Raw genomic sequence first — 72,089 nt, 5'->3', positions numbered from 1 at the left:
CGAAGGTACAACAGATTGCCATCATCTTGGCACACCCGTTCATACCGTGGAATGCTCGACCACACGCCACACCTCCCCCCTTAGGGAGAAAAAAGATGGACATCTTTTTTACAAATTTGGACTGAGAAGGGACTTGATAGGGCTGAATGGATTGTATGAACTCCAACGCCTCATGTGGGGGGAGTGATCTTACAACAGCTTAGGGACTAGGGGACTGAACTCAGGGGCTAGATTCGACATCATGCCGAACATCATCAAGGCATGGAACTCATATATCTCCCTTGTGCAAACATTAGGTCTCTATCCCAATGTGATGGACAAGATGAGGATGGAAAAATTGAGGGCTACACACAATATTTTTGCAACATGCATCCATCTCCATAAGGGGCTCGTTGAATGTGAGTTGGCATGTTAGTTAAGCAAAGCTTGACACTAAGAACACGATGCGAACTTGAAGACTAAGTGGTGAAAGCACACGTTGAACCTGATGAGGCAAAGAAGATGTGAGTGCGTACGTGCATGCACGGTGCGGTGCGTGCGGGGAAGGGGAGAAGCAAGAGACAGTGTGGGTGGAGCAACCTCAGAAAGTAACTCGAGCGGCGAGGTGCTCCTTATTCATATATGTATAATGAATAAGGGCATGTACACATGGTGGGCAGGCGGCCAGACATTGGACGTTCAGTCCGAGAAAAAGGCGGAGCGCCTTTACCCCAACAATCTCCCACTTAAAGTCGATGCATCGATAAGTGAGACCTACTAGCTAAACTACTAGTATGTACAAAATACTAGGTGAGAGACTCTCTCAACCTATGTCCACTGGCTCACTCTGTCGATCTACACGGAGTCATATCAGCTATGGTGGTAGGCGAGTGGACATACCCATGCTAGAGCCTGCATGTAAATCCTGTAGACTACTATGTATGGTATGCAAAACTCCACTATGCATCATGCTAGTGTTAGCCATCGCACGACTGACAACCCCTGCTGCAAATGCTCCCACTGCAGCTGCTAGATCGGGCCTCGACACTAACAAGTCGAACATGAGACACCCGAACGCAAACGGAATGTGCGCAAACCTGGCAGTACTTGCCTCCCCTGTGCTATCTGCAATCACTACATCATCAGGACTACCCATCGCGTATGGATGTGTCATTGCCAACACTGGGAAACGTACGTCCCTGTCACCCATAGGCAAAAAATGTCACAAATAATATATTAAATACCAACTCCACAAGAGAGGTGTTGTGGAGTTTGGGGCTAGATTTAGGAATTTCTCTTGTAGATTCTCTTCTCTACTCTGTTATGCTATGCTCTATTTGCTATGTACTCTCTAATCAAGTCTCTATCCCTTAAAATTATCTTACACACTCTTACAGTCTTGTCTATGGCAATTCTATGTTGTGTGTGCCAATTAGGAAAAGTTTGGACTCAAAAATGGGCCTTGTAAGAATTGTTAATGGGGCATAGCTTTCAAAAAGTGGGGATCGGTAAATTTTTTGCAAATAAGATCCAAACTTGTCGGAGGTTGGATATTTAGAATCTACTCTTCAAATGCTATCTATTGATATATAGCAAGCATGTATCGGACATTGCCTTCATGTAGATCTAGAAAAAGGTGATTTTAGATTACCGTAACGGTAACAAAACCTGGCTGATTGAAAAAAAATGGCATAACTTTCATTGAAGTCATCCAAACTTTTCGGACCTCAGCTCTTTAGAATCCATTTTTCAAGAACTTTCCAATGATAGTTCATATCATGGGGTTCTAAGCAATATTTAAAGGGGTCTACCGGGTTGCTTGCTTTTGTACAACTTTGATGATGTGGCACTCTTAAAAGGCCCAAAAATGAGTTCAAAATTTTTCTAATCAGTGTGTGTGTGTGATAGTCTAGGTGTGTGTGTGTGTGTGTGCGTGCTTGGAAATTGAGAAAAAGAGGTGGACAGGTTGATGGTGATGTTTGTGAGCATGTGTTGAATAGTTTAAGCAACCGGTCTCCCCCCCTTCTCCCAACAGTGCGTCTCACATTTGGTATCAGAGTCAGATAGAATAGGGCACTTCAGCTCAATTTGCCTTGTTTAACCCAAGCAAAGTGAGCTAAGTACAACTTGCCTATTTTTTCTTTATCATTACTTTTCATTTGGTGATCTATGAAATTCATACGCATATTCATGAACCTTCACAACAAATGACTCAGGCCAGGTTCACAGTGGGTGGCGGAAGTAAACGTCCCCTACCTGGCAGCGAATCACAGGTACATGTCAGAGCACCTGTTCACAGTACGCAGTGAGACAGAACCTCATTTTGACTGCCAGCACACGAAACAAAAATGCCTTGTGACTTTCGACCCCGCCCCCCCCGTCCAAACGACTTCCACCCTCCACGTCATCTTATACGCTTGACGTGGCCATTTTCTTTTTCCTTCAACTATGGTTTATTAATGCAATTTATTAAATGTTGCTTCCTTTCACTTCTTGTTCCGTTATCACCCCAAGGTCACACTAGATGACCGAAGAAAATAGAGCCATTTTTTGGTCCCCCCTCTATGTGAACAAATGGGTGGCATAAGTGTGCATTTTGCAACTCTTCCACTTGGAAAAGCCCATCTTGGAGTGTTTCTTCCGCCTCCCCAATGTGAAAGCCTCATTTCAAATTTGCATTCAACAACAACACTTCAAGGACAGCAATGGGGTGAAAATGATCAGTTCACCAAAGGCCACACCGCCACAACCTTCTACACCAAGATGATGACCATTCTGCTCATTTTGCAGCTCAAGCATGCAAAGAATGGGGCTTCTTACAGGGGATGGCAATGCTCATGGCGCCCAATACGTTAGATCTTGGTCTGTAGGGCCGCTCCTTGCCAAGCAAGACAGCGAATGTTCAACAGCGGTGCACAAAAAGGCAGATGTGAGAGAGAGAGAGAGAGAGAGAGAGAGAGAGAGAGAGAGAGAGAGAGAGAGAGACCCTACACACAAGCCCCAAAATTAGTCCCTCTTGTTTGTACCTCCTTAGTCCCTACTCTCTTTCCTCTTCATATTATCAATTGATTATTCAACCTTTCGAACCAAAAAATTTGCACTTCACCATATGATGACCATAAAAAACATTCTCTTTCTTTCAAAGTGGGACACAACATTGGAACAAAAGACAACAACATGGATCGACTCTCAAAAGTACACCCCAAGATATTTTGTAAAGCTTCTAACTTTGACCCTCTTCCTTGGGCTCCTAAGTTGTGTAAATTTTCCCTTCTCTAATTGAATTCACATTGCCCTTATGGCTAAAACAAAAACATGGCTTCATGCCATGTTCCCCCAATCCTCACCAATAGATAGGTGTGGTACAACCTATGGAGCGATGGGACACAACTATTACCCGCACATATGAACCAAGATAGAGACATCAAATATTGCATTCTTCGAGTTTCATCACATAATCAAATCTACTGGTTCACTTAATTGTGATAAGCAACATTCTCCTATGGTGCTTGTACACTACAAGGTGTCAAATAGTTTTCGCTTTGAGGGAAGCTTGCTAAGGCCTCTGCTTGTTGTAATTTGAGAAGGCACATAAAACGGTCTCACTAACAAGACCAAGGACATGATGAGGAAAGTCTAGGGCATGGACTGACAAGCTTGAGTAAGAAAAGATACAACTATGTGTGGCAAAGAAAATTGTGAAAACATCACACATTCATGACTGAGGCATGGATCACATCCTCAAGGAGCACAAGTTATTTGCCATGGTGGAATAATAGGTACCTTTAGTGTAAAGCAATTGGTACGAAACATGCATCCTAAGTTCTCATTAAAGTTTATCACCCCTTTTACAAAGTTGTTACTCACTTTGTGGTGTTGAGGCCCCTTTGCTTGACTTGTGAATTTCCATTTTCAATAAAATTGGATAACGAGGCTAATAAGAATCATAGATTGGGATCACTTGTTTGACCCTAAAGTATTATTCCCAACCAAATTTTGATTTGTCTATGTTGTTTGTTGAGGTCTCCTCTTGTGTCTCTTCAAGATCATCCGGTTGACTATCATAATCCATTGCTTGCAATTCAAGCACATTGAATGTAAGGCAAAATATATATCGAACTAGTAAAATATCAATACCGAAAAGATACATGTGGCTAGTTCCATGCAATAGTAATTGCTTCAATGCGATGCAACACAACCATATAATCGTTTCCTACTTTTGGTAGCCTCTCATCATCTTCAACATTTGCCTCCTCACTTGTTCATCATGTGCAGTCCTCTTGCTTACAAAATTTGTATAAGTCATTTTCTTACTCCAAAAATAAAAGAAAAGGGGTGTTAGGTCTCCCCAATTCTGAAAAAACGAAAAGCTTTTCAAAACATCTGAAGTGCATAACTGAAAGGTGAGTTTAGGAAATGGAAAGACCCATGAAAATATAAAAAGAAAAGACTTTTTGTGTCCATATAAAAGAGATGGTAGAGTGCACATTGATACATATATATATATATATATATATTTTTGGCTTATTTTTCCTTTAGTGTTTTCTTCTCTTTTTAGAGTGTCCTTGCACTATATATAGATAGTGAAGATATTTATTTTGAAGCCAGAAGGTGCTACGTTTATTAAGAAAGAAAGTAGGAGGGGAAGCAAAGGAGATGCGATGAGATGAAAATGGAATTATAGGTGTTGGGCATCGAAGGAGGTAGAGAGCAGGAGAGGGTTGGGCGTTGAAGGAGGCAGAGAGTATGAGAGGATCGGCCATCAAAGCAAGCAGAGAGCATGAGAGGAAAGGAGGGAGGCAAGGGCCGAAAAAGTTATTTTCTTAGAAGTATTGTGCAAGCCTTCTAGCACATGAGTGCTTTTCTTCTTGTGGTGTACACTAGCATAGAAAAGGTAAATTCCAGCCACGACGCATGTTCGAAACCCATAGGCGAGCTTCATGTGGGTACAATTTGCTCAACTCCAAGGTAGGATTCGGAGCCTAGAGGAATCCTTGGAATGAAGGAATAAAAGTGAGGAAGGAACTGATAGCAAACTTTCATCAATGAACAAAATACCATATTGCGCTTACTTCTTGATATCCTCCTAGCGGAACGTAAACCAAACCATTCTTGGTTGGCTATTCCATATAGATTGTCAAACACAAAAATTATCCCAATATCTGATAGGTGGTTGCAGATGGGAAGGTCATACGTCTCCAAAGTGCTTTCATCTTCTTTAAGCTCATCCCTTGGCTTGGGTATGGAGTAATCCATGATGATGAGGGGTAATATTTACCGCTGCATAGCATTTTGTACAGTGTAGAGAGGAAATCGTTGCCGAGTAGGTGCTGCATTTGGAGCCTTTAGTACACCAACGCATTGTTGAATATGTTATTGTGCAGCATCAGCAAATGCAATTTTTTGTATCATCCATTCCATATAGTCTATACAGCTCTACAGCGTTGTCTATCTCATCAATAGTTATATTGTGGTCTGCTTTTTGAAAGTGAGGCTCGCCATCATCCTACGAGCGATACCTAATCGTACCTTCAAATGTGTGTACATTTTTTTGTCTCAAAGCTCGAAAAAGCATGTTCTCCAATTGTTATGCTTATCCCAACTTAAATAGCTTTTCAATTTTTTGTTTATGGCAATAAGAGAGGTGGCCAATATGCATACGACCATCTGGAAGTGCAAGTATGTATGGCCAATTATGAAAAATTGTGAGGAACATAAATGTATTCCAATTTCAGGCTGGTTACAAACCAAGGGGTAGGAGCCCACCACCTTTTTGGGGTGGGCGGGCATGTTTTACATACCTGTCTGCCCAATTTAAAATTAGTATTAGAAAAATAATTACTTTTAGCAAAATGCATCCATCCCATTGGTTGTGCCTACCTTTTGTTGTTGTCATGATGTGTTTTCCATCCGCCCAACCTTGGATAGGGGAGTTTCGATGTCCCATCCTTTTGGGTACAATTTTTGTTGGTCGAATAGCAGCTCACAACCTAGAGTCCATGCATGTAGCCTAAAAGGACATGAGTACAAACAACACTTGCAAATTATGTTTATATAGTAATTAATAATAGCTAATGTGGAGAGAGAGAGAGAGAGAGGAGGGGGAGGGTGGGGGGGGGGGGGGCAAAGCCCTATGAAAATTTAAATCAATCGAGCAGTTAATTATACTTAATTAACTTGTTAATAAAAGAGCAAAGGAACAAAGATAATTGTAATGCTAACCACACCAATATAATCAACTAAATGCACTCAATAGAAATGAGCATACAAAGTGTGAGGCTCAATGGCCTATTTATAGGAATGGAATGAGGCATGAATGGCTAAATGAGTGGTAGATCATAGGAAGGTTACTATATTTGTGGAAGGTGGCTACAATAGAGCTACAATATAGGAGGTTACTACGTTAATGGGAGGTGGCTACAATTGTGGGATATTTTTTCTAAGTTACAATGTGAATCCACCCTTAAATAAATGGTAAAAGATACGTTTTCTAGCATCCTCCCTTAGGAGTGAATGGGCATAGAATACGCAGCTATCACAAAGCAGGAGTGCCTTCTGCTGCAGTTGGACCTGGACAAGGCCTATGTGACAGAATAACATGGACATATATAGAAGCCGTCATGGAAGCTCTAGGCTTTGGGCTGCGCCTCTATTGGCTGATTCGCCTAATGGGGACTGGAAGCCAGTCAGAGCTCCTATTCAACGATAGAATTGTGGGCTTTTTTGAGGTCAAAAGGTCAATTAAACAGGGATGCCTTCTCGGCCCCCTACTTTTCGCCATAGGATCACATCCTCTAATCACGGCGCTCGAAGCTAGTGCTGAACGAGGGGAGATACAAGGCCTCGTTTTACTAGGAAATAGACAACTCCTGGCAAAACTATTTGCATACGATTCTCTCCTCTTCTTGAAGGCGTGCCTCAAGGTCATTAGAAAAGCTATGGAGATTGTACAAATGTTCTCAGTAGCTTCGGGGTCCCAGTGTAATATAGAGAAGTCAAGGATGATTTCCCTATCGAAAAATGACTCATTTGACCCTACTGTCTGGTCAGGGGAGATTGTCACAAAAGGGAATATCTTTAGACATCTGGGAGCCCCCTTGGGGGTGGATGTAACTCACAAGCAAAGATTCGAGTGGGTGCTTGAAAAAATCAAAACAAAAATGAGGAGGTGGGAGTATGCTCTTCTCCCATTCCCAAGTCGGATAAAAGTGATGAATGCCTTTATGATTCCTTATATTGCCTTCACTAGCCCGCTTCTCAAGATGGCTAAGTGAAAGAGTTCTTAAAACCGGTAAAAACATTTTTATGGAAAAATAACACGAAATCTTCTAGGCCATGGCAATGGGCCCGTTGGGAATTAGTTGCTCGGCCAAGGAATCAAGGGGGCCTCGGGATTCTCAACCTTGTGGCCCATGCAGAAGCTTGTTGCGCAAAATTTGTTGTTTCCTTGGCTAAACAGGATCAAGTTTGGGCTGTCATGATCAGACATATGATAGAAGCAACTAAACTTGGCACGAAGGGTGGAATGTGGAGAGGAGTGGAGGTTCATGACAAACTGTTAGCCCTGACGTGGTCTACCTTAAGACTGGGGGGTAGCTCAGGAGAATTGGTAAGAAAATGCAATAGAGTAGCAGGAGTCTTAAAGTGGGGGGAAGAAGCCAGATACTTCAAGAACTCCATCCTGCATTGGTCCCCATGGCTCTCCAAAGTTGTAGATCCTCCACAAACTCTCTATTGGATTGAGACAGCCAGGAAGCTGAATAATAAGGGTATGAACCGACTTGAGCACTTTTGTGAACAGTGTCAACAAGAGTTGGAAAACCATTGACCTTATGGTTGCCCAGTACCAACTAAATAGCTTGGAGGTCTAGATTGCCCACAAAGTGATGAAAGAGCTTGACAATCTAGTGATGCCAATCTGTGATTTGAGTTGGACTGGAATGCTTGGAAATGGCCCAGAAGCAATCTCTTATGGAAACCCCATACTAAAATCGTTTATCTGACAATGATGCAAATGAAGAATTGGTCTAGCCCCCTTAACAAGCTATGGAAAAAGCAATGGCTGGAGGAAAGGTGGGAGCATGTAATGGAGAACATATGGAAGCCAAAGGTTCCGCAATTCATGAAGGTTTTCTTATGGAAGGTTATTTGGGGTGCTCTACCGACGGGGGTGAAGATTCAGGAGAGAGGGATTGGGTCAGATGGATGCTTGGGGTGCAGGTTAGCTAGTGAAGATCTGGCCCACCTGTTCATGGACCGCCCAGCTGTTAAAGGCCTAGCAGGGAAAGTATGCAAGTGGGTCCAGAGAACATGGAAAATTAGTTTTTTAAAGACTAACCTATGCCTTGGAAGTAAAAATTCAGGTAGTCCTGCACTTCTCGTCAGCACTCAGATCGTCAGATACTCCTTCTTTCATAATGTATGGGAGACAAGGAACCGCCATGTTTTTGAAGGAGGATCTGAGGTGGCAAGCTTCGCAGAAATTATACAAGAAAGCAAAGTGCTAATATGGGCGCTCGGGCGCAAGCATCACTCGGAGGATTGGTCTAGGACTACTTGTGCCTTGTTGTCAGAAGATGGAATGTCTAGGATGGGGGCAATTCTTGGCCATCAGTAAATAAAAGATCTCAGAATGACAAGAGCACGGACTTTGTGTATCAAGGATGTGGAGGCGGGGTGGTAGGGGTGGCTGCCTTGATAGCCGTTGTAATTTTTATCCCTGGATGTTGTCATGGCTTAACATGAGCATGACATAAACTTGTAATTTTTTGGGCTGCTAAATATAATCCACTCACAATTGTGAGTTTTACTATATAAAAAAAGAGAGTGAATGTGCATATTGTAGATAACTGCAAATTCCCCCTCAAGAGGGAGTTTGGCAGTTTGCCCATGAGGAAATGTGAATCCACCCTTAAATAAATGGTAAAAGATACGTTTTCTAGCATCCCCAACTTAAGAGTGAATGTGCATATTGTAGATAACTGCAAATCCCCCCTCAAGAGGGAGTTTGCCCATGAGGAAATAGAGTAACCCTTGCATTGGGTGAATAGGTGAGGTTATGCACCGAGGGTAGGGTTTCCATATTGCTTGGGATTTGTGATCCGGGTACGAACCATTTTGAAAGGATTTTGATGTGAGGCCAAGGGTGGGTTGGCGTTGGGCGGGATTTTACACACTGACATTGAATTTGGGGAAGAAGGATGAGCTGCCGATATAGTACAGTGAGTGGTAGGATGAGTAGAAATTGATGATGAGGCTACCATATTTTGAAATAATTTCGGATGGCCAAGTAGGGCATCTACATTAAAAAAAATGATCGAGCAAGCATGAATCTTTGAGGATATGCTAAGTGGAAGCGATAAGTTGCGAGGACAAGACCTTCACATAGTCGAGAAACAGGGTGTAGGCATTGCAAAGAACAAGCTTTGAGGCCGAATGGACGTCATGTGAGGAGAATCCAAGTGGTTGAAGATGCGTAAATGCACAAGATAGAAAATAGATGCAGCTACGATTTCTTCCCAATATTCACTGTCTATTATGCGAACTTGTCGTAGTATTGTACACCCAGCTTCAAATAAAGTGCATTTTTGAAACTCTGCTTGGCTATGTTGTTGAGGTTGAACAAAAATAGTAAATTCATGCCATATGAAAGTGTTCTTATATAATGTCTTAAAGTTAAAAGATATATATTCCCGCCATTGTCAGTGTATAGCACTTTGATATCATAGTCCAACTGAATCGGCACTACAACTTCATACTACCAAAAATAAGTAATGGTTGGAAATTTCCTCGCCCTGTGACCTGTTGTTGCATACTTTGAGTAGTCATCAATGAAACCCACCGTATGGTTGTCACCAATAAGAGCTTATATAGGCAAGGGGTCACACACATTAGAGTGGATGAGATGAAGTGGTGTGGAAGCTTGTGAAGTGGAGATAGCTATGAAAGTTGTGTGGTATGCATTGGAAAAGATACATGGACCTTCAAAAAGTGATGTATTGATTATGTGGTTTGGCAGACCTAGAGCTAGATGATGGTGGTGTGTGAGCTCACGCAAGACATGGTGGGAGATATGTAGAGTATTTTCTTGTGATGGGGTGTTGACATCAGAGGATAGAACTTGTGCATTAGAGGAGTGTCCAAGTAGATAGTGACTACCAATTTTGGAAACATGTAGACAAACTTGATGACCACTAGTGTCTCTAGAGAGAAGCTTGTAACCTTCATGACTAGATGTCACTTCCATTCTTGTAGATGTACGCTCACTAAATAAAATGAGATTTTTCTTAAGCCTTGGAACATAGTATATCTTTGATATATTAGTCTTGAAACCATTAAGATCAATAATAACATCATCATAAGCTTTGGCATGGTGACACAATCATCTCCCAACCAAACCTCAAGTGGGTGATCAAGGTACGAGGAAAATTGACGAGTCATCTAGTTTTTAATGGCCATAGATTGGTAGATGGGTATGAATAGTGGTAGCATATAAGCGCATGGGATAATGAGTGCTATCATCATGTATATAGAAATTTTAGCATATTGGATATGACATGGGATAGATGTAGAGAAAAATAAGGGCATGATCTTCCCTTGAGGATAAGCTAGGTGGGCATGTGGATAAAAATGAGGGAAAATGGGGAGTCCATTATGAATGTTACCTTGATTCTTGGTTTGGTGAAAATCCATCCTTTCAGCATGCGCATATCGATGATAGCTGGAGCATTGCTTGATTTTTTGACGATGAGTATGGCCTTGCTTGTTGTTGTGAGGCTTTTTGCCTTCTTGATAAGAATTCCAAGGTTGTTGAGAATTATGTGGTTTCTTTGCAAAATTTTTGATGCTTTCTTGTACTAATAAGATCCATGGACTTTTGAGAATCAAAGGTGTGCTCTCTAAGAGTTTCCTCTTGCTTAAACACTCAAGCATCTTCAAACAATTGGGTGTCCTATTTTCCTTCTGGCTTTTTGGATTTAATTTGTGAAGCGAAAAACTAATCCTTAAATTGTTGCTCATCAAGGAATTGGCTTATGAGCCAAAGAAAAGATTCTTTTTTCACAAAAAAATAAGTTTTTTTCTCAAATCATGAAAGGCTTCTAGCTTCTTGAAAAAGCCTATGTCTCAAGTTTTTAAATCCTTGGTAATAAATAATTACTTTAAAAAAAAAAGAAACTAAGCTTAAAATCTCCATAGAGTGATAGCTAATTGCCAAGATATTCAAGGGCCTTTGGACCTTGACGTAAGCCCACATGTCCTCCTTTCCTCCTTCCTTAAACTTTTTCAGACTATGAGCTCTCTTCCAAGTAGCAACATAACGTTTGTCTTCAATGCTTAGTCGTTTTGAGAACTCTACAAACTCCTTGAAAAGAACTTTCTAAATTAGAGGAAATTTGAGGGTAAAGAAGGAGGAGAAAATGAAATTTCTTCATTTTCTCCTCTACCTTGTTTAATGCCTCTTATCATGTGCCTCGGCATGAGAAGAAATGAATAAAGACTTGGTGACCACTTTTTCTTGGGAGGAGTTGCTCACCGCTTAGGACGCCATCATTTTGGCGGAATATCTTCACAAAAGAGCCAAGACTATCCTTTTCTTCCTCATTAGATTTTTGCCTCGTTGCAAGAAAGCTCCTCTGTTTATATGGGACACCATCTGTCTTCCTTGAAGGACTTCAAATCCCCTCACACGAGAATCCAGTACATGCTTGGTAGTGATTCCTCTTTTCAAGTCTTTCCCAAAAACTTCCCAGAAGTACTCCCCTTTTGAGGACTAGGAATTAGGTTGTTGGATAACAATGGAGTTTGCACCATGATTTTGCAAGGTTGGATTCATCATAGCCTTCTGCAACTATCATGCAAGGTACTCTGCAGTCCATATCCAGCTCATGTGGCATAATTATTAAATTGAACAAGATTAATGAAATCAATCTCTCGTTCTTTCCTGAATTATCACACATGGTTCTTCTAGATCTAGGGGTTCCTTGTCGTACTTAATAACAAAACTGTTCTTTCTTTTAAAAAAAAGACAATTTTGTGCTCTGATACCAATCTCAGAGAATTGGTTATGTGCAGTGGAACTATTAGATTAATTATGAAATTGATCTACTTGTAAGATAACTTTTTAAGATTGAAAACAAGAAAAACAAATAGATCTATCACACATAAATACTACTCTTCAAGGTGATATTTTCTATCTATAGAACTTTTTGCAAGCATACCATGAACTTTTGATATCAAAGAAATGGGCTACACTGATATCCATCCAGAAACATAACATGTGTCTTCTTGTTTTGCCAATTATGAACCCTTAATCCCACAACCTCAAACACTTAGTGAGCCAAGAGACCCGAGGGGAGAGAAACAAATCAAGAGGAAGAGACATAGTACTTGTCATCTTTGTCATAGAATAGAGTAGCATTAATAGCTATGGAGATTTTTGTGAGAGGGAGAGAGTATGAGAAGAAGAGAACCCCTTGTGTAAGAGAGAGAAGAGTTGCCTTCTAGCTAATGTGAGCCACAAGCAAAGTGGGCCACGGCCCTAGGAGTCCTTTTCCCACTACTTGGTGGCCATCACTTTGCCCTAAGCCCCAAGCCTCATTATTTGGCCTGCACCCCCTCTGTTTATGGTCATCTTGCTCACCTATGGAGGAATCCAGAACTTGTTTTGATATTGTTTTGGTCCTGTAAATATGTTTCCAAACCCTTGCAAGATTCCCTAGGCACTTGTGGAGGTAACATCAACTTGGAACTATAAGGTTGTGTGTGGCAGGTTTTTGCCGTAATCTTGTTGATATAGCAAATTGCACTAATCTTGTGCAAGACGATACAAGAGTCCGTGAGCGCTACCAGGGTCGCTTGGTTGCACTCGAACCCATGACTCAGGTCATGGCGGTCGAGTGCTAAACCAACCAAGCTAGCTCCTTTGTGACCGAAGGTTAAGTGGACCAAAAGTTAAATTTTGTGACATGATTTGTTTACTTAAACGTTGTTTTGGATACAAATCAAAGTTTATTATCACATTGTGCATGATCTCTATTTTGAAATAAAATTGTGACATGTGGAACTTTTTTGTGGTCTTCATAAGTTCCATTATTACAAGAAATAAGTGGAAAACTCAGCATGTGCAATTTTTTATTCTAAGCCTATTTGGGATGTAAAAGTTTGGCATGCATGATGTGGTTCTCTTGGGATGCCACCATTTAATAGGGTGTATGGTTTACATGCCATTTTGGTGTATAATTTTTGGATCCAACTCTATGGGTAGTAAAGTTGCAAAACCAAAAGAAGATCTAGTGTTGGTCTATATACCCTGAAACAACATGTAAAAAAATTTAAAAACCAAGGTCACTAATCCTATGTGATAGATTCCTTATCATCTAGTGGTGCCATGAAGTGACAATTGATGGTGAGGTAATGCCTAGTTGGACCAACTAATAATGAGGTATTTTCTAGTTGGACAAGTGGATGTCCACTAAAGAAATATCATCCACCACTAGCCCATGAAATCTAGAAAGAGCACACACAATGCAAGAACAAAGATCTGAGCAATGTAGTATAATAAAAAAGGCCCCACATGAAGCCAAATAATGAGTAGCTAAAAGGAAACAAAATCCATAACAAAAATATTTACCCAACAATATACAAAGGGTCAATTAGGTCACTAAGTATGACAAAAAGGAGGACCACTTGGATACTTATATCATAGTAGAAGCTAGAGAAGAGATCGTATTAGAGATTATGCATTTTATTGATTCAAGAGTGCAGTCAAACATTATCGATTATGCAATCTATGCTCTAATGAAAAATGTTCAACTACATCATGAAGATATGCCAAGCTCCTCTTTCACAAGGCAAACATGCAATTCATTAGGAAATGTGATCTTATTGATCAATATTAACAAACTAGCTTGCCCTCACAAATTCCATGTAATGCCTCCCAACTCTATGGATTTTATTGTAGGTCATTCAAACACCATTGTTCGAGGTCATGACTCAGTATGGGTGTTTGTAGACAGGTTAATTCTAAACTTTGTAATTTTATTCCAACCAAGTCCACTATTAAAACACTAGAGTTAGCCAAACTGTTTGTTGACAATATTCACAAGTTATATGGATTGCCAAGTACAATGTGAGTGATCATAATCCCAAGGTTAACAATCACTTCCAGAGGGTTTTCTTTAAGCACCTAGGAGCACACCTCAATATTCGTATTGTAGATCATCCATAGACGGATGGGAAAACTGACCTGAAGATATGCTTGGGTAGTGAAAAGATTGACCTAAAGAAGGCACCACTTGGAAAAACATTAGTGTTCATACAAAGAAATACCCCACTTTTGTTTTTGAGGACAAAAATCTATAGGATAGGCATAGAATAATTGCTTTAAACAAGATGACTACCAAGAATAGGCATCACATTCCTCCTATTGATGGTTTGCTTGATAAACTCAAGGGAGCCACTATTTTCAATCAGACTAGCTTGATGACTAGCTTCAAAGAGGTCATTCAATAAAGCAAAGAAGTGAGCATAGCTATTGGAAAACACAAGGACTATGAAGAGTGAAACAAGCAATATAAGCAGTTATGGTTCTGGTATCAACCAGTCCACAAAATGTAACTATCTAAGTAGTTTTTTTCTATTAGGGACTATGCAACTCCCAAATGTGTTATGATCCCTCCAGTCACTCAACATGCTTGAGGATAGTTTATGTTCCTTTTGGGTTAATAAAACACATCCACTCACAATTGTGAGTAAGTAAAAAAAAAAAGATTGGCTTTAAGTCTGGTTATCATTAATCAAAATACATGTATATAACATTTGTAAAACTATATTTTCTTGTTTTTTTTTAATTCCACCAATGCACCTGCTACTTTTGGTCACATGGTAAATAGAATCTTAAAAAATTATCAAAATTGTGTGATTTTCTTCTAAGATGATATTTTGAGTTTTAGTGTTAGGTCCAAGCCCATGGGAACTTCCCCTGTGGTAGATAGATAGACACCACCCCTTTTGTGGTTCATACATGCAAGACTATAGTGGCTACTTTGAGCCTCTATACATATTGTAAAAGGTTCATGATTAATAATAGCATGTGTTTATTGCTCTACTCTTAGCTCTCTCTCTCTCTCTCTCTCTCTCTCTCTCTCATTCTATGATCGTAGCGCCCTCCTCTCATGGCTAAGCCTTATCCACACCTGCCATAGCCTTGTGCTCCCTACAGTCATCTCAAAGACAAGGTCAATAAGTGGTGGGCATTCTAAAATGCTACCGTTGGAGTTCTGCATAAGCATTTGCAAACATCTCGAGTTAACTTCTTTTTTCCCCAGTTCTATACAACATTCTAAAACATTCCAGTGTGAAGATGGAAGTGAAGGCATTGTTTTCTCCTCCCATCATTCCAAAACGTCATTGGATACCAGTGTTTCAAAATGCCGTTGCTGCATAGGAGTCCTCCCAAGCACTGTTTCCTTGGCGCTAGAGGAAGGACAATTGGTTTGACATGCTATAATTAGCATGTACCTAGGGAGGAGTCTTCATCAGCTATTCAAGCACACCTCTTCAATCGCCAAAGATCCTTCCGAGCTATTTAAATACGCAGTGTGGAGGTTGTTACTACATCTTGAGAGGCATATTAAAATGCTCTCGAATTGTCAAGAGTAAAGCTTGTTTTGGTAATCCAACAAAGCATTTATTTTCAAATAGCATATTGAGAAACAAGCCCTGCATCATCTTCAATTTTCTCATCAAGCATGGATCCAAAATTGAAAAATTAGACAGGTCTAATTATCAGCCGTGGAAAATCAATGTCAAGGGATACTCGATGCAAAAAAATCTTTGGAGTGTCATGAAGCCTCTTTCAACAGACGAAATAGGTCCAACGGCTACGAAAACTTGTGCTTGATCTATTGAACAATAGAGGAAAGACAAGAAAGCACTTGGTATTATTTTGACTTCTCTAGAAGACAATTTTATTATTTAATTTAGATGATATCACATCTTTGAGTGATTCCTGGATAGAATTAGAAACTTTTTTTGGTGTCAAAGAAAAATATTCACAAATGAGCTTAAAGACGGAACTATATTCTCTAACCATGTGTGCTAATGAAAATTTAGCAGCATTAGCTAACATGTTAAAGAGCATTAGAACCCAGCTAGTATATTTTGAAGCTCCAGTACCCGACAAAGATCTTATTGTTGTTTTACTAAAACCTTACCTGTTGAGTTTTGTCAAATTGTATCCATCTTTGGATGGTAATGTTAATTCCTTGTAGGAAGAGGAGAAAAGAGCATCCCGTGCTACTTCTTCTATGGTTCCCATAGCATATGCAATCAATGGATTTACTTCTACATCAACTTCAACTAGAGTTATAGATCATGTGCAATTTGTGGAAAAAATATTCATCAAAGCTTCACCAAAAATCCTTACGTTCATTGTGGTAAGATGAACCATCCTTCCAACATACGTTTCAAGAAGAACAAATGCTAGATCAATCTTGTTGATGGTGATGTTGATGCACAAATGGTTTTAGTCTAAAGTGATGTCCTTCAGTTTTAGTTTCTATAGCCAATAAATCTTGTACGGGGGTTATAGACACTGCCACAAAAAAAAGTGGTAAGACCTCCCATTTTTGTTGGTCTGGTTGACTTCTATTTTTCCACTCTGATTATTTTTTGAGGGAAGTACACACGCCCCAATGTTTTTAAGGGGGGAAGAGGGGGGGGGGGGGGGGCTTCCACATTCATGTTTTAGGTGGTCTATTAAACTCTTCCATATGTTTATAAGCCCTTTTGCTAGTGGTTTGGGCTTGAGGGGGGGATTGTTAGGTCCAAGCCCGTGGGAATTTCCCTTGTGGTAGATAGATAGAAACTAGTCCCTTTGTGGTTGATACATACAAGACTATAGTGGTTACTTTGAGCTTCTATACATATTGTAAAATGTTCAATTATAATAGCATGTATTTTTTGCTCTTCTCGCAACTCTCTCTCTCTCTCTCTCTCTCTCTCTCTCTCTCCCCTCATTGCTCGCCCTCCTTAAGCTTCGTCAACACTGACCATAGCCTTGCGGTCCCTACATTTAGAAATCACATGAAGACCATAAAAAACATCTTATCTTTAACAAATTGAGTGAGAATCATTTGTATGCAAGCCATGAAAAAAGTTATTAATTTCAAGATGAAAATGAAGACCTTGTTCACATAGTTGTAGCCGATGGTATAAAAGTTGATCTTTAAAAAGAATTGCATAATTAGAGATTGGCCTACTCCTCAAAATGTTTATGAAGTTTAATCTTTCCTTGGTTTTACTAGTTTTTATCATAAATTTGGTAGAAATTTCCAAGTAAATGCATTTACTCCCATGATTCTTTAAAAACGACTACTTTCCATTGGGGTGAAAACCAACAGAAGGCTTTTGATAGACTTAAACGCATATTGACACACGCACATATCCTGCAGTTGCCTTATTTTTCCAAACTAATCTTATTGGTTTTTATTGATGCTAAAGCGTCAAAAATTGGTGGTGTTTCAATGCATTTGAGTCATAAATTGAAAGCAAATGAAAAAAATAATAGTACCTATGGTAAGGAATTTCTCTTTGTTGGTCATGCTCTTGGTATAAAACTTATTATTGATAGAGTATACAACACCTTTTGACACTTTCCCTCATCTCTAATAGACATATCAAAGGAACTGCTTTTGTTCAATACTTTTAACCTTTGATCTCATATCAATGTGATCATGAAAATGTTGTTGTTGTGGATACATTAGACATCTTCAGTCCATATATTTCACTAAAATCACTTCTTTTCATCTTATGTGTGACTCTTATCATGTTTATGTTAATTTAGCTTTTATTTAGAATTAATGATATATAGAAATTGGATGCCAACTAGTGATTTCTTAGGCTGTGATGGCTTTCTCTTTTTCCACAGTAAGTACTGCATGGCAATTTGTTTTATAGGAATTGCATACGCCACTATATATATGTCACATGGGAGTTTATTTAGAATTATATAGCTTTTATTTAGATTTAATGGTATATCAAAATTGGATTCTAGCTAGTGATTGCTCAGACTCAGTGATGGTTTTCTCTTTTTCCATCGTATGTGTGATTGCACATTTTTTAATTGGTTTTATAGAAAATGCATATGCCATTATATATAGATCACATGGACTTTCCCACCACACTTTTTACTTGTGAAAAACAATTCTATTGGCCTAACATGAAACATGGTATGTGTCACTTTGAGTCTACTGGTCGGTCGAAATTCAATCAACAATTAATTAGTCACGAAGATTCCTTTGGAATCTCAAGTGTCAAAGGCAAAACCCCCTCCGTTGCGTCAGCCATTGTCGTCGTCCCCTCTGTCGGCAGTTTCTCAGCGCATCCCCTAAATATGCCGCTCGCCGCTCTTCTCCTCCTCTCCTTCCTTGCTACTCAACTTGCTCACTTTAATCTATTTTCCACTTCAGCCACCAATTCATCATTCAAGTCGGCACCCTCTTCTACTCTGCACTCTGCTCCTTGCCTTCTCCTTCCCTCGCCATGGCAACGGGCTCCTCTTGCTCTCATGTAGGCGATCGTAGCCCTGCTCTCTCTCTCTCTCTCTCTCTCTCTCTCTCTCTCTCTCTCTCTCTCTCTCTCTCTCTCTCATCGCGTTGCTGATGCTCTCGGCTACAACCAAAGGCATCGAAGCCTAGCTTATGACCAGAAGAAGAAGGAGAGTATTTTAACGCTGTAACAAATTATCCCCAGAGAACCTATGACGAGCCTGGCATACGACCAGCAGAGAGAAGAAGAAGAAGGAGAGTGTTTTAACGTTGTAGCAAATTAACCCCAGAGACTCTGCGACGAAGAGAGAGAGAGAGAAAAAAAAATCTTGCCTTTTACTTGCTTCCGTGTCACGTGTTTTTAGATGCTCTCATCCGACTTTACATTTGATACCAAAAAGAAGGTATCTACGAAGATACCGTCTAATTCAACCCAAAAAAAAGATTGGCAGGGCCTACTTGCATTGTATGTCAATGAGTATAATGTGTATATGGAAATCCAAGGGATTTCTCATGCCTTGCATATTCTTTTGGGGCCTTGGCAAGAGATATCCATGGATTTTATTAGAGGGTTTTCCTCCCACTTCAATGCATCATGACATGATATGGACTATTGTTGATAGATTTAGCAAAATGACATATTTTAGTGTATGCGAGAAAACACTGATTGCACCTCAAGATGTAAAGACTTTAATTTAAAAAATTGATTTTTCACCATGGTTCTCCTAAAACAATCATTTTTTTATAGAGATTCACGTTTTTGTAATCACTTTTTGATGTCTCTGTTTTCTATCTTAGGATGTGAATTCAATTTTAGATAGACTTTCCATCCTAAAAGTAATGGTCAAATTGAAGCTACTCCTGGCACAAATTCTGACCTCCTTTGATGTTACACAATAGAGCACCAACAAAATTTAGTTTGTACAATATTCCCTTAATTTCAGAGCCTCATGTGAGTTCCCTTTGTTTGTTTTTTTAAGAACGTCAATAATTTACACAAATGACCACCACCAAAATTTAGATGAACACTATGCACCCCACCACCACAGACAAAGCTCCTTTCAAAATAGTTTATGATCAAAAATTTCCCACACATATTGTTCAACTTGCTTATAAATTTCTAGAGTCTGATAAATAGCTCAAGAACATACCAAAATCCTTTTTGAAGTGAGTCATCTATTTAAAGGCATCAAGCACAATACAATAAAAGAGTCAACAAGAATGATAGACCAATAACTTATGACAAAAATCAATATGAATGGTTTAGAATTAAGAAAAGAAGAAAGAAAAGAAGAAAACTGATAAATATCCCAAGGTTAAGCTTGCTCGTAGATTTGTATGGCCCTTTTAAAATCATTCAAAAGATTAATCATAATGGTTATATGCTAGAATTACCACCTCGTTGGCATATACCTAATTCTCTTTACATAAGTCTACTTCGTCCATTTCGAGGTAATATGTCTATTGCACCTGGAATTGATTGTGATAAAATATAATATCTAGCTAACCAAAATGATTTTCTCATATTAAACTGATCATTTAATGTGGGAGAATAAACGGGAACAAGAGTTAGGATATAGATTTGTGCTTCTAGACCTATCTCAACAGGGGACCAAAAGGCGAAATGGTTGCATCTCAATAGGGGTCCAAAAGGAGACAGTCTACCAAAGAGCAATGTGCAATAAGTGCTTCTAGATTTATCTCAGCAGGGGACCAAGAGGAGAGATGGTTACATCTCAATAGGGGTCCAAAAGGAGGTAGTTTATCAAAGAGCTACGTGCATCTAATGGAGCTTAAAAGACCTTAGGGTTAGCTTCATTAAAGACCTCCAAAGGTTAGTGTTAAAAGTCTTTAGACCTTAGGCAAGCTAGGGATGTGTTTGAGGTGGGAACCCGGGCCAAGCTTGAGGTGCTTGTCATGCTTGATGAGTAAGGTGCTTGAGGTGCTTGTCGTGCTTGCTAACTAAGATGCTTGAGGTGCTTGTCGTGCTTGCTGACTAAGGTGCTTGAGGTGCTTGTCATGCTTGATGAGAAAGGTGCTTGAGAAGCTTCCCATGCATGGGGGGTAAGGTGCTTGAGTCAAAAAGAGACCCTACAAAGGAGGGGGAAAGCCCCAAAGTTAGGGGAATCTTTGACTTAACCTTCCACTCACCCAAAGGGCACCCCCTTTTCAAGGGGACCATGGACACATGTCAAGCTCTCCCTATGCTTAGCCACATGGTGTGCTTGAATTCTATTGGCTTGGCTAAAGAGGGGTCCAATGAGCTTCTAGTTCAATTCAACAAATATCTAGATATATTCAAGTTCGCTGTGTCAAAGAGGTAAGGAGGACACTTGTCCTAATGCCTACCCATGTTGCTTTTGAAATGCATTATGCATGTGATTGACTAGCCTTAGAGGGGTACAATGAGCTTCGAGCTTGAGCCAAAAAGAGGGGTCAACCAAAGTAAGCAAGGGGTGTGCTTGGGGGTATACACCCTCTCACACACTCATTTTTCAAACATTCTCACTTGATGAAAGTGCAAGAACTCCATCTCCTTCTCCAAGCTTGTTGAGAAGTTGAGAGCCTACACCAACACTCTTGGCTAGGGAATAAAAATCCAACCAAGAGCCATGCTTCAATGCTTAAGCTTGCCATCTTCTCCATCTTCATTACTATGCTAATATGTATGCTAGCAAGAAGAGTGATAAGTGAGGAACTATTTCTTTCTCCTTTGAATGATTCTTCTTCCTCTTCCCTACCCTCATTCCCTGCTAGCTCTTTCCACCTTCGAAGGTGTTTGAGGCCTTGGGACTGAGGAAGGGGATGATTAATGCTTTTACAAAGTCTATGTTATGCTCGTGATGCATGAAGCTTTCCATCTTCATAGCTTCACCAAGGTCACAAGGAACACAAAGATTGTATTATACCAACTAGTCTCTCTTGATGGGAGAATCAATAATTACAAAAGCCTATTGGAGGGGGGGATTGGCTCCACATAAATCCGGTCCTCAACTGTTGTCAAGTTCTCAAACTCTCTCTCTTGTGAAAGTATTATTCATGCCAAGTTAATTAAGTATAATGGTTATGTTGCTACTGCAAATTAAGTTCACCCTCTATGTTCTCAAAGTAGTCTCATAATAATGCTCACTCTAATTCTCCTAATTCCGCTATCCTCAAATTTCATAGGCCATTTCCATTACACTGATAGTCATCTTCTCCTATGCAAAGATGTAAAAGTCTTGACCCTTGTCACTGATAGTCATCTTCTCCTATGCAAAGATGTAAAAGTCTTGACCCTTGAAAGAATTTTGGAGCATGATGTGACTACCGCACATGTTGGATGACAATAGTATAGACATTTGGGAAAGTACATAAACCACTCACTTGAGAAAGATTAATACATTCAAGCAAAGGGGTCTCAACACCACTTAGTATTCAGATTGCCTTATCAAAATGAAGCTCTAGGTTACTTTCAAGATCAACAAAAATTCAATTGTGGCTGGGAATAAGATTATATGGTCAATCAAGCGATCAACTATTGAAAGTTAATAAGAAGTAATCCAACCTCCATAGGAACTTAGCCATAGGATTAGAGAGGGACTAGGAACACATAGGAATTGTCTTGGGTAAGATGCAGATTCTCATGGATCACAAATTCATCATCCACTAAATACAAAGAATATGCCCATAGTTTCCTAATCTATGATTCTTATTAGCCTCATCATTCAATTTTATTGAAATTATAAATTCAAAAGTCAAGCATAGGGGTCTCAATGCCACAAAGTTCGTTGCAACTTTGTAAAAGGGGTGAGAAACTTTGATGAGAAGAACTTAGGATGCATGTTTCTTACCAATTGGTTTGTACTAAAGGTACCTATTAATCCACCATGGCAAAGAACCTGTGCTTCTTGAGGGAGTGATCCATGCCTCCATCATGAATGCATGATGTCTTCACAATTTTCTTTGCCACACATAGTTGTATCTTTCTTAGTCTAGCTTGTTGGTCCATGCCCCAGACTTTCCTCACCATGTCTTTGGTCTTGTAGTGAGCTCCTTCTATGTGCCTTCTCAAATGTTGTGGTGATGCTGACCGATATGAATCATTGACCCCTTCATTGTCTCATTGGCAAGCATGATGTAGTACACAAAAGTAATCACAAGCTCTCAACATACGACAATTCATGAAAAATAATGGCACACAAGCTTTTCGCACAAATTTTTACGTGGTTCTACAACAAGAAAAGTCATTAGCAAGCTTCCCCAAAAGCAACAATTATTCAACACCTCATAGTATACAAGCACCATAGGACAATGTTTCTTAACACGTTTAATTTTAATTGAATCAATGCATTGGCTTTTGTGACAAAGCCCGAAGAATGAAATATTTGATGTTTGAATCTTGGTTCATATGTGCGGGTCATAGTTGTGTCCCATTGCATCCATAGGATGTACCACACCCATCTGTTGGTGCCATGTCACGTTGTAGGTCTTGGGAATCTCTTTCACCACATTGATCCCTCTACTTGATGCTTTTGCTACAGTATTCTATTTCTCTTTACAAAATAGTACCTTGAAGAGACTTTGGTTGCCATGATGTTTTGCAAGAGCATGCTCTTACATACCTCCCAATCGGACATGTGATGTGCGAAAGATTTAGCATGTGCAATTTTTTATTTGAAGGCCATTTTAGATGTAAAACATTGGCATTCATGTTTTAATCATAAAATTTTGATAGCTTGTTGCATTTGCAGTTATTTGTTATGGTTGCTTTGTTTCCCTCTCTTGAGACACCACTAAAACATGCATTTGGAATCCATATTTTGAGGAAAAAGCAACATTCAAACTTCTTTACAAATGGTTTTGTGCAGGCTACTCTCAGATTCTAGGTTTTTAATATTGATGTTTTTGGTTTGATGCTATCTTTTATTGATGATTAGAGATGCAAAGTTCAAAGTGATGTGCTTTTCTCATAGTTGAAAATGTATCCGATTGTATGTGGGCATGCTCCATTCTAATCAAGGGGAGAAAAATATCTCTAAAGAGTTAAATCCATATATGGTGAGTAATGGGATAAAGCACCAATGTACATTTCTATATACCCCTAAGAAAAATGGTGTTGATGAGAGGAAAAACAAGTCACCCATGGAGATGGAAATTGTGTTTAACATGTCAAAATATTCCACATTCATTCTTACTTGAGGCTATCATGTACTAAATATGTGTCCCACTAAAGCATTACAGTCTATCACTACATATGAGGCTTGGCATGGCAAAGAGATATCTATTGGTCTCACATCTTTGCTTGATTGGCTTATGCTTTGGTGTTTGAGAAACAACACATACTGTTGGATGATAAGGCTATGAAATGTATTTTTGTTGGTCACATTTCTAAAAACCTCAGGTTATAGACTGCATCATTTGCTTCTAGAGCACACTTTGATTAGTCAAGATGTTCTTTTTGTGGAATTTGAAGCTCACCAAGGAGAGATATGTGAACTCATAGAATGTGTATGATACATAGTTGCCTCTATCTAATGGTGGAGTATGAATGTGCATCATATGGGGGACATGTACAACATATGGAGGTTTTAAATTATTCTAAAGTCAATTTTATTTTTTATGCTATTTTACAAGATGGAATTGATGAGGATAGGCTTAAAAACGAGCAAACTATAGGTATGCAAAAATGGTTGTGTAAACTTTGCATGACAGTAAATTGGGTGCAACTTTGGCTATTTATACATGTTGAGGTCCTCCACATGTCTCTTATGTGTTATACCTTGTCATGTTTTGAATATATCTAGGACAAATGATGAGGAAGAACTTGTGTCATTTGATAAAACACAAAACTTCAAAAATTGGTTGGCTGCAGTGCAATTTGAGTATAATGCTATTTTGTAGAGTGGCATATGGCCTTTGTGTGACTTACCTCCTCCTTTAAAAAATGACATTGACTATGTGGTTTTTTAAGTTAAAACGTTGCTTGATTTAAGTGTTGATCATTGTAAGGCTAGATTTGTGAAAACAGGGTCTACCCAGGAGAAAAGGGCATTACTTTTGATGAGACTTTAGCTCTCGCTTTTATATCACTACCATTCATGGTGTGCACGGGAAGCTCACAATGGTTGTATATCATTTGAACATAAAGACTACATTTTTGGCTTTCTAAACGAAACCCTTAATGTTGGGTTGGGTCAGCCTCATGACTATATACACATGCACATTTAAGAAGCTCGTTCATGGGATCGATGGTGCGGAATTGGGGTGCGATTGGCGAGACGATCTGGATCGTCCATGTGGTGGGGCTGAGCTCGGGGTAGAAGGTAAACTCGAGCGACGAATGGCAGGACGACGTGGTGTCGGGTGGGTGACGTAGCCTCAGGATGGGGGTGAGATGGTGACGGACGATCCATGTCGGCATTAATTATGACGGGGGGAGGGGGAAATCCAACGGGATCATTGCCATGATTTTGAAGTGAGGTGTGTCACCTCACCTCACCTCAAGCAGTGAGGGGAGCCTGCAGGTCGTCCCGCCATGTCACCCGGGTTGCTTTCACTTTGCACCTCGTAGTACAGCTTGCAAGATGGGCGTTCAACATTACCATCTCTGTTTTGGGGTTTGAGGGGGTGTTTTAGGGCATCGCGCAGGTTTGTCCAGGGGGTTTCAAGGGCATCGCGGGCAAGGGGGAGCTCTGTCCAGGATTGCGCAGAGATGGCGGGCAAGGCGAAGAAGGGAGGGAGGAAGGGAATGAGGGGCGCCTACTCTACACCTCTGCCAAAGAAGCCTGCTGGAAGGGTTGGGGGGGAAGCCAAAAAGCCGCCTGCGATGAGAGCCACGCGGTCGAGAGCGGGGCCAACGCCGGCTGAGGAGATCAAAGAGGTGAAGGGGGGAGCTCCTTCTTGCAGTGTCTCAGTCCGATGTTGTTTCGGAGCCTTCGCTGGTCAAGACTACTGTTGTGACCCAGGAAAGGAAGAAGAAAGCGGGGAAAGGACCAAACAATGACGATGTTCCTCCATTGGCGGTTGTAGAACCGGAGCCATGCAAGCCTGCTGCCTGCTGTTGCTGTGACCAAGGAAGGGAAGAAGGGGGCTTTAAAGGCCCAACAACCAGAACAAGTAAGATAGTTCTCGGGTTTACCTGTGAATATTCGGGTTTACTTGTTCCAACGTGTGCAGGGTTTGAAGATTGCAACGCCTCAAGGCCAAGATGCTCCTCTGTCTCGGCGGATGTACCTCGAGATGCGTGCCAAGGTGCTGCTTCGAAGAAAGCTCCAAAGGTCCCAAAGGAGATCCAACGCACAAAACAGGTAGGACTCTTCCTGTAGATGCCCGGGTTTATCTGTCATTGCCCGAAGATTTGTGTGGTTTAAGGGAAATTTGTGCCTGCTGTTAAGTGTTCACATGTGCAGGGTTTGAAGAGGGCAACGCCTTTGAAGATTGATGCTCCTCTGTCGGCGGATGTACCTCGAGAGCCGTGCCAAGGTGTTGCTTCAAAGAAGGCTCCAAAGGCCCCAAAGATTGCAACGCCTTTGAAGATTGCAATGCCACCAGGCCAAGATGCTCCTTTGTCAGCGGATGTACCTCGAGAGCAAGGCCAAGGCTCTGTTTTGAAGAAGGCCCCAAAGGCCCCAAAGGTCCCAAAGGAGGCCCAATCAACAAAACATGTAAGATTTGTGCAGGGTCAAGATGCTCCTCTGTCATCGGATGTACCTCAGGAGCCATGCCAAGATGCTAGTTTGAAGAAGGCCCTGGCCCCAAAGGCCCCAAAGGAGATCCAAACAACAACGTAGGTAGGAGAAATGCCCCGGTTTATCTGTCAGTGCCCGAGTTGCCTGGGTTTATCTGTGAGTGTCCGAGTATCGCTAGCTGTGAGCTCCTTGCTGCATTGTCGAAGCAAGGGCCTTGCCTAACACTGTGTGCGAGCCATAGACGGCTCCAAGCACACAACTAGCTTAACTAGTAAGCTCAAAAGAGGGCAATGGTGTGTCACTCACCGCTCTATGCTCCTGCCGTGGAGGATTCCTCACCGCGAAGAAGAAGGAGACGCCGCTACGTCGCACTCAATCGCTTCACCGCCGTCGTGCCGCCGCAATGCTCGATCGTGCGCTCTCTCTCTCTCTCTCTCACATACACACACACACAAGGAGGTGAAGAAGAAGAAGATGGAGATGGAGATGGAGCAAGTGCACTCTTCTATTGCACAAATGAGAGAATGAGTGAATTTTAGGTTTAGTTGGCTTTTATATGAGCTCACCCCATTCACACTTGGGCGCCCATGCTTAGCCAACTAATCCCTTGAATGTCCCAGTTAGAGTGCGCCTCTCATCGGCGATCACTCTTACCCTTTTCCTATTGGACCGACAAGCCTGCTACCTGACTCTACCAAATAAATAATACAATGTCCACCGTAGGTTACAACGTCCGTCTCGTAGGTGATAGGGTGTCCGTGAGTCGTGAGGGTTAACACTAGCTGTTAAGTGCTCCTAGGTGTTTAAGATGTGCAGGGTTTGAATCTGGTTAAAGGATCAGGCGTGTTGAAGGCTCAAAAAAGCGGCTAGTCAAAGGAGGTGAGCGGCATAGTGGGCACCCCGACTAGGGGCTCCAAAGGCTCCTAAGGCTCCAAAGGAGGACCAACAAACTAAACACGTAGGACTTTGCCCGGGTTTATCTGTCAGTGCCCGGGTATTGTGCAATTTTTTTGAAATTGTGTCGGCTGTAAGGTGTTCACGGGTGTCAATGTGTGCAGGATATAATTGTGCTTGAAGGATCAAGTCCCTTGAAGGTTCAAAAGAGTGGTCAAGAAAAGAAGTTTAGTGGCACAACAGGCTCCGAGCCACCCAAGACACAAGTATGCAACAAACGGCCCTAGGTAGACTATTGCAATGAAAGTGTGCCTTGCAAGTGTTTTTGGTCCTTGCACTCGGGTTTATGTCTGAGTGCATTGTCATAGGTGAACAAGAGAAAGGCCAAGGCAGATGTGAAAGAGAAAGAAGGTATGGCGGTCCCCAAGCAACAAAATGTGAAGAGGTTGAAGAGGATGAAAGAGGTGGAAGTCCGTGATCCTGTCGAGCGGAAACTTGCTGCTGATGAGGTAAGCCCCTCAAGTGTTGTGCAAGAAGCCAATGAATTGTTTTTTTTAATCTTATGGTTTTCCTCTTCTTTGATAAAATGGTTAGGCCAAGGTGAAAGGGCACACGGGCAAGGGGCAGTTGGAGAAGGTGCCGGAGGTTAAGATTGCTCTAAAGAGGGATGGTGTGAAGAATAAGGCTAAAAAGCATGTGGAGAAGGGGCAAGAGGATGAAGGGCCGGCGGATAAGGCTCTTGCCCATGTCGGGTCTTCAAAGCGGCCCAAGCTTCAAGTAAAGAGAGCAAAACAATCGGGGGCAAGTTGTACTACGTCCACAACTGTGGTAAGAAGTCCCTAGGTTTATTTGTCACAGCATGGTGTGCAACTCTCTCTCTCTCTCTCTCTCTCTTTCTCTCTCTCTAGTATTCTTATTGCCTGGGTTTATTTGTCATGACATGGTGTGCAACTCTCTCTCTCTCTCTCTCTCTCTCTAGTATTCTTATTGCCCGGGTTTATCTGTCACGGCATGGTGTGCAACTCTCTCTCTCTCTCTCTCTCTCTCTCTCTGTCTAGTATTCTTATTGCCCGGGTTTACCTGTCACGGCATGGTGTGCAACTCTCTCTATCTAGTCACGGTATGGTGTGCAACTCTCTCTCTCTCTCTCTCTCTCTCTCTCTCTCTCTCTCTCTCTCTCTCTCCGTCTAGTATTTTTTATTGCTCGGGTTTATCTGTCACTGACTTGCTTTGCCTTTTGTATTGTATTGGATGTAGACGCCTTATGTTTAGGTTATCAATGGGGGTAAGTTGGTGAGGATTTGTCAGGCTGAACCACCATGTGTGAGTCGGAACACTCTCATGGAGAAGTGATCACGGATGATTCAACACTTAAAGAAAGTACATGGGCTGGATGTCTTCATCCCTCAAAGGCTCGGAGGGCGGCCTCGAGGGAGTGTCAACAACGACGTGCCCAAGTCAAGCATACGAGATCAGGTACGGGCCCAACATCGCTTTAAGGATGTGAGTCGAAAGTTTACAGTAAATCGCAAGAGGATTGAGGAGAGAGCAAAGAATAGGGCAGCCCTCACTTGGGACGTTGTTCCGCGCAAGGCTCAAACAGCCATGAAGAAAGATACTTTTATCATGCAGTTTGTGGCCAACCACATGAAAACGATCGATCAAAGGGAAGAGGCAATGAAAAAGCAGATCAAGAGTCACATGGAGGAAGGCTACGAATCTAGGGTAAGTTCTATGGTCATAGAAGCCAACTTTACTATTTTAATCGGGTTTGTGTTTTTGTAAGTGCTCGGGTTTATGCTATGTCCGAGTTTAAATTAATCTGTTTTATTGCAGCGCCGGATCAAAGTGGGGAACTTGATTGTTCGTAGTGACGAGGCTAAAAGCAGCGGGGGGAGTAGCGGAGGGAGTGACGATGGAGATGAGGATGACGAGTCTAACCAGGATGGGAGTGGGGATGATGATCCCGATTATGGTAGCGATGGGGATGACGATGGTGGGAGTGACATAAGTGGTGGCGGTGATGACATAAGTGGTGGGAGTGACATAAGTGGTGCCGATGATGACGATGGTAAGGGTGATACAAGTGGTGGCGGTGATGACATAAGTGGTGGGAGTGACATAAGTGGTGGCAGTGGTGACGATGGTGGGGGTGACATAAGTGGTGGCGGTGATGACGGTGAGGATGATGGGACTGATGACGAGGATGATGGCGGTGGAAGTGGCAAAGGGGACAGTGAGGATGGCACCCAAGATGTTAGTAGTGACGAGGATGAGGCGCAAGAGATTTTATCTTCACCTGCAAGCATCCTTGCTTGAAATTGTTTTGAGTGACTATGTCGTTTGTATGATTTTGTTTCACATACTTATCAGCTCTAACATGGAATGTGAACTTTTCATTCTCTCCTTAGCTTATGCTAGGTGGTTAAAACAATTTTGTGTTACAAATTTTTTGGGTTGACATGTTATCCACGTTTACATGTTTGCATGTTAAATTAAGTCTGGGTTTATGGATTGCCTGGGTTGATATGTGTACCGGGTTTACTTTATCGGTTATCAAATAAGTCTAGGTTTTACGGATTTCCTGGGTTGATATGTTGTCTGGGTTGACATGTTATTTGTATAATGGTTTGGATTCATGGTTTATATGTTATTTGTATAGTGTGCTGCAAACTTAGAAAATGCTGTTTGTATGAACTTGCATCACATACTCATCAGCTTTAACATGCAATGTGTTGGATTTCCCTTATCTTTCTTGGCTTAAGCTATGATGTAATGGAATTGGCCTATTTAATTTGAGAGTAGCGGAAATTAATGAGAGTACTTTTGAGAAATGACTTTGTGAGCATAGCGGGTGAACATAATTGAAGATAGCAACATAATCATAGAAATTAGCTAACTTGGCATGAACAATACTTTTGCAAGAGAGAGAATTTAGAGAACATGACAACAGTTGAGGACTGGATTTATGTGGAGCCGGTCCCCCCTCCAATAGGCATTTGTATTATGATTTCTCCCATTAAGAGAGACTTGTTACAATACAATCTTTGTGTTCCTTGTGACCTAGGTGATGCAATGAAGATGGAAATATTCATGCATCACAAACATAACATAAACTTGAAGAAAAGCTTTAACTATCCCAAGCCTCAGTCCCAAGACCTCAAACACCTTCGAAGGTGGAGAGAGCTAGCAGGGAATGAGGGTAGGAAAGAGGAAGAAGAAACATTTCGTAGGAGAAAGAATTAGTTCCTCACTTATCATAACTCTTGTTGCTAGCATACATAATAGCATAGTAATGAAGAAGAAGGAGATGGAAAGCTTAAGCAATGAAGCATGGCTCTTGGTTGGATTTGCACTCCATATCCAAGAGTGTTGGTGTAGGCTCTCAACCTCTACTTTCTTGAAAAAGGATAGGGAGCCCTTGCACTTTGCAGAGCACACAATGAGAGTGTTTGTGAGTGTGTGTGGGTGAGTATACCCCCTAAGAAACCCCCTAGCTTGCATGGGTCGACCCCCCCTTGTAGCTCATGCTTGAAGCTCATTGGACTCCTCCAGGCCTAGCCAATCTCACAAGCACGAGGCATTACCAGCAGAGCAAGGGTAGCCTTGAGACAAGTGTCCCCCTTTCCCCTTTGAGAGAGAGGGCTAGATAAATGCTAAATCAATTAATTAAATCTCCTAAATTATTATTGGACCCCTTGGGTGGCCAACCAATAGGCTTCAGACACATCATGAGGGCAACATGAGGAGGAACTTGACAAGTGTCCCTTTTGCTTTATTTGTACCATGCACGCCTTGTGTGAGTGTGTGGGTGTTCTCTCTCATCCCCCCTCATGTAGGGATCGCCCCCTCCTTGTAGGGATTGAATCTTTGACTTTTTGACACCTCAAGCCCCTCATGCATAGGCCCAGTTCCCACCACAAGCTTGGCTCATAAGCACTTTAAGCTTGGGCTGGGTTCTCACCTCAAGTGCAACCCTAACATCTGAAGCATGTCAAGCACCTCAAGCATCTCAATAATTAACCACCTCAAGCATCTCAAGCACCTCAAGTACCTTAGTCATCAAGCATGACAAGCAGGAAAAGCACCTCGAGCTGGGTCGGGTTCCCGCGCCTCAAGCTTAGCCCTAGCTTACCTAAGGTCAAAGGCCTTTTACACACATTATTGGAGGTCTTTAATGAAGCTAACCTTAAGGTCTTATGCTCCATCTGTTAGCCTTTCTCTTTGATAGACCATCTCTCATTTGGGCCCCTTTACCATTGGCCCCGTGTTGAGATAGATCTATAAGCACATGTCTATATCTTAGCACTTGTTCCCGTTTATTCTCCCACATTAAGTGATCAATTTAATATGAGAAAATCATTTGGGTTGGTTAGATATTGGATATTAGATTTTATGACATTACCTCTCTCTTGAAATCATAGTTGTCCTCGACTATGAGGTAGAAGAGATAAAGCCTTAGTCATTAGTCAATTTTACTTAGCGGGTAGAGGATCCCTTTTTACCCTACGACATCTTTCCAAGATGGATGACTAATCTATTTGGTGCTTGGGAGACATAGCTGTCGCAAGCATGTCTGCTCTTTAGTCCATTTCATTCTCCCAAAGTAGAGTGACAAATTCTACTTGGTGTTTGAGAGACGTCGTCATCACAAACATGATTCTAAGCATGCATACTAGTTAAATTTGTGCACAATTAAAAAGAGGACTAGTCTTATAAGACAAAAACATGAGTCATTTAAAAGAAATTTGTACATTTGCTTACTCTAGTGTAGCATTGTAAGCATTGATAAGGTTCATACTATCCTTAAGCTCTATTCCTTACATCCATCTAGCATCTTCAAAAGGATAATTTTTGAACTTAATAAGATACCGTCGGATAATCTTACCATGTCGTAGTACCTTGTCTTCATGCCGAAGGAGAGCTTCGGGTTGTAGCACCTCTTCTTGGTCTTCAACTTCGAGAGGGTCTTCAATAATTGGTTCAGTTGGTGGCTCTCCTTTGTAGGGCTTAAGTAGGCTTACATGAAAGGCATTGTGTATGACCCAGTGGTTGGGCAACTTGAGTTGATAAGCCGTCTCATTGATGGGCTTCAATATTTGGAAAGGACCAGAGTATCTTTTTTCTAGTTTAGCATAATACTTTTGATGGCCTGTAGGATTTTTGTCCGTCGTTTGCCTTAATCGAGCCTTAGGAAACTTGAGGAAGACCCAATCATTTTCTTTGAACATTAAGGCTCTTCTATGCTTATCAGCAACAGCTTTTTGCCTTTGTTGAGAGATGGATATAGCCTCCCTAATCTTTTGAAAAGATTCTTGTAGGTCACGGCTATACTCATCGGCGGCGAAGATCTTCCCATGTACTTTGAGTAGAAAGGGACTTTTAGGTCTTCCCTCAATGATCTCAAAAGGTGCTTTTCCCGTAGAAGTATGTACAATATTATTGTAGGCATAGTCTACAAGAGGTATGGCATGCTATGGCTCTCATATGCTATGGCATGCCCTTCTTGAAGCAAAACGGCTCCAAGGAAATCACCGAAAGCATCACATTGGACCTCAAATGGCTTTGAGAGATTCGGAAGCACAAGGATTGGTTGGGAAGTAAGATTCTCTTTGAGCTTTTCAAAAGCATTTTGCTCCTTAGCAGTCCATACAAACTTAACGTTCTTCTTAGTTAAGTCATGTAGTGGTCCTGCTACTTGAGAGAATTTTGCTATGAAGCGTCTATAGTATGCGCACATACCAACAAAGCTTCTTAGCTCATGTAGATTTCTTGGGTTAGGCCATGCTTTTATTACCTCTAACTTTGATGGATCCATTCGAATACCATCTTTAGAGATAATATGACCTAAGTATTGAATCTCTTGAACGAAGAATTCGCTTTTATTTTGGTTGAGAAAAAGCTTGTTCTCCCTCAATGCTTGAAAAATCACTTGGAGATGTTGCTTATGTTCCTCCAAAGACATGGAGTAGATGATGATATCATCAAAGAACACTCCGGTGAATTTGCGGTATGGTCTAAAAATTTTCTCCATCAAACGATTGAACGTAGCTGGTGCATTAGTCAAGCCAAAAGGCATGACTAGATATTCATAAAGACCAAACGTTGTGAGAAACGCGGTCTTTAAGATATCTTCATCCACTATCCTTATTTGATGATAGCCACTCTTAAGGTCAATCCTACTGAAGTAGGTAGAGCCCTGTAGCTTATCAAACAGATCTTCTACCCGAGGTACGGGAAATATGTTTTTGATAGTGATATGGTTTAGTGCTCGATAGTCCACACACATACGGTGTGTACCATCTTTCTTTTGCACTAAAAGGACTGGAGAACAAAAGGGAGAGGAACTAGGCCTCACCATCCCTTTGTCTACCAGCTCTTGTACTTGCCTCATGATCTCCTCTTGTTGAGCTTGTGAGACTCGATAAGGAGGCTTGTTAGGTGGTGAGCTTCCAGGAAGGAGCTCAATGCGATGGTCATCATCCCCTCATTTTGGAGGTAAGTGCATAGGGATATCATCGATGAACACATCTTGGAATCCTTTTAGAAAATTAGACAAGTCTAACTCTTCTTGATTCGTACCATTTACATTTGATGAAACTTAGTACCTTTTAGAGACTCTTTGACAAAAATCATGTATGCAGAAACTGAGCTCTTCATTGACTTATCAAAAGCAAGAGGATTTACAAGTAGAATAGTGCGACCACGCTCACTAGCATCTATATACATGTTCTTTCCCCTGTAGGTGAAGTAGATTCTCCTTTCAGGGAACTTCATGTTGGCAGCCATGCGCTCAAACCATGGTGCCCCTAGGATAACATCCTCATGTTGGAGAGGAGAGATGAAGAAGTCTTCTTTGTCGACATAGCTTTGGACATGAAGCCTCAAATTCCCAATCAAGGGAGTAACGGAGGCTTGTTGTCCCTTGAAAGCTGCATCAGCCACTACTATATCTCCCATCCCAAAAGCTTGAATGCCCAACTTGGTGGCCAACTCCATTGATATGAAGTTAAGAGTAGAGCCAGGGTCAAACAAGATGAAGGTATCATGCTCTCTCACCTTTCCCCAAGCATAGGAAAGTGATGATCCTTTGCAATGAGCATCCTCTTTTGGAGCTTCGATGGTGGAAGCCCTAGGAGTCTCATTGCGAGTATTCTTCTTGGGGCAAGAACGATAGCCATGTCCTTGCTCCCCACACTTGAAACACTTATGGTCCTTGCGAAAAGCTTCAAGCTCTTCAGGAGAGAGTTTGTTTTTCCCTTTGTAAAATCCCTTCTCCTTGGACCGATTGTTGTTGTTGTTGGATTTGACTTGGGAAGTATTTTGAACATTGGTTTTTCCCTTTGCATCATTTTTGTCTTTGTTTTCCATGGGCTTGACATTACGTCTAGCCCCTTGATGGAAATTGATGCGTGAAGCAACCATGGTGTGATGGATTACTTCGCTAATAGTACCAGGCCGTTGAGAGTTGATGTATTCGGCCATCTCTTCAGGTAATCCCGCCCAGAATTGTTGCCTTTGCTCGACAAAGTCTATCTTTTGAAAGACAGTATCCTTGAGATGTAAATCCCAAAACTTGTCTACATATTTGTGGATAGACTCATGGGAGAGGAGCTTCAAGCTGCGCCATTCGATAAGCACTTTGTCCTTTGCATCGCTTGCAAGGAATTGCTTCATGATGGAAACTTGTAGAGTTTTCCATGTCTTTGGGGCTTCACCATTGCCACGAAGGCTAGCCCACCATTGACGAGCTGATTTTTGGAAGTGCATAGCTACATGGCGTAGCTTGGAGGACTCTATGAAGCCCTCATCTCCAAAGGCCGCATCAAATTGCTGGATGAAGGCCAACACTTTGTCGGTAGCACCGAAGGTGCCATCATAGGTGAGAAAAGAGATACTCTTTCCTCCCTCCTTGAACTTCTTTAGCTTTTGTGACCTTCGCCATGCAGGAAATGATTTGCGATGTCCTCCCCTCTTGTAATCTCTAGGCGAATAGCCATAACTTTTGTCAGACGAAGAGGAAGGTGAAGAAGAAGGAGAAGAGGGTGACCTCTTCCTAGCCCTTTTCTTCCTTTGTTTCCTCTCTTGCCTTTCAGAGTGATGAGGAGAAGGACTATGTGTTGATGTTTTCCTCTTGGGAGGAGTGGACGATCGTCTAGACCGCCGTCTTCGTGGAGCCACATCTTCAGAGGAACTTACACTTTCATTGATTTCTTGCTCTTTGGATTCCTCCTCTCGAATGGGAGAGAGTCTTCTTTTGGGGGTCTCTTCAAGAGGCCTCCTAAGCTCTCTCTCCTCTTGGAGAGGAAGGGAAATTCCATAAGCACGAAGTTGTTCAGTAACTTCGGCTTGCAAAGCAGGGTTGCCCATAGCTTACTGCAACCTAGTGACGAGATAATTCACAAACATGGGAGCATCATCATTAGCACCTTCATGTGCAAAATCAAAGCTATCAATGTTCATTCTAGTATCTTGATTATTGTCAGCCATGTTGACAAAATTTATGTATGTACTTGGTGTATGCTTTGGCAATTCAAAACCTTAGTTGCCACTCCTCTTAGCCTTTGAAAATCGGCTCTTAAGCATCTACATCCACGGCTCGAAGTGGTTAATTATAGAGAGTAGAGGAGTAGGTATAACATAGCGGAGTTGCCGAGGGCTACCTCCTTTCGGACTTCTTATGGCTCAATAAAGGTAAAGCCGTAGGCAAATCTAAAAAGACTCCATTGTTACGTCTAAAGCTCCCGAGGTGTGCACCATCCCCCACATAGTGGGCTCAACAAAACCGATAATAGATCCCAGTTCCACTTACCCTAATATAATTAACAACATCAACCATTTATAGGCTACTTAAGGACCTCTCTTCTTAAGCAAGAAAGAGAAACCAAATGCTTTGATACCAATGTAATGGAATTGGCCTATTTAATTTGAGAGTAGCGGAAATTAATGAGAGTACTTTTGAGAAATGACTTTGTGAGTATAGCGGGTGAACATAATTGAAGATAGAAACATAATCATAGAAATTATCTAACTTGGCATGAACAATACTTTTGCAAGAGAGAGAATTTAGAGAACATGAGAACAGTTGAGGACCGGATTTATGTGGAGCTGCCCCCCCCTCCAATAGGCATTTGTATTATGATTTCTCCCATTAAGAGAGACTTGTTACAATACAATCTTTGTGTTCCTTGTGACCTAGGTGATGCAATGAAGATGGAAATATTCATGCATCACAAACATAACATAAACTTGAAGAAAAGCTTTAACTATCCCAAGCCTCAGTCCCAAGACCTCAAACACCTTCGAAGGTGGAGAGAGCTAGCAGGGAATGAGGGTAGGAAAGAGGAAGAAGAAACATTTCGTAGGAGAAAGAATTAGTTCCTCACTTATCATAACTCTTGTTGCTAGCATACATAATAGCATAGTAATGAAGAAGAAGGAGATGGAAAGCTTAAGCATTGAAGCATGGCTCTTGGTTGGATTTGCACTCCATATCCAAGAGTGTTGGTGTAGGCTCTCAACCTCTACTTGCTTGGAGAAGGAGAGGGAGCCCTTGCACTTTGCATAGCACACAATGAGAGTGTTTGTGAGTGTGTGTGTATACCCCCTAAGCAACCCCCTAGCTTGCTTGGGTCGACCCCCCCTTGTAGCTCATGCTTGAAGCTCATTGGACTCCTCCAGGCCTAGCCAATCTCACAAGCAGGAAGCATTACCAACAGAGCAAGGGTAGCCTTGAGACAAGTGTCCCCCTTTCCCCTTTGAGAGAGAGGGCTAGATAAATGCTAAATCAATTAATTAAATCTCCTAAATTATTATTGGACCCCTTGGGTGGCCAACCAATAGGCTTCAGACACATCATGAGGGCAACATGAGGAGGAACTTGACAAGTGTCCCTTTTGCTTTATTTGTACCATGCACACCTTGTGTGAGTGTGTGGGTGTTCTCTCTCATCCCCCCTCATGTAGGGATCGCCCCCTCCTTGTAGGGATTGAATCTTTGACTTTTTGACACCTCAAGCCCCTCATGCATAGGCCCAGTTCCCACCACAAGCTTGGCTCATAAGCACTTTAAGCTTGGGCTGGGTTCTCACCTCAAGTGCAACCCTAACATCTGAAGCATGTCAAGCACCTCAAGCATCTCAATAATTAGCCACCTCAAGCATCTAAAGCACCTCAAGCACCTTAGTCATCAAGCATGACAAGCAGGACAAGCACCTCAAGCTGGGTCGGGTTCCTGCGCCTCAAGCTTACCTAAGGTCAAAGGCCTTTTACACACATTATTGGAGGTCTTCAATGAAGCTAACCCTAAGGTCTTATGCTCCATTTGTTAGCCTTGCTCTTTGATAGACTATCTCTCATTTGGGCCCCTTTACCATTGGCCCCGTGTTGAGATAGATCTATAAGCACATGTCTATATCTTAAACACTTGTTCCTGTTTATTCTCCCACATTAAGTGATCATTTTTATATGAGAAAATCATTTGAGCTGGTTAGATATTAGATATTAGATTTTATGGCATATGAAGTTAAGTTGCTTCATAGTTTGAATAGTGTGCCTTGGGTAGACATCCATGGTATATGTGAAAGCTTGTGAAGTGCGTAGATTTCGTGGTTGTATTTGCAAGCTGTCATTCAAGTTGTATTTGCAGGTTGTGTTGTTTGGTGTCATGGCAAATTTCACCATATGGTTTGAAAGCCTCTCTCTCTCTCTCTCTCTCTCTCTCTCTCTCTCTCTCTCTCACACACACACACACACACACACACACACACACACACACACACGAAAACTCATCCAATGTTTTATGAGGCCTCATCGTGTTTTATGTTTTGGTGCGTTAGTCATGCATTTGGTTTTCCTTGGACAAGTTTCAAAAAAAACATTGACATTGCCATTGTGCCTAAGCTATTAGTAGTGGTAGTAGTATTAGTGCTAGTAGTGAAAATCCACAATGATGATGGTAGAAAGAGGAAAGGAAGATGCTGCCAAGAGTATAAGACAATCATATTAGAAGGACAAATCTCTTCTCCACTTGCATCATGTACATTTCTACAACTAAACTATGTTGATAGTGTGTGTGTGTGTGTGTGTGTTTGAACCTAATTAGTCTAATATTAACATAAAAAATTATTATTGTATAACTTAAATCTAACTATATAGACACTGCAATCTCTATCAAAGTTGAGAAAAACTATACACCTAATAGTTGCACAAGAAATACAATCCTAAGAGGGCATCGAGAATGAACTGCCACATAAAGAGGTAGCCCATGGTCAATTAAAATAGGTATGGGATTAAGTGTATAAAGCAGAGGTATTGAAAATTATTTTAGGCAAGGTAATGAGTCAAAATTCTCCATCACAAGACAAGAAGTAGTGCCGATAGGTTGAGCAAAACCCAAAACAGGTATAAGGTTGATTGAAAGAAGACAAACAAAAAGCCTATCAAGTTGTACAAAGTAAGAATAGTCCACTCCTTTACCACCATAATAATAAGTTTAAAACTTGCCTTATTCAGGTGAAAAGAGATGGTGGGTGATTGAGAGGTCCAAGAATAGTACAATAACCAAACATGGGATACAAATAAACCCGGGGAAAATAGCAAGACAAGAGGCAGATGTTTACTGCTCAGTTTCAGGTGAAAAGATATGGTAGGTGATTGAGAGGTCCAAAAATAGTACAAATAACCAAACATGGGATACAGATAAACCCGGGAAAAACAGCAAGACAAGAGGAAGATGTTTAGTGCTCAGTTTCAGGTGAAAAGGTATGGTAGGTGATTGAGAGGTCCAAAAATAGTACAAATAACCAAACATGGGATACAGATAAACCTGGGCAAAACAGCAAGACAAGAGGAAGATGTTTACTGCTCAGTTTTACAAAAGTACAATTCGATGAGCTGATGCCAATACTCCATGCATGGTTTCCCCATCATTGAACTTTAGATCAAACAAACGCTCATCGTCATTGTTTGGTCCGCATACCACGAACGTAACAAGGCATTCATAAGCATTAGACCCATGAAACAACAAGGCTTGTCGGCCTATGAATGCTCCTAGCTTTTCTTGAGCTCTTAGCCGTGGAGTGCATTGCAAGTGTGGCATGTATCGACCCCTCGTCCACCAAGAAAGTCTTTGTGCAACAATGATGACAGTAAACCCGCCTTTGTGAAGCAAACCGAACTCGCTTATGGCCCCTTTGATGCTTATGTCGCAAGGCACCCGTTTGTCTAGCAGGCCGTGTGGGCACCGTGATCTGCATATTTACTCCTTCTAGCCTAGGTTGGCCATGCCCAAGTCGAGTGGCAGTTACATGTGCCTGTACTTGTGTTACACTTCCCTTCTTTGGCAAATCGATCCCCATGGGTGCTCTTTGAGCAAAGAGGCCCGCACTTGCCCCACCGATGACAAGATCTTTGAGTCACTATATGATGGAATGCCCTCTTCAATGTTGTGCAAGAGTGCTTTTAGCTCGTCAATGCATTGGGTCAAAACTTGTGCTGGAGGAGGCCCTTGCCCATCTGCATCTCGTGTGGGCTCTACATCGATGGTAGTATCCTCAAATTGTTCATGATCGTGCTCCATGACTAGCTCTCGGGATGTGTCAATGATGGGTAGAATATGGCTAATATGAGAAAATAAGTCCCTTAAGATGAGTCGCATTCCATACAGATGCTTGAAGTTGCTAAACCAATCTGGCCAGTCACAATATGCCGACTGTATACTAACTTGATACCATGTCCCTGTGGATGACATGCTCAAGACCTTAAATAAGAGTGCAGCTTCATCGATAACTTGAATCGTCGATGGGTCATTTGCATATTTCCTTAAGATTTCTTCACCTCCTGCAAGTCTTGTGGTCTGCAGCCGATCATTTCCATAAATTTTGTGCTTTCCAGAGTCAACTACACAAAATATACAGTGGTCACCTTCAGAAGCAATCCAGACACATATAAACCCGGGCAACCATATAAACCTATACCATACTATAAACCCAGGCACAAATGCAAGTCCTCATGCAAACAAATAATCCTACTAGGCAGTCATAGAAAAACCCATTGCCTTCGCTTTGATTAATATGAAAAGAAAATATTATACCAATCTCTTGCTTTTGACGAAAGAACTCAATAGCAGTGCCACCCATTTGTGTCCCGGTGTTGGAGTCACCCACCAGGGCATGCAATAGATCCAAGGCTGATCGATTGATCCTTGCATCTATAAGCGTGTATTTCACATACTACCATAGTCTCTCAACCAAATTGGTAGTGTCCACATGCCCATGTGGAAATAAACGACCGTATTTTGGCCACATTTGTCGCGAGATGCATGTCTTTGCAGCCCAACCATTGCAGATATACCTTACAATATTAGGGTGGCCTTCACATTCTATCAACAACTGGGCATATCGAGCCTCGAAGTTGTCCTCTGTATCACATTGCATTAGATTTTCCATTGATGCATATAGGGTTTCACGGATCTCCTTAGGAGCCTACAAAAAAAGTGGGCAAGCATATCAAGAAACATATACGAGATAATCTACAGTTCACCCATATCAGCCCAGGCACACAGAGATAAGCTCTCACACATAGAAAAACCAAGGCACTGATAGATAAACCCAGGCACCAACAAATAAATCCAGGCATTGACAGATAAACCCAGGCACCAACAAATAAATCTAGGCATTGACAGATAAACCTAGACACTAACAAATAAACCCAGGCACTAACATATAAACCCGAGCACGAACAGATAAACGTCTGAAACGCAGATAAACCCACGTACACATATACAAAACCATGTTACAAACCTGTGGAAGCAAGTGCTCCACCCATGCTTTCTTGGTATGGAACCAACATAGCAAGGCAGTACATGCAACTTGTTGAGTTGTTCCATCCTTTTCCACCTCCCAACAAGATTGATCAACATGAACAACTTTATTGATGGCCAATAATGAAGTCATACACTTGTCAATCACCAATGCTCGAGGGCGAATGTTGTTCATTCTGTGGAACACAAGCCTTAGTGTCACTTGCAAAGCAATTCTTTCTTGAGATGTTCCTACATCATGTGTGCACAACATAAACCACAAGGGTAAACCAATTCCATTTTGATTTGGCAATACGGCTGCATAGAGTGGCATCCCAAAAACATTTGTTTTGAATGTGGAGTCTATTGCCCAAGCATTGTTCGTTGAGAAATGCAAGCACATGCGGAGCATCCAATCATCCTGAATAATGAGTATGAATGGCCTTTCCATCTCATCGAAGGCATCCGGGTTGTAGGGTTGACAATAGAGAACTTTGTTTTGCTCTTTTAATTTTAGAGCCTCCTGGTACATTGAAGACCATTCATCGCTTCCTAGCCTCCCTAAGCAAAAGCAGTCAATTAAACTCAAGTCTTAAATGAATCTAACAAATAAACCCAGGCAAAATAATAAATAAACCCAGGCACTACCCCAAATAAACCCAGGCACCATGACAGATAAGCCCATACAAACCTATGATTATCCCAACAAGGAGACATTCAGGGCTTTATTTACCTTTGGATCGGAGCTGATATGCCATCATTTGAATTTCCTTTGGTATCATGAAGAATCTATGTGACACTTGCTCTATTGGCAATGCCATATTGACGTGGAATAGCTCCTTGGAGACACTCATCTTTGCGACATGGCAACATGTTCCAACGTCAAACAAATCTTCCATGCATCGTTTCCTCACAGTAGGATGCACCGGCAAGTGATAAAGATTCTCACGTGATCCCGGCACATGACCTTTGTGCCCAACATGAACCCTTATCCTTACACTTTCCTTTATATCATAGACGCGTTGAATGACGATAGTAAATGGGCATCCACACTTCTTTGATGTGCGCAGTCTTCGATGATCGTGGCCCTTTCTTTGTGCCTCCCCATTGCGATGACCACAAGTTGAATGAAGCCCCTCGACGACGATGATTGCCGCTCTACCAATCTAGCCTTCTGCTTGATGGCAATAGCGTTGATCACATTTTGAATATCATCCATCGGCACTGTATGTTCCTCAACACCACCTTCATCCTTTTCAGGACTCTTTTGTCTGTCTTGTAAACCCGGGCAATTTTCTGTGGAAGTGGTGTCATGGATCTCCAATTCCCCCAACCCAGGCAACGATGCACAAACACACGAGTCCAAAAACTCCTTCACATAAGCAAGTGGGATTCCATGCTGTCTAATACTTGTGCACCATGTACATGCAATGGATGCCATCGTTGCCCGCAAGCATAAATGGTCGTTTGAGTGGCATGCGAAAACAATGCTTTCCCAATCTTCTATACATGCAATCAAATTTCCATTCCCAATAACAAGACGCAAAGATCCACCTTGGTAAACCATTACGTGGAGTGAATCCCTCATTCTTGCCCATTTTTTCAAGTCTAGCACACCTCGCTTGTCATGGGCTTTGAGAGCACTTATGGTAATCGTTTGGCCACTTTCGATAGAAGCTATCATAAGCCCATATGTTTGTCTATCAAAAGAAAAGTACCTAGTTGATGCAAAAGCAAATGCATCCAAATACCCACTTTGATGCTCTTCAAAGAACTCTTCCACGTCATCCATATCACTTGAGTTTCCATCTGAAGTGCCAACCGCCCCCCCTCGGACTCGTTCCAAGCACCATCAAGCTCCTCGAAGCTCTCATTGCCTTGTAGAGCTGCAAAAGCAACCTATTCAGATCCCACCCCCAAGGCCCCCCAACCGCTGTGCCTCCACTGGCGGAGGCGTGCATCTTCGTCAACACAAAACACCCGCCTGCGCCCCCTGTTCCGAAGCCCGGGTTTACCCCCACCCCTACACCTACTCTGTTGCACGACCTTCCCCAATTCAAATATGAAACCGGCCCGCCATCCCGCCACCCCACCTTGCATGAAGCAATCCCTTTCGGCGCCCTAACTGAGAATCATTGTCCGCGCATGGAAATTCGCCCCGGCCACCCACCTGCCCCTTTATCCACGTGGCACCTCGTCACTTGAGGCCACGTCACCCGCCCGACGCCACGTCGTCTCGCCATTCGTCGCCCGGGTTTACCTCCTACCCTGAGCTCGGTCCCGCCACGCGAACGATCTAGATTGTCTCACCGATCGCGCCCCAATTCCGCGCCACAATCCCATGAACGAGGTCTTCCATAGTTTTCAATGCACGATGGAGACTTACCTTTCATGTCACATCCTGTCTTTAAACAATAGAATGCTAGATTGAAGTTTCACCTTACATAATTTTAGTAAATTTTACACACACACATATATATGTTTTTTTGCATTCTATTGTTTTAGAATGCCAAAGTGAAGTTTCACCTTGCATAATTCTAATAAATTCAGTCCCGCCACGCGGACGATCTAGATCGTCTCGCCGATCGCGCCCCAATTCCGTGCCGCGATCCCATGAACGAGCTTCTTCAATGTGCATGTGTATATAGTCCTGAGGCTGGGTTAGGGGGTCTTCCATAGTTTTCAATGCACGATGGAGATTTACCTTTCATTTCACATCGTGTCTTTAAACAATAGAATGCTAGATTGAAGTTTCACCTTACATAATTTTAGTAAATTTTACACACACACATATATATGTTTTTTTTGCATTCTATTGTTTTAGAATGCCAAAGTGAAGTTTCACCTTGTATAATTCTAATAAATTCTACACACACATATATTAATTAGTTCTTTTTATTTCACAACTTCACATGGCTTTACATTTCTTGCATTTTATAGCTTGATCCCAATTAGTGTTAACATTCAAGAAAGTCTCTTTTATCAAGCGGTTGTTGATCGAGTTTCCTCCTCACAAAGGAAAAAACCGAAAATACTAACAAAATTTTTGAGATTTACAAAATGTTTGGACGACTTTCTCATATATTTCATCCGTTTTTTTTTTTCGTTTACCATGGTTTGCAACTAGCTAGTCTCGATTTTCAATCGGCTTAAGACTAAGTTGATGCAATCTTTTCCCAAACACTGATACAATTTAAACAATTTTATCACTTTCTTATTGTTTTTGAAAGCCGTCGTGACCCTTTCACTTGTTTTAATTTGCACGAAGAAGTATATGGATCACATCCTCATGGTTTTGTCCAAAAAAAACAAGAAGAGAAGGTGTGCAAGATTGAAAAGGTGTTGTAGGTTTGAAGCAAGCTCCACATGCTTGATACCAAAAAATACATGCATATTTGGTTGCATGTGGTTTTCAAAAGATGGCAAACAAGTGGATTATGTATTTCTAATCATTAAGCTTTGTGTCTTGAAGACCGGTAGGGCCCTAGTGAGAACAGATCACAGGGGGCTCAGCTAGCCTATAAAGGGGTCGAGGCAGGTTGAGTGGACCAAGTTGTTTCCCATTACCCTCTAGGCCTTAAACTGGCATTCGAGCTTCAGTTGGAAAAGCTACTTTGGGCATGGGGTTTTTCATGCATGCAACAAGTAGGAAGAAGGCCGTGGAGAGAAAGGTGAGCCAAGCACTTGTGGGAAAGGTCTCTTGCACACACACAAGCTCTCCCTCCAACCTGCATGAAACTCATCATGCTTTGGCTTGTCGAGTGTATACGGAGGAGAGCAGCAATTCACGATTCATAACGACCATGAATAGAGCATTGCATGGCGCACTACTCTCTCTCTCTCTCTCTCTCATCAAATAATCCAGTACGATTTTGTTTTCAATGTTGGCAACTTCAATTGAATATGCGGGTTGGATTCAACAAGTCATCTTAGCTTAGGGAATTGATTTGGCAAGGCCAATCAATCTCTTGGTTTTTTGGTTTCTTGTCGTTTGTCGCTTCTCGCATAACCGTTGGTTTTTACCAGGTATGACCTCAGTTCAACACTACATATGCATCATCGGTTTGACTTCAAGCATATCCGCTCTTATCTCACTGCGGGCTACTCTCACGGAGGGTGCTTCTATGACAGCAACATGTATATATGATAGCATAGAGTTACTTGATTTGCAAGATTTTAGGGGATTACAATCATGCATGTTTGCCATAGAAATAAATTTTGCACGATTGAATGAAAATGTCACCAAGTCGTCTGATTTGGTAGTACAATATCACCTGAGCGTTTATTTAGAATTATATAGCTTTTATTTAGAATTAATGCTATATAAAAATTGGATGCCAACTAGTGATTGCTCAGACTTTGATGGTTTTCTCTTTTTCCATGGTAAGTTATGTAAGTTATGTGTGGTTGCACCTTTTTGACAATTAGTTTTATAGGAAATGCATATGCCACTATATATAGGTCACATGGGCCTTTCCACCACACTTTGTACTTGCGAAAAACAATTTTATTGGCATGGCATAAACATGTATTTTTGTCACTTTGTGTCTACTTGCATTGTATATCCATTAGTAAAATGTGTACATGGTAAGCCCCAAGGATTTCTCATGCCTTTGCATATTTTTTTGGGGCCTCGGCAAGAGATATCCATACATTCCATTACAAATTTTTCTCCAACTTCAATGCAGCATGCCATGATATGGACAATTGGTGATAGATTTAGCAAAATGGTATTTCACTGTATGCAAAAAAACAGACTGCACCACTAGATGTAAAGATTTTCATAAAAATTTTGATTTTTCACCATGTTTTTTCTAAAACAACCGTTTTTTATAGAGGCTCACGTTTTGTAATCACTTTTGGATGTCTACTTTCTATCTTAGGATGTGAATTTGATTTTAGTTAGTCTTTCCACGGTAAAAGTAATGGTCAAATTAAAGCTACTACTAGCATAAATTTTGACCTCCTTCGATGTTGCACAATAAGATTGGGGAGCCCTACTGGGTCGTTTCTCTTTATATTAGCTAGATACTTTCTAGATTCTTTCACCCACAATAATCGCAGCAGTGCAACCAATCTATCTCGTGACAGGAAGCAAAACTACCATCACGTCGTAGGTATCGATCTCTGGCAGCCTCGACTAGACCCAAGAAGCCTGGGCTAACCGTCCCACCACCCTCGGCTCGCTTTACGCCCCAAACAAAAAAAAGGCCTTGCCTTCTCCTCCTACGGCAACTGCTGCTCTTCTTTGGGCACGTCCTGGTCATAGTAGCATAGACGAAAAAAAAGCTTAGTGCGCTCGTTCGCGTACACCTGTGGCCTGTTCTGCTCCTCTACATGCGTCTTTGCTACCGCCTGTTCACCTATTCTCCTGGCAACCACCGACTTTTGCAATTGGCAACTATAATGGCATCTACTTGAGATTCCGCTTATTAACCCTTTTTTTACAATTGGGTAGCCCCTACTAGATCACCAACAAAATTTGCATGAGAAATTTCTTTATTGAAATTTACACAAATGACCATCACCAAAATTTAGATGAATACTATGCAGCCCATCACAAGCAAAGCACCTTTCAAAATAATCTATGGTCAAAAATTTCCGCACGCTTGTAAATACCTAGAGGCTGATAAAATAGCTTGAGAACATACCAAAATCCTTTGTAAAGTAAGTCATTTATTAATAAACGAGTCAACAAGAATGGTAGACCAATCTATAGTAAGTATAATTGGGGGAGGGATTTCGGTCCCCCCTCCCTGCCACACGTCAGCAGTACCTCAATCCGGCACACTAGGAGCTAAGTTTGGCAAGTGCACCCAGACGCTCGACGGCACGGACGACCAGTGTCGGTTGAAAGAAAGAGATTGTAGCTCCGGCGACACAGCAGGCGACAGAGAGAGAGAGAGAGAGAGAGAGAGAGAGAGAGAGAGAGAGAGAGAGAGGGAGAGGTGGTGGCATCTCGAGCCATGCCGCAAGGCCGCTTTGAATGCTGCGTCTCAAGCCATGTGGTAGGGCTGCTACATTGACTCGGAGCATTGACACACGGAGAGAGAGAGAGAGAGAGAGAGAGAGAGAGAGAGAGAGAGAGAGAGAGAGAGAGACCTCAGATGACCTGAGATGAGCAATGTTCCAGGAAAATCATTTTTCCAAACATACAAAATTCTTGTTCTTGAATTTTCCAAGAGGAAATTTTAAAAACTTAGGTTTATCTTTTGGGTTTTTACACTATTTTTATGTATTGGGGCGGAATTTCTCCTTTTCCTCTTGCCCTCAACTGACATTTTGAATTTGAAAACGACACAATATTAAGCTGAGACACATTTTTTCCGAACACTGCAGACGAGTGAACTAAACTGTTATAGAATTGATATTTTATTAGCTATTGCAGCTGACAGGTGGCAAGAGCATCAACAGATAATGGATTATGCAGAAGGATGTTACATTTTATGTATATTTGATTATTCAAGTGCTCTTTGCGAGCTTTGGCCAATTATGTCCGGCCGACCAGTTTGTACTCATTTTGACCATTCAAGAATCTATAAATTAAATACGTGCAAGAGGGAAATGGTCACTCTTGCACGGGGGGAGATTGCACCCAGTGTCTGTGTTATTCTTCTCTCCTCTCTTCTCTTCTCTTTCGCTATGCCAGTGTAGCACTCCCCTCTAGGAGGTGCATCCGTACGTGCCCTTTCGCTCTATCTCGCTCTCTTTTTCTCTCTGTTCGTGTACGATTTGATTATATGCTCACAGGCTTTGTCAGGTATGCGTATTTGCGGTGTTTTGTTGTTTCTATCATGCTATTCGAGGTATTTTGCAGGGACGCTATGTCTTCCGTCTGTAGCAGTGGTATCAAAGCTGTGGCTACGCTCGTGGTTATGCAATGATTATAGATATGACGAACTTTATCAAAGCTAAGTGTTGTCACTTCTTTTTCATTGATTATGTCCTCTTTCTTTGTCATAGAATGTTTATGCTTTGGGTGGTCTATACCTAATCGATTCTTGATCAATTCATATCTAGATATAGTGCTTTGCATTGCATGATAGAGAAACTAGCTGCTTTTAGTAGATGCATACTAGGAAAAACTAAAAAAGGTTGACTACTACGATTAAGTAATTAGTGGATGTGTTGTCGCAATTAGAGTACCTTGCATATGAATTATCACGGTAAATCGATTACTAATAGGCGAGCTTATGACGAGTGCAAAAATACGAATAAAAAGTAGAGGAGTTGTAAAAGGCATAGAGGGAGAAGCGAAATTTTAGAATTTTTTTCATTTTTTATTTTTTCCATTGTAGTAGGAACTACCTGGCACAGTTGTGCACTGTGCGAACCGATTAGAGGTGACCGTATGGTGGGAATCAGCTCGCAGGAGTGTAAAATTTTAATTTAATCCACTATATTGTTGTCTACGGGTATCATGGTCATCATCGCCACTCTCATGGTCATCACCATCCCCGCGTTCAAAGACCCACCTTGTCGCCCTAGCCTGGTCATCAGCTCGAGACAACCACAGATGTTGTCCGTGGGCATGCAAAGCATTTGCGGCTATGGTCACTTAACGACAAGCGGTTTAGCAGAGAGCTTTCGATATCCAGGTGCGTGTGTTTGTTAGGTGATGGAAAGGAGAGAGAGACGGACTGACTGTTGTGTGTGTGTGTGTGGTTGGCATGCACCCCATGCAGCCAAAAGCGTTGCGTGTTCCTTGTCTACGACTGTATAAGCCCTTCTTGCGGCTTGCATGTGCTTGCTTTCGCAATGCCAAGTTACTTTCTGTAGTAGTGCCCACTGCCGTTTTCCTCTTTAGCAACCACTGAATCAACGGCTCACCACCACAGTAGTACGCTCCCAACCACACCTTTTTTCGATGCATGGCCTCGTGCTCATGTGGGCTGACTCCACTCATGCGGTTATCGCACGTTGCAACCGCCTTCGTGACCACGAGTTTTAGTACACTTTCAACCCCCCAACTGCCCCCCCCCTCCCTTGCGCATGCAGAACAATATAAGCCTCACTCTCTCCCTCCCCACAGCCGTCGACTGTGTGCCAAAAAAAAAAACTCTCTCTCTCTCTCTCTCTCTCTCTCTCTCTCTCTCTCTCTCTCTCTCTCTCTCGTAGCTAGGGGTGCCTTCTTGCATGCAAACTCTCCTTCTTGCATGGCGGCGCCACCTCGTAACCATACATCTTTCTCAACTGATGGCGCAGCTGTGTGCCTTATCATGCACACCCCCAGCCCGCCTAGTCCGCCTGCGACTTCTGGCAGTTATTTGCACTAATCGTGCGTCCTTGTTTTTCCCATCGAAAAAATCCTGCAAATGCCGCCCCTGCTCACAAACCCCACCCTGTATCGCAGCTAACGGCTCCTCTTAGTCCACCAAGCCGCTGCCTTCAAGATGCCGAAGCGCACACCAAAAGAAGCCTCCCTTGACGGCCGTCCTCAGCCCATAATTCGGGCTTGCCTTCCATCTCTTACAGCACCATCGACTTGCCACTGTGCTACGCCATGAAGAGAAGCTCACGCAGTAGCGGTGCTAGGGATAATCATTTGCTCTTGCCGTTGCTCACTGCCATCGTCATGGTCATCTGACATTTTTCTCATTTGCTGATGCTCTAAGATACTACCACCAACGATTAAGCTTATGTATGGTAGGTAAGTCCCGGCTCTCATTAGCTACACCTTTTGGGTTCTGTTTCCGTGTCGCTTCTGCATGATATTCATCTTCAAGTACACCATCAACAAAATCTGTTGCATCTACTCACCCTTTCTCTACTTGAAACTCCATCTTTTTCCCATACATACCCTTGCGGCCGCAGGCAGCTGACTTCATCAACCCAATAGCATCCATGGCGACAACGCTCACCTTATGCAGTTTGCTAAGGTTTTTTTTTCCCAAGCCGAACGCTCAACTAATGGCTTTTCCCTACTTTTGGAAAGCTAACAAAAAATCTTGGATTGGTTTCCCACGAACTAGGAATCTCATGCACAGTTTATCTTCACCCTTGCCATGCAACAGTTCGTAGTTACTCTCAGTTACAATTGCCTATGGACGGCAGGCCAATGCTTCTAAGAAGGAGACTCCGTCTCTTTATGTTTTGACTCAAGTGTTCTACCAAGTTCAGTCTGTTGTTTCAGCTCAACAATGGTATTGTTCCTACTCTCTCTACCCTCCCCCTTCCAGTACGACCACTTACAGAAGCGGACATCGGCGACGCTCTTCAAACAACCTGTGGAATACTTTCTCCGACAACGGCCGCTGCCTAGCATCCTCCGGCATTGACTACGATAATGATGCTGATTTTAGGCTTTTAGGTTTAGTTTCACAATTTACTTCATTCTATTTTTCTACCCAGAAATTGTATTCGATCCATAAGAATTGTATGTGTTTGGTTCCCTAGGAAGATGGTCAAGATTTGTTGTGCATGGAAGTCCGCTTACACACACTACTTTAAAATGGCCAGGTCGCTCCTCCCTCATACACTCACAATCCATGTCTATCTCTTGCCATGCATGCTGAGAATTCAACCAGAGGACCAATCTGAGTGGTACTTTGTTGCATCTGTGGATACTACAAAACATATTAGCTATGCTACCAAATCACGACCTACTCATTAGTCGAATAATATTTCATACTCCACACAGTTCAACAATTTTCAATTGTTTGTAGTTTTCAATTTTCTACATTTGATGATACTCATAAAATACATTAATAAATATATTAATTTTTCACTCATGGGCATTTTGGTCTATAGTTAACGTTCCATTGTCTTGTTATCTATAGCTTATGATAGTAAATGATGGTCTAACCATAAAGAATAATGATAAAATTACTATTAGATGTTAGTTAATTTTTCAGGGCACATATGGTATATATGGTAAATAATCAATTTTACCTTTGATCTTGGAACTTTAACCTTAGCCTTCCCATGACCTGGGCGCTAGAAGCCCAACATCTGATCCTACTATGAGCCTTCTCCTAGCGCAAGAGCTGGTTTTAAGGCAATTCATACGGTTTTGCCTTCTGTTATTTTCAAAATATTATCATACGTGGTAACAATAGTTAATAAGGATGCTGTTGCAAATTATTTCTCTTTGCTAAAAGAACTTCTCACAGTAAGCACCACATGTCTTCCGACCATTTTGGGTAGGTAGGATTATTGATGCACAAGATTTTAAAAATGAGACTACTATTCTACACTTGGATAATTAGCTTAACTTGGAAAATAATGATCATAAATAAACAATAATTGAAAAAATATATATATCTCAGATATTTATGTAGCAATTTTGACAGGATCTTATTGATCCTTTTACATTCTCGTTCCTTCCTTATTGATTGTGATTTATCATGGCATGATGTTTACGATCCTTTTTAGTATGCAACATACATCCCCAAATCTCTCCTTCAATTTATAATTTTGTCGATACTATATTTTAAGTTGGTTAATATTTATTTCATTAGGACATGTAGTTAACACTTCAAACTTTTTTCAATCTTCCTTGAAAGTGTTCTCTTTGTACAGATATTTAAGGAAATACACTGAAGCAGTTTGCAACATGGCTAATATCATTAGACTATTTAAAAGCAAAAAGATCTTTTTCTTTTTACATGGCATGTGAAATTAACCATCCTAAGATTGTGGAGTTCCCTTACACTGAATGTAATTTCTATTGAGATGATTTGTCATTAAGCTATACAACTACTTATATGAGTTAAGGTGCTATGGGATAGTGAACAACGGTTTGTAAGTACCCTCCTACTTAACCATGCTCCACATTGGTCTCACACATGTGATAAATGTTATATTTTATGCTTAGCCTAGTCCATTGGTCACGCACACACAGAGTCGTGGATCTAGGCAGTACTCATCTTGGTGGTGCAGATCCGCCGATTTAGGCAGCACATTAATAAACTTCAGATTTATGATTTTTAAACAATATCCAATGCAGATCCGCCGATTTAGGCAGCATTAGTGCATATTCGCCGATTTAGGCAGCACGTTCTATTGGTGTAGACTCACTGGATGAGGCAACACCGATCACAAAATCATGCTGCAGTGGCTAGCCACCACTGTAATTGGTATGATTTTGTTTCCCGGGTACATAATGAAAGTGATTTGGATTTGGACTTATATTGTGAAATTGGAATTGGATTGGGATTTGGTATCTGGTGATTATTACGACAATGTTTATGTGATAAGACTTGACATTATGAGATTGATGACGAGTGTGACCAATGATATCCTGATTCTTCAGGGTATGACATATACTGCTTATTCTAGTGGTATGGGACACTAGAATAGGCAGTATGTGGATGACGGCAGGCATAAGCTAATGTTATTTAGTTTCATAAATTTTCCTTTTATTATGTGATGTTTTTGACACAACATACTAATCACTGTTTTTGACAAGTATTGTTTGCAGATTTTTTCTTCGCAACAACTGAGGGCAATTGCTTTCCAATGGAGAGGTATGTTTAGAATTGATATTTTATTAGCTATTGTAGCTGACAAGTGGCAAGAGCACCAGCAGATAATGGATTATGTAGAAGGATGCTACATTTTATGTATATTTGATTATTCAAGTGCTCTTTGTGAGCTTTGGCCAATTATGTCCGGCCGGCCAGTTTGTACTCACTTTGACCATTAAATACATGCAAGAGGGAAATGGTCACTCTTGCACGGGGGGAGATTGCACCCAGTGTCTGTGTTATTCTTCTCTCCTCTCTTCTCTTCTCTTTCGCCGTGCCGGTGTAGCATTCCCCTCTTGGAGGTGCATCCGCACGTGCCCTCTCGCTCTATCTCTCTCTCTTTTCCTCTTTGTTCGTGTACGATTTGATGCTCACAGGCTTTGTCAGGTATACGTATTTGCGGTGTTTTGTTGTTTCTATCATGCTATTCCAGGTATTTTGCAGGGACGCTATGTCTTCCGTCTGTAGCATAAACTGAGTCGAGTCTTGAGTTTTGACCATGCAGTGGTGAAGGCGACCGCCTACTCTGGAATTCAAAAGGAAGGAGAGAAAGAGAGTCTCTCTGTCTGTCGCTATCAGTCATTTAATCTCTTAATCCATGCATATTTTTTCCCATTTCTTTTGTTCTTAATTGTCATTTTTGAATGTGAAAGCGACTCAATCGTATGTTTCATGGGTGTCGTCGCCAGAGGCAGCGCCTATCCCTGCATGTGTGCATTGGTTACGATCAGGTGGACCACCACCTTGGCATATATTTGGATTGAAGGGCAATAAACTCAAAGGTCCAAAAACGTAAGCTCTCTACACAACCTTTTTTTACATTGCACACGTGAGTACATCTTTACCTTCCTGCCCACCAACGGTTTCTTGCCTTGCTAACAGGCTCCTCCATGTGCTTTGGATACCACTGCTCCCCCCTTTGTGTAGCTCCTATAGTCGCCCATTCCATGGCTCTATGCAATGCCCAGTTGGTAGGACTCGATGAGAGAGAGAGAGAGAGAGAGAGAGAGAGAGAGAGAGAGAGAGAGAGAGAGAGAGAGAAGATGCAATTTTTTTGTAATACGATAGGAGAGAAAGTCTACAGTGGTGTAGAGAGTGTAGATGGGTATGGTGATAGAGTTGGGTTTGGACCATGGCCCATGTGCTTCTACTTTCTCTCTGGTCAACAATGATCATACACTTGGCATCTCTCACTCATACATCTTGAATGAGGACCCCGAATGGAAAATCATGTGACCCACCGAAGGTTTTTGCACTATTTTTCTCTATTTCGGAGTGGAATCTATACTAAGTATAATGGGGGGAGGAATTCCGGTCCCCCCTCCCTGCCACGCGTCAGCAGTACCTCAATCCGGCACACTAGGAGCTAAGTCTGGCAAGTGCGCCCTGACGCCTGGCGGCACGAACGACCAGCGGCGGCTGAAAGAAAGAGACTATAGCTCCGGCGACACAGCAAGCGACTGAGAGAGAGAGAGAGAGAGAGAGAGAGAGAGAGAGAGAGAGAGAGAGAGAGAGAGAGAGAGAGAGAGAGAGAGAGAGAGAGAGAGAGAGAGAGAGAGAGAGAGAGAGAGAGAGAGACCTCAGACGACCTGAGATGAGCAATGTTCCAGGAAAATCATTTTTCCAAACATACAAAATTCCTGTTCTTGAATTTTCCAAGAGGAAATTTTAAAAACTTAGGTTTATTTTTTGGGTTTTTACACTATTTTTCTATATTTAGGGGCGGAATTTCTCCTTTTCCTCTTGCCCTCAACTGACATTTTTGAATTTGAAAACGACACAATATTAAGCTGAGACACATTTTTCCCGAACACTGCAGACGACTGAACTAAACTGAGTCGAGTCTTGAGTCTTGACCATGTAGTGGTGTAGGCGACCGCCTACTCTGGAATTCAAAAGGAAGGAGAGAGAGAGTCTCTCTGCCTGTCGCTCGCAGTCATTTAATCTCTTAATCCAGGCATATTTTTTCCCATTTCTTTTGTTCTTAATTGTCATTTTTGAATGTGAAAGCGACTCAATCGTATGTTTCATGGGTGTCATCGCCAGAGGTAGCGCCTATCCCTACATGCGTATATTGGTTATGATCAGGTGGACCACCACCTTGGCATAGATTTGGACTGAAGGGCAATAAACTCAAAGGTCCAAAAACGTAAGCTCTCTATGCAACCTTTTTTTACATTGCACACGTGAGGACATTTTTACCTTCCTGCCCACCGACGGTTTCTTGCCTTGCTAACAGGCTCCTACATGTGCTTTGGATAGCACTGCTCCCCCCTTTGTGTAGCTGGCTCTGTGCAATACCCAGTTGGTAGGACTCGATGAACGAGAGAGAGAGAGAGAGAGAGAGAGAGAGAGAGAGAGAGAAGATGCAATTTTTTGTAATACGATAGGAGAAAAAGTCTACAGTGGTGTAGAGAGTGTAGATGGTTATGGTGATAGAGTTGGGTTTGGACCATGGCCCATGTGCTTCTACTTTCTCTCTGGTCGACAATGATCATACACTTGGCATCTCTCACTCATACATCTTGAAGGAGGACCCCCGCATGGAAAATCATGTAACCCACCGAAGGTTTTTGCACTATTTTTCTCTATTTCGGAGTGGAATTTCACCTCTTCCCCTCGCTCTCAACCATCATTATTAAAATTGAAAATGGCACGATATTAAGGCAAGACACATTATTCACGAACACTGATCGCAATTGTCATAAATGAGAGAGTAGAAGAAGATCTCTGTGTTCCATAACAATCTTGAGAGAGAGAGAGAGAGAGAGAGAGAGAGAGAGAGAGAGAGAGGGCCGGGGGGGGGGGGGGGGGTTGCAGGCGAAATGCAATGTATGTATGTTGCGAGAGAGTTTTCGAGGCAAGAACGAGCAAGAATTGAGGGTTTAAACAAGGGAAGAAGGAAGGTGCCTAATTCTATACCGAGAATATATACTTGGGTTGGAGAAGAGTGGAGGATATAGCGGGGCAAAGATTGGTAGGGGAAGCGACAAAGAGAATGATTGATGAGTAGAAAGAAGGAAATGGAAAAGTTTAAATTGACATGAGAGAGAGAGAGAGAGAGGTGACTGCCATTGTTGTCGTTGTTTCCCCTCCCCCCACGTGGAGAAAATAATATGCTTACGGGCGTGACCTAGGCTTGCAGCCAATAAAACACAGAGTGAGCTCGAGTTTAGAGTGAGCTCGAGTTTAAAAACTAGGAGGAGGAGGAATTGAGGCATTGTTCTGTAGCTCCATCATGAAGTAGGCAAATAAAGGGGGGGAAAGAACCTTAGATGGATTGTTTTGAGGTGATACGGGGCTCTACCAATTCTGAGACCAAAACTTGAAAAAAACACGAGGGTTAATGTAATCCCACATAGAAATTTTGAGATTTATCTCTAAGTTTTAAATTTGAAGGTGAGAAACCTACATCATGGAGAGAAATTTAGTGTAAAAACCTAATGGCACCCCCATCCCCACTTACCACGGTTGCAAGCTACTTGCTCTTGCCAACGAGTTCTGTATCCCGATGACACTGGGACACACATGGTACGTGTGTCACACACACACACACACACACACACACACAAACACACACATAGAGAGAGAGAGAGAGAGAGAGAGAGAGAGAGAGAGAGAGGTGCCTACCCCACTGCCGCCGTCGGTTCCCTTCCCCCCATGTGGTGAAAACGAGAAGATTGGCAGGGGTGACTTGGGCTTGGAGCCATGAAAACACAAAGCAAGTGTGGCTTTAAAAACTAGGAGGAGGAGGAGGAATCAAGGCATCATTCTACAACTTAATCATTAATAGAGAAATAGGTGAATAAAGAGGGGGAAAAGCTCAGATGCATTGTTCCACATCGATACGGAACTTTGTCGATGGTAAAAGTCCATATAGCACCACTGGATACATGTAGTCAAAGCCCATAGTGAAAGTTAGATAGCCTAGGCACATGGGCTTTTATGACAACCATGTCTTTCATGGCAGAGTGGGTTGTGTGTGTGTGTGTGTGTGTGTGTGTGTGTGTGAGAGAGAGAGAGACAGAGAGAGTCTTGTGTTGTGTGGTTTGCAGGTCGAGGCAGAGAGAGTGGTTGGCATACTTTGTTTTAGAGTGGTGCTTACCAACTCACCCCATTGAGAGAGAGCATGATGTGTCATGTGGTTTGTATATCGAGGCACATAGAGATAGAGAGAGTGGTTGACCATCGTCGAAGGTCTCACAGTTGTACCATTGATAAGAGCGAGCGAGACCCGCCGGTAAGGGTAGAGAGAAAGGGAGAAATAGAGGGGTAGAGAGAGAAAAATAAGGATGTAGATAGAGAGAGAAATGAAAGGAAGGAGAGATAGATATGGTGAGAGAGAGAGAGAGAGTATGAGAAATAGAGAGGTAGATAGGAGAAAAAGAGATATAGAGAGGGGGATTCATGCCCCCCTGACATGCAACGCTCTTAGGAGCATTTGGTGAGTGGGACAAATTTTAACGATCGCATCGGGTGAGAGTAAGAGTCGCAACCGGCAAGTGAGAGAGAGGGAATTTATCGAAAGAACTAATGATGGACAACGTTCAATTTTACTTCGTGTGAGTGCTTCAAGTTGAGAGAGAGAAAGAGACACACACACAAAGGTACTTTTCTTGATCTACTTTTATGAAATTTGTCAAAGAAAAGGGATTTGAAGGTAAGAGAGGTCATGCCACCTTCGAAGGCGACGTCGTTTTACTAATAACTTATGAAAAAAATCAATATGTATGGTTTAAAATTTATAAAAAAAAAAAACATTGAGAAACATCCCAAGGTTAAGCTTGCTCTTAGATTTTGATGACCCTTTTAAAAATCATTCAAAAGATTGATTATGATGATTACAGGTTAGAATTACCACCTCGTTGGCATATACGCAAGTCTTTCTGCATAAGTCTAATACATCCATTTAAAAGTAATATGTCTATTACACGTGAAATTGATAGTTTCAGAGCATGATGTGACTACCACACATGTTGGATGGCAATAGTATACGCATTTGGCAAAGTATGTAAACCATTCACTTAAGAAAGATCAACGCATTCAAGCAAAGGGGTCTCAACAAGCAAACATCACTTAGAATTGAGGTTGCCTTGTCAAAAGCAAGGTTTAGGTTCGAGAGGCTAGGGAAAGTTATCGTGCAAATTTGGAGGGAGCTTCATTATTCTAGTGGAACATTCAAATTATGGACATCTATACAATTATAATGGGGGAAGGGATTCCGGCCCCTCTCTCGGACACGTGTTAGCACAAGGTTCATCCGGCAAATCTCAGACGAGTGTACCTTGTGTAAGGTGACAGAAGGCGAGAGCAATCACACAGTGTGTGATAGAGAGATAGAGAGGGAGAGAGAGCGCCTAGAGGGATGTCGATTGCATCTCTGACGACAGTTCAGACCATTGTACCATGTGCAAGGTGACACACGCGAGAGCAGCCACACAATACATGAGAGAGAGAGAGAGAGAGAGGTGTGCCGAGGTGCATTGCTTCTCAACTAACTAATCCGCACCACGGATTCAGGCCTCCACGTTCTAAAAAACTTCATAAATTAAGAGAGAGGGTCTTTCTTATTAAGGTCTTTTCCAAATCTTATTAGGCTTAGAAACACAGCCATCGAAACACTTACAAAGTTATAATAGCAACCCAATTTGGAGAGGATCGCAACTAGCATCTTACTACAGCAGCCTCTAATTAACACATGCACATTGAAGGCATGTGGCATTACACAACACAACATGCTCATATGGGCGAAAGAATTCATGATGATATTGTTAGACTCGGGTTATTGAAAGAAAACATCGTGCTTAACACCGACTTGGTTGACATGTATCAATAAATGTGGTGCACTTCATAAAGCACAAAAAATGCGCGAGGAGCCTCTTGACCGAGATGTCGTCTAGATTGGAATGCACTAATTGCAGGATATGTCCAACTGGGGTAGGGCCAAGAAGCTCTGTACTATTTTTGACAGATGTGAAGCGAGAGTGTCTCTTCGAATGCAATCATATTCGCTTGCATCTTGAAGGCAAACATGGCAAGGTGAAGGGGGAGCTCTACGGTGAGATGTCTGTAGCTCGGGCTCTATAATGGGGGAAGGAAAGGCAAGGTCAAGGTCACGAAGCTCTAAGCTATTTTCAACGATGCGCGTGCACACACACACACACACACACACACACACACACACAGAGGATTTGTACCAAGGCAATAGGAGACATGCTGATATTGATAGTGGGTTGCTTGAAAAGAACACACTTTCTGTACTATATGTATGCGAGGAGGATTTTCAGTCCCTCCCTCGGCCACATGTCATAAGCATCTTGATCCAGTTGTGTTCCCTGCAACCTTGGTGACACAGGCGGATAGCATGCGCACAAAGAGAGAGAGAGAGAGAGAGAGAGAGAGAGAGAGAGAGAGAGAGAGAGAGGCAGTAGAAGGTGGCCGGCCATACTAACTATATAAATGCGAGGAGGATTTCCAACCCCTCCCTTGGCCACATGTCACAAGCATCTTGATCCAGTCATGTTTCCTGCAACCTTGGCGACACAGGCAGATAGCATGCACACAAAGAGAGAGAGAGAGAGAGAGAGAGAGAGAGAGAGAGAGAGAGAGAGGGCGCAGAAAGCGGTTGGCCATATTAGTACAACAATAAGGCTTGGCTTCTTCAAGGGACTCCTATTGTTGACACTAGAACAATGAGTGAACGCCCACCTCTTACTCATACATCAACAATTCCCACATTTTGAATGATGTGCCAAGTCACACATATTCAACGCCAACTAGGTTGTTTGTATCTACACATACAAACCAATTCAAAGAGCCGGGGAGGAGGCACCAGAGGTAACTTTCTCTCCATCTTCTCACTCATGGCCTAACACCAAGCCCGCATTAAACTCAACTCCTAAAAATGATCAGGTATATATATCTATCTATACTATTATAAAAGGGGGACGGATTTCGCCCCCTTGACACATGGCAGAAGCAGAGTAATCCGAGAGATCTTAGGAGAGTGTATCCTGCAGCCCACGACGCTCAGCGTGTTGAGAGAGAGAGAGAAACAGACTACATAAGAAAGAGAGAGAGAGAGGCAGCCGAAGGCCGCCGACAATACTAGTGTAGTTTAATAGAGTCTTTATGGAAGCCAATAGATGACTATCAAATTAATGTTACAAATGTACAAATGTCAGCTACAAGAGGAAATAGCAAAGCTACTGTAGAAATGGGGTTTTCCTACAACATGAGAAGAGGAGGCGTGTAAAGCGATTGAGCAAGATAAAAATATGAGTTCTTTAAATACATTGTGTTTTTGTTTCGATGACCTTAATTGACAGTTTTGCTGAAATCTAAATAACCATTCGACACTTTGCAACATTCTCATAATCTCTATGAACACTATTGATTAATGCCATATACACACGTAGGAATCTTGGCATCAAATGATTTTTATTTTACTTTTGGAGTAGTATGGGTACCACCTAGAGAAAATTCAAAAAATGCATCATTAATACCCTTTGAATTGGAGGTTTAGTCGAAGGCTGAGAGTGAGAGGGGAGGGAGGCAAGGCACGTGGAGGCCATGCATTTTTTTCTTTTTTCTCAATTTGAGTCTCTCTCTCTCTCTCTCTCTCTCTCTCTCTCTCTCTCTCTCTCTCTGCACGCGCTCCCGCATTGCGTCTGAATCAAGCTCCGTGAGGCTTTTTTTTTCCAATTTGGGTCTCTGTGTGTGTGTGTGTGTGTGTGTGTGTGTGTGTGTGTGTGTGTGTGTGTGTGTGTGTGTGAGTGTGAGAGACTCGCGTCTTTCTTGCCTCCGCCCTTGTTGTCCCTCCTCTCAGGGTTCCTCCCTTCCCGCGCCAGCCTTGGACCATCGATCTGCACTGCTTCTCGAGGCCTTCATGAGAGAGAGAGAGAGGCCTGCAATACTCTCGCAGGCTCGCGTCTTTCTTGCCTCCGCCCTTGTTGTCCCTCCTCTCCGGGTTCCTCCCTTCCCGTGCCAGCCTTGGACCATCGATCTGCACTGCTTCTCGAGGCCTTCATGAGAGAGAGAGAGGCCTGCAATACCAAACGTAGAGAGAGAGAGAGAGAGAGAGAGAGAGAGAGAGAGAGAGAGAGAGAAGAGGTGCTCCAAGTGAGAGAAAGGGAGAGAGTTGCCGCAGGTAGGAGGGATGGGGCACAGGCAGGAGGAGGGATGGAAACCTGGATGTGATGGTCGTGGTGCTTAAGAATGGGCAGTGCAGGTCGCGAGCAACGACAAGGAGAGGGGAGAGGAGGCACATGCGAAAGGGGGGACTAGAGGGAATCTTAGTAACTTATGAATTTTATTTCCTTTCTCCCAGTAGTATGTAGTATGTAGTCTAATATCCATTGGCAGTTATACAACATAAGCAACCAATAGCATATTTTGAGGAATCTTGCCACATGTAATGAATTTCTATTTGAGTATATATGTCACCACGAAAAAAAAAAAAACTATGTGTAGAATCATGGAAGATGCCAATCCCTCTAGTTCACTGGAAATAGAAGTGGCTCTCCCTTTCTTAGTCCTATTGGAAGGATGTGTGTGTGTGGGGAAGTTGAGGTCTCTCTTTCTCGAAGTTGCGAGGCAGTTGTCTGTCATGCGCAAAGGTGAGCTTCTTCTCTCTCTTCCTCACAACGTCCACTTCTCTTTTCTCTCTCTCTCTCTCTCTCTCTCATTCTCATATGAAAAGGAAAAGGCGAGCTTCTTCTTCTTCTTCTCTCTCTCTCTCTCTCTCCCCAAGCAAAGAATGCAAGAGAGGGGATGTTGATGTATTTGAGAGGCAAGTGGAGGGGGCAGGTTGCAATAGAGCTTCGTGGGCAGCCATAGTAGACACTTAAATTATTTTTTAAGGGGGAGGGAATCTAATGGGTTATTGAGGTTTTCATTGTTTGGAGCCAGGTAGTATGTGCCTACAGTTTTAAACCCATTAGTTTGGGTAGAATCTAGGGAGATACGTTTGTAAAGCTAAATGTCTCTAAGGGTGGTAAATCTTCGAGAGGCAAGTGGAGGGGGCAGGTTGCAATAGAGCTTCGTGGGCAGCCATAGTAGACACTTAAATTATTTTTTAAGGGGGAGGGAATCTAATGGGTTATTGAGGTTTTCATTGTTTGGAGCCAGGTAGTATGTGCCTACAGTTTTAAACCCATTAGTTTGGGTAGAATCTAGGGAGATACGTTTGTAAAGCTAAATGTCTCTAAGGGTGGTAAACCTAATGGTGGGAAATTTTCAGCAAAAGTGGGAAGGGCACGTGGAGAGAGAGAGATGAAGAGAGATGTGCAAAGGGTGGGGGACGGATCGAGGAGAGAGATAGGTCGACTTGTGCGTGAAGACAGGCACAGGATGAGGCCGTGGGGTGGGTGGTCCGGTATGCCACATGGTGGACCGAAGGAGAGAAAGATGGCGCGCGTCCACCAAGATCGTAGAGGCAGAGGACGGATATTTTTTTGCTTTCCGGTGTCAGTGAGATGGCGTCGAGTCTAGAGTGGGCTGGCCAGGTCGCGCTCTCTGGTCTCTCTCTCTCGTCGTGCATCTGGATGCACCAGCCCAGCCTCTCTGCGAAGTTGAACATGCACTGGCCTCTCTCTCTCTCTCTCTCTCTCTCTCTCTCTCTCTCTCTCTCAGCGGGACGATGGTGGAGGGTTCTGCATGTTTTCAGCTTGTTCCTGTGAGTAGCCTTCGACAATTAGCAGGTGGTGCTGGAGGGGATATGTGTTTGAATGCAATAGTGTTGAGAGCAAGTGGGGTAAGGTGATGAGGCAGAGAGATGGCGTAGATCAGACAAGGGTGATGGCTATCACGTCATGGGACATAGGAGGAAGTCTCAAGATCTGGAAGCCAATTAGTGAGGGGATGGGGTTGACGTCTTGCCATGGCGCAGCTCCCAGGTTCTGCATAAGAACTTGGGGATGGCAATGGAAAGCAAGACAGTGGGTGGAAGGGAGCATCGTGCAATGGCGAGGCCGGGGGAACATGTAGTGTCACGGACGAGAGTGTGTCACGGACGAGAGTGTGTCAGAGACGAGGAGTACGATCGGGGGTGGCTCAAGAGACTGACAGAGCTTACGGAGGAAAGGATGAAAGTTTAAATTTTTGGAATCTTGGCAAGATTTTGCCTAATACATACAAAAACGACCCAATATGTGCCTACAATAGTATGTAATACATCATGTGCCAACACGGCCCCCCAAATCTCGACAAAATAAAAATCCTTTCAAGACATTTTAAATGCATAAGTGAAGGGTGAGTTTAAGAAATGAAAAAACACATAAAAGAGAATAATCAAAAGACTTTTTGAGTCCATATAAAGAGGTTGTGAGTGCATATTAGCATACGGACATCCTTTTTCACCTTATAAAGTGGAATCATCTTGTGATTCCCTCTCATTCGCTTGGGAAAAGGATAATCTACTCTCTCTCGCCTGTTCCCATGCACACACATACCTCCCCTTTTGGCTTTGGTTGGCTCTCCTCTATAGCTTTGAATCCTCCCCGGGCTTTCCTCCCTCGCCCAGTTTTGCCTCCCACTCCATCCTCTCCTACTGCACTCTCTAAGCCATAACCTCAAAGATGATGCTCGACTCACTCAGCACGGCCTATCCTTTTGCCATCTCGGGCAGCTTGCACATAGCTCTCTGCCAATCAGGTGTTCGCCAACATCTCTCTCTCTCTCTCTCTCTCTCTCTCTCTCTCTCTCTCTCTCTCGTACATGCTGCCTTGGATGCCTGAACCGTCTCAGGAGCAAACAACCACTGAATGACGCTCGCACCACAACCCCGTACTGCTGCTATTTCCTATTCCATTGATAACAAGCAATGCGAGGGTAGAATACGAGCAAGGAGCATGTGCAACGCGAAGGAATTGGCTGCCATGCCAAAAATGCCCCCCCCCCCCCCCCCCTCCCCTCCCCCCTGGTCCGTCTCTCTGTCTGTCAGTGACGAATATATTTGTACTACATGTGTGGCTACTCTCCATTGGCAGAGAGAGAGAGAACGTGTATGAGCTCAGAGCCACAGGTCTGCATGTACCTCGCGCGTCGTCTTCAGCAAAAATCTATCCCTCTCTCAACGGAGTCCTAACGCACGGCACCCCCCCCCCTCTCTTTCTTTGCCTATCTCTCTCCTCCACGTCACAACTGTGCCTTTTTTCCCTCCAATCTACTTGAGCATCTTAGTAGATTCTTTCTAATGAGACCTGCCTGCAAAATCGTTGGGACATACTAGCACATTTGTGTTTCTCTTCTCCATTAGGTCTCCCCAATCTTTGAAAACTGAAAAGCCTTTCAAAACATCTTCAACGCTAGGTAAAGGGTGAGTTTAGGAAATGAATTCTTGAAGCCTATCAACTGTTTTTGTGGAAAAGCAACATGAAAACCACAACCCCTTGCCAATGGGGGAAATGGGAATGGGTAGCGAGACCTAAGAGACAAGGTCGAATCGGGATTATGGACCCCATGGTGCATGCAGAAGCCTCGTGTGCCAAACTTGTTGTCTCTTTGACGGACCAAAAACAGGAATGGGCTATCATGGCATGGGACATGAGAAACGACGCAAAGCTTGCCTCCAAAGGGGGCATATGCAAGAAGGGCTCTGTGTCACATAAGATTTTGGCATCTTTTAGGACATCCCTGAAGATTGGCAGATGCACAGGGGAACTTGCACGAAAGTGCAACAAAGTAGCTTCAACCCTAGAATGGGGGGAGAACTTCAAATGTTTCAAGGATTCCTCCCGCAGTTGGTCCCCTTAGCTCTCTAAACTTGGAAGGGACTCCTTGAACCCGTTTTGGAGGAAAGTTGTATGACTGGTTAACAACCAAGAAATTTCTAAACTCTCGCATCTTTGGGATGACAGAAGCTTTTGTTGGAAGGATGTGGAGCTCATGGTGTTGCAACATAAATTGGGGTTGTACAAAAGACTTCTGATTAGTCGACTCTTGGAAGTGTTGTCATCCTCATTACCACCTGCGCCACGCGGAGTAGAGTTGGATTGGAGAGCCTGGCATTGGCCGAAAGACAAGGTGTTCCTGCTCCCCAAAACCTGGAGTACATATAAGGTGTTGATGTACAAAATGATGGAAGAAAAACTGGTCAGAAGAATGCTGACAGAGGAGTGTTAGTACTATTTGGGAGATTAAAGGGCCGGAATACATAAAGATATTCATCTGGAAAGTGTTACGGGGAGCCTTGCCTACTGGGATTAAGGTGCACACTAGAGGGATCGGCTCTGAAATTTTCTCTTGCTGCTGCTCTGCAGGGCAACCTATGAAGACCCCTTGCATCTATCCGGCCAGTGCCCTACTTTGTGGGGGCTAGCCGCTAGGATTTGCAAATGGGTAAGAAGGACTTGGAAGATCATCTTCTATACGGATGACCTGATCTTGGGAGGGCGTGGTATCCAAAACTAGGCCCTTTTGGTGTGCACACAAATTATTACGTATTGTTAACTCAACCAGGTCTGGAAGACTAAGAATTTTGAGAGCAAATTGGATGTAGCTCATTTTGATTAATTTTGCATCAGAGCAATGAGCTCATGCACGGTGTAGAAGCAAGAGAGACAACTGACAAGGGCGAAGAATGGAAGTCTGCTTCGAGTTGCTTAGAATGCTAAAAAAGATAAGGGTATCTTTTTTTTGTACAAGCCTCTGATTGAATCCTAGCCCCTCAAGGTTCATGTAATGATCGAGAAAATTGTGTTCTTTTTGAGTTAATACGAAGTGGACGACGTCACATTGGTAGTTTTTCTTCTCTTTTATTTTTCTTTGAACGTCTTCTCCTCTTTAAAATGTCCTTTGCACTATATACTTCTACTCGTACTCTAGTGAATATTTTTGGCCTTCAGAAGGCCATAGAAGAGTGGGTGGAGAATTGATGCACTTTCTAAACTGTTGATTAAGAATCACGGATTGACGACACATGTCAAGTGAGCTTGTTTTATAATGTAAATGAGTCTTTTCATCATTGTAACTTGGTTTCTTCTTTTAATGCTCAATTGACTTACTTGTTTTACAAAGGTTATATTTTCTTTTTGTTTTCTAAAAAAACCTTAGTGTGTGTTGGGTAAGGAAGACTTTCGTTGTTTTCAATGCATGATGGAGACTTACTTTAAATGTTTATTTCACTTTCATTTCATATCCTGACTTTTTTTGCATTCTATTGTTTTAGAATGTTAAAATGAAACTTCACTTGCATAATTTTAGTAAACTCTATGGATGCACACACACATATATATTAATGAGTTTTTTTAATTTCACATTTCATTTCATAGCTTCAAATTATAAATTATCCTTAAATGAAAAAAAAATCATCGCTAATTTTTTTTTTTCAACTTTTGGTTTTGATACACAAATGTCACCTTATTACTTTAGTGCATGTATTATTATTAGAGATTGACTTTAGAATTTTTTCACAACTAAATTTTTTTTTTAACTTTTTTGTTTGATATGTAAATGTCACCTTGTTACTTTAATGCATATACTACTATTAGAGATTAGGTTTAGACATTTTCAATATTCAGTTCTATTCTAAAGATATTATGATTTTTTTTAATATAATAACATGCATCATCTTATTGTGTAATTTGTTTTATTGATATATTTGTACAAGAATTAGATCAATTTTTAAACTCTTGTTAATATTTTATATGCTTTATGTTTTCATGAGATCAATTAGTACAACACTTATACACAAGAGCATAAGAAAAAGCGAAAATTTTTGGTGCAATTCCTTTACCATTGAATTGAATTGTTGTATGTTTTTCATGTGACATTTGAACTTTTTTGGATTTTAATGTGTACATATGGAAGTACCCCTCACCCTCTCACTTCTTTAGACTCGAGGTACCTCTCCCTCTCCCTCTCCCTCTCCCTCTCCCTCTCCCTCTCCCTCTGCGGGCCGCCGTAAATCTTTACCTTGTTTTTTCCTCTCCACCTCATAAAGTTAAAAATCTAAACAAGTTTGACACTAACTTTAAACATTTAAGTTCTGTGTTTTTCATGCACACGAAGGTCTGTATGACGTCCAATTCTCTCTCGCTAGAGAGAGAATCTCTTGCAATATCTGTATGCGCGCTTGCTTGTGGCAAAAGAGACACTGACTCTCTCTCTCTCTCTCTCTCTCACACACACACACACACACACACACACACTCGGTCGCTCTCAAGCATGAACCAATTCGAAACCCGATGGTTAACTTGAGCTACCTCGTCTGACCTTTTGAACAGAGCTTTCCATGTACGTACTGCAAAGCCCTCAATTTTCAAAATCTTACGCACCCCTACACGTCCGTCCAACACCACCCCCCCTCTCTTTCAACCATTATTACGACCAAACGCAGACAATTCTCTCCCGTCAAATCCTTCCTTAGTTGGCCTGTCCACCACAACTTCTCTTTTTCCTCCTCGTGTTCCAACTTCTTCAAACCCCCCATCACTGGGACAGAGACACCATAATATATTCATTCCTTCTGGAAAACAAGACATGGGTTCAAAACCCGTTCATGCCGTGTGTTGCATCAGCTAGCCTTGCAAACAACTGTATGTGAGACTCCGAAGGGAAGCTTGTTTCATATGGACCCCTATCACAATCAACACGCCCTGCTCCTCTGCAACAGCATTGGACAAACAAAATCATCCTTTCCTATGATAAAAAGTAAGCAAAAATGTCTCAGAATCTTCTTTATTCCATTTTCAGTTTTACTCCACACCAAAAATAAAAATAAACACTCAAAATTGAAATATTCTGATGTATGGGGATTTGCAGACACATGAGATGATCACTTGGTGGTGTATGCACGCTCTCTTCTTCTCTTTCGATGGCAAGAAGAAGCTCTGATCTCCTTGTTTCTGGGTGATGTAGCTCTGATAAGATAGCCCCGAGCCTCGACATTGTGGTGTCCCCTCTCGATTATCGTCATTGTCCATATCTGTCTCTCCCTTTGTCAACAAAAGTGAAGAGCCAAGCAGTACACTAAGTAGTTCAAAACAAAGCATATCTACAAAACTGGGGATTAGACGCATAGATTCCTTCCAAGATCATAATCTAGTCGTTACCAAGAAAGAATTTATGGTATTGCTCCTTTCGGCTAGTAAGGAGATTATGTAGAGCGAGCACATAGTAGCTCAAAGGCAAAATATATTTAGAAAAATGTTAACAAGAATCATTTGTGGCGGTCATACCGACCAAAAACCCGTATACGATTTGTTTCTGTGGGTATAATGTTATCTTGGGACCAAAAATATACAATAAAAACCCCAAGGATAAATACCATAGTGTGCTAATTATATAATTACATTGATCATCATTACACAAAATGCTTGAGAACATTAGAGAAAAGCCTAGTATCCAAACTCCACAGCTTTGCAGCAAAGTATTTGGCAGCTTCTTTTTAAGAGACCCAAAAACAGTTATACCACAAAGCTAGGATGCAGGTGCTGCAAAGAAGAGCAAAAGTACCACATACATCTAAAAGATGCTACATGAGGCGCTCCCCTGTTCCTACAAACAAGCATCGCTTAAAGAGAACAGAAAGGGCCCGTCTCGATTTGTTCGGCAGATTGGGACTGCCATTGGTCACCTCCTTCTCTTTTGCTGAAAACTTGCTCGTAAGCTTTCTCGAGACAGGCAAGCTTTTTGACACCATTTGTCTCTGAACAACAACAGCTGAGCTTTCTGCTGGAGTCGAAATGGTCGAAAGGAATGAGTTTAGCATCCGCACTACCTGCGCAAAATCTGGTCGCGTCTGCGGATCCTCTGCCCAGCAAGACTGCATGATAAAGACAAGCTCTTCAGGAAGGTTTAAGTCCTCCGAGAGTGAGGGCCTCGTCCCCTGTATTGAAAAATGACAACCAAGCTTACAATGAGTCAAGACACGTGACCAAGGTGAAGGGTCACCTTCAGTGTTTGGGAAAATTGTATCTCAGCTTACAACGCGCCACTTTAAGATTAAAAAAATGCCAGTTCAGAGCAAGAAGAAAAGGTTAGATTTAGAGAAAATGACTCTAAAAGTAGTAAACAATGCCTCAAATTTTCAGATTGGAAACTTCATAAAAAAAAGGAATTGTATATGGTTTTAAGAACATTTTCCCCGAGCACTGGTCACGTTGGCACGAAACAGGAAAATGAAAAGGACTCCCATTAGGCTCTGAAGTGAAAGGACCCAATTACAAACCAAGATACCGCACAAAATCATTCAATGCTTCACATGCCAAAGTCAAATGTATGCCCGACTCCCTTCTTCACTAAGACCTGTTTTAGCAGCCAGTAAGGTGAAGGCTCACATGAACAAAGAATGGGAAAGGAAGTCACATGAGGCATTAAATGAAGGGAACCATGAGCAAACATAGAAAAGGTATTTAAAAATTTGTATGCCTTCTCCCTTCTCCTTTTAAGGCATGTTTTAGCATGCCAAAAATGCCACCCATTATAAGGAATTGATAGCACACCTTTCAGTACATGTACGTAGATATGGATAAAGCAAATAAATGAACACACATAGCAACTGAGAGAGAGAGAGAGAGAGAGAGAGAGAGAGAGAGAGAGAGAGAGTGCATTTGTGCATGTAAGAAAAACGACAAGAAACAGAGAAGGACATTAAGCACGATACAGAAACAAAAATGATTTGAACAATGAGCACGGCACATCTGTCACACACCTGCATGTGCACCAACAAAGATAGAATGCACCTACTTTCAACTAGATCATAGCATATAAGAGCATGCGAGGACATGAGCAAACAAACCGTGCCAAATTGGGCAGTCTACTTTCAGATAACCAAACACACTCAATCTAGAATTTGCGATCCTCTCTAGCTTTAACACTGGTTCATAAAGATAAAAGCATACACACCTTAAAAGCAGCTGCATATGCTGCTTGCAGGTTTGACATCCCTTCAAAAGGCATTCGGTTCGTCAAAAGCTCCCAGAACACGATCGAAAAACTATAGACATCGACTTTGTGGTCATAATGCTTCTTTTCACCGTGCCGTAGGGTGACAGTACTATAGAGCTGCAGGCATTGGGACCCAAAAAGTGAGTCTACGCACTTCAACAACTATTCTTTTAAAAGAAAGAGAAAATAGGAGCCAACATTTCTATCAAACCTCAGGAGCCATCCATCGATAGGTTCCCGTCTCGGCTGTCATCATTTCAGTCAAAGTCAACTCTCGTGCCAGCCCAAAATCAGCCAACTTGACCGATTTCAAATCCACCGTCAGAAGAAGGTTGTCTGCAAGCACACAACATTGTTGATTGCCAAGAACCTTTGGAGCGTTAGGAAATTCAAGAACTTTAGCAACCTTAGGAATTCTTGATTGGCAAGAACCTTAGGAACCTTAGGAAATTCTTGATTGGTAAGAACCTACAAGCTTGAGCATCTGACGAAATTTAAGCTCATACTATCAATACAGGAGACCTAGAGTTGATGCATGCCATGCATCAGCCATAAACCTTTAAGGTTCACAACTTGAAAGACGAGCTCTAGCATCTCCAGACCCGAAGAATGTGGCATACCTGGCTTTAGGTCGCGGTGGATGATTCCATAACTATGAACGCAATCCATTGCCTGGGCAATGTCTAAAGCATAACTGACAGCCAACCGAAGATCCAATCGCCCAGGCCGTTGACTCATCAAATGCTTCCGAAGAGACCCTCCCCGCAGAAGCTCAGTGACCACAACCATAGCAGGCTTCTTGCATCCTCCGATAAACTGAAAGCAGGATAAATTAAGCAAATAAGTAGTATGGCCCTTATTGAAAGAGATCTGACATGATACTGATGATGCACAAGAAGAAAGATTTAAGAGGATTATTGGTTGATTATGTCAAACAAACTTAACATAAAAATCATGCAAAAATATTGGACTTGAGGCGGACATGGCTTGACCACAAGACAAGCAATGACAACTAATTGTAAGTATGAAAGGCGATCATGTGTAATCGCAATTTTTGTCAGAACACTCATAAAAACCTTAAAGATTCTGCTGCTTAGGAATGAAACACATACCTTGACCAGATTTTTGTGCTGCACCTTTTGAAGTAGAGTAATTTCTCTTGCAAATCGAGACTGCCTTTTCGCCACTTCCTTGGCTGTCTCACCCGGCTGGATTATCTTCACAGCAATTTCTTCATCATGATATCTGCAACCCGAGACAGTCAACAGACTTTCTTAAAACCTCCATCAACCTCCTCAGTTCCATCATAATCCATGCCGCCAAAAATTGTAAAGCAGAAATGTGAAACAACATTCAAGAGCTCCTGTGAAGGCTAGAACATACTTACTTGCCCTCATACACCTTGCTATATGCTCCTTCTCCAATCTTGGGACCCACAAAAAGAAGGTTGGCATCAATTAGCCATTGATCCTCCAGTACGACATCATCTGCAGAAGTACAAGTGCTGTCTAGGGTTGTCAAGCTGCATGCCGCCGCTTCACGTGCCGCCGCAGCACTCTGATTCTCAGGTAAAATTCTCACACCCTTCAATGCATCTGCCTTCAAACAGTGCAGCTCTTGCGTGGAGTTCATCATCCAAGAACAACCTTCGATACCAGTAGTTGACATAGAAGATAATTATGGTGCACAATCCTCAAAGGCTACTAAGCTTGGCGGCACGCAGGTAAATTTGATGAATAGGGACCCCTGTAGGTGTGTGCAACACGATCGGCACCCAGGAGCTTGTATATGTGGGCTAGGCAAAGAGAACCTTGAAGAGCACAGACATGGTAGCACATACATCCAGTTCGACAACAGGCAATTGAAAACCAGCTTCCATATGCTTCAAGTGCTCTGGCAACGCATGCTAACGAACGCCTTCAACACTTGAAGTGGTTTCAAGAAGCCTTACAACAAGACAAGAACACGAACCCTCCACAAAACCAAGCTTTTCCACATCCCTTCTAAACAACCGTAAACTTGTCACAGACGGAATAAAGGAAACCTGAATAGAGAAAGCCAATATGAAAGGCGAGGAGTCCCAATAAACTCCACAGGGCAGAGGAGGAGTTCAAAAGAGGGCCAATTTGCAGTGCCTCGCTCTGCTGTTGAAAGGGATACTAGGAGAGAAGAGGATACCTTAAAGACTTTGCTAGAAGGAGCGCTTTGCTGAAAAAGGCCACGTCTGGCTTTGAGAAAACATGGGGAAAAGACCCAATATGGGGAAGGAAGGGCGGGCCCTCTCTGCTACTTTGTGCTTGCCTTGCCTTTAGAGGCCACAAGAAAAACTTTCCTTGGTGATTTCTGTGTCAGCAAAAGGTGGGGTAGCGATAAGTCTCGTGAGACACCTGCCTTTCTTCTGTGGAGGGATGAGAAAACGGGGGTAAAAAAGGGAGTTCAAAAGTGCACCTGCTGCTGCTCTTCCATGTGTGCTTATATGCCACCATTAAAAGGCCCTTTTTCCATGAGCCCATACTGCTCGCAATGAGCTCTCCCTATGAGCCAATTCCCCACTTGCGTGCAGAAGCAAAGCACTCTGCTATGGATTTCCCTGCTATTTCAAGCTCAGTGCCTCCATCACCATTGCCTCCAAATCCTCCACTTCTTTACCTTCCTGCTTTCCACCCGCTTCGCGCAAACAGCAGATTCTCCCCCAAATGTTAAGCTTCGGATTAAGCGACCCAACTGCCACAGAAAGCATCGAAATTTTCCAGCTCAGTCAGACCGTGCAAGCAACCAAAGGCGCAGAAATGAACTTGCCGCCATAGCCGCGCTAGCAATGCTCGGGAGGAGGGCTCTCG

General features: G+C 42.2%; 2 protein-coding genes and 1 pseudogene across 2 annotated transcripts; 1 reads left to right on the top strand and 2 right to left on the bottom strand.

Annotated features, from left to right (window-relative positions):
* Positions 1–24,849: 24,849 nt before the first annotated feature.
* On the top strand, positions 24,850–29,410 carry LOC147434510 (uncharacterized; annotated as a pseudogene).
* A 38,064-nt stretch (positions 29,411–67,474) lies between these two features.
* Positions 67,475–71,129, bottom strand: LOC147434509 (serine/threonine-protein kinase STY13-like). The gene is made up of 6 exons (XM_086490954.1): positions 70,637–71,129; positions 70,362–70,494; positions 69,870–70,065; positions 69,461–69,585; positions 69,208–69,366; positions 67,475–68,188 (listed from the first exon to the last, which is right to left on the bottom strand). The coding sequence occupies exons 1-6, from the start codon at positions 70,915–70,917 to the stop codon at positions 67,835–67,837; spliced, it is 1,248 nt and encodes a 415-aa protein (XP_086347080.1). The 5' UTR covers positions 70,918–71,129; the 3' UTR covers positions 67,475–67,834.
* Positions 71,130–71,151: 22 nt separating this feature from the next.
* Positions 71,152–72,054, bottom strand: LOC147434508 (uncharacterized). The gene is made up of 5 exons (XM_086489640.1): positions 72,049–72,054; positions 71,899–71,973; positions 71,698–71,783; positions 71,428–71,592; positions 71,152–71,252 (listed from the first exon to the last, which is right to left on the bottom strand). Exons 1-5 carry the CDS (start codon positions 72,052–72,054, stop codon positions 71,156–71,158), a joined length of 429 nt encoding a protein of 142 aa, XP_086345766.1. The 3' UTR covers positions 71,152–71,155.
* Between the last annotated feature and the right edge of the window lie 35 nt (positions 72,055–72,089).

Source organism: Adiantum capillus-veneris, chromosome 19 (assembly GCF_014529385.1).
Source record: "Adiantum capillus-veneris isolate H3 chromosome 19, ASM1452938v2, whole genome shotgun sequence".
Taxonomy (NCBI): Eukaryota; Viridiplantae; Streptophyta; class Polypodiopsida; order Polypodiales; family Pteridaceae; genus Adiantum; species Adiantum capillus-veneris.
The sequence above is the reverse complement of the archived record's forward strand: the minus strand, read 5'-3'. Positions and strand labels throughout refer to the sequence as shown.

Excerpts from the sequence above, each read along its gene's own strand:
- LOC147434509 (XM_086490954.1), bottom strand. The coding sequence starts at position 70,917 with ATGTCAACTACTGGTATCGAAGGTTGTTCTTGGATGATGAACTCCACG. Across the intron at positions 69,367-69,460 it reads ATCGATGGATGGCTCCTGAG|CTCTATAGTACTGTCACCCT; the intron begins GTTTGATAGAAA and ends CAATGCCTGCAG. Across the intron at positions 68,189-69,207 it reads CATATGCAGCTGCTTTTAAG|GGGACGAGGCCCTCACTCTC; the intron begins GTGTGTATGCTT and ends TTTTCAATACAG.
- LOC147434508 (XM_086489640.1), bottom strand. Across the intron at positions 71,784-71,898 it reads AGCGGGTGGAAAGCAGGAAG|GGAGAGCTCATTGCGAGCAG; the intron begins GTAAAGAAGTGG and ends ATTGGCTCATAG. Across the intron at positions 71,593-71,697 it reads ACATGGAAGAGCAGCAGCAG|AAATCACCAAGGAAAGTTTT; the intron begins GTGCACTTTTGA and ends TTGCTGACACAG.